General features: G+C 45.1%; 1 protein-coding gene across 1 annotated transcript; it reads left to right on the plus strand.

Moving 5' to 3' along the window:
* The first annotated feature begins 12156 nt into the window (after positions 1-12156).
* SLC15A2 (solute carrier family 15 (oligopeptide transporter), member 2) lies at positions 12157-51205 on the plus strand. Its single transcript, XM_010568761.1, has 22 exons — positions 12157-12288; positions 15652-15739; positions 16364-16505; positions 18375-18467; positions 19569-19668; positions 24828-24918; positions 27059-27136; positions 29754-29836; positions 31080-31166; positions 31499-31588; positions 31940-31984; positions 34170-34202; positions 35269-35357; positions 37369-37450; positions 39423-39548; positions 40346-40510; positions 43181-43227; positions 44780-44890; positions 46299-46395; positions 48863-49009; positions 50050-50154; positions 51029-51205. Exons 1-22 carry the CDS (start codon positions 12157-12159, stop codon positions 51203-51205), a joined length of 2208 nt encoding a protein of 735 aa, XP_010567063.1.
* Positions 51206-71426: the final 20221 nt, after the last annotated feature.

A 71426-nucleotide genomic window follows, 5' to 3' on the forward strand; every position in this document is an offset into this window, starting at 1 on the left:
CGATCCTGCTTGTGAGGCTGTGTGAAAAGATAATATGTGTGTTGAGAAGTAAAAGCACTGACTGAATGATCATTCGATTGTGGAGTTGTGGGCCCAGTTCTTGTTTCTGTGGCTAGTTTTCCGCACAACCTTGCGATGGTTGCTTTTTCTCCTTGTCCTTACATTGGCCCAATTGCTGGACCAGTCTTGCAGTAGGTGGAAGAGAGCAGGAGAGATTGGACCTCCCATCTGCTTCTTCAAGCGGTCTGGACAGCCCACAGCTGGCAGGGTTTCTGCCTGGAGTGACTTGAGTCAACCGAGAGCCGAGGCAGCAGGGCAGTATGATCCCTATCTCCATATGGGCTGTCACTGTGCTCCTGAGCAGCTGTAGCACCAAACTGGGCTTGTGGAGCCATATGCCATGCTGGAGATGGGACTTGCAGGGAGCATCCTCAAAGCACTGGTTTTCCTTCAGAGCTTTTCTTTTAGAAGGTGGATAGTCCTCTGTCACTTCTTCCCTGCCTGGTGGCAGTGTTACTTGAACTAACAGCCCTCAGTTGGGAGGCTGATGCAGGAAGACAGGTTGGAGTGAGCCTGTGTTTGAAGGGGTCTCTGTTCTGGTTAGGGTCAGACGCTGTTACCATAGGGGCAGTTAACTGAGGGGGTATCAGTAGACAGCAGGCCATCTCTCCCTCTAATTTTCCTTTCCTGCCTGTTACTTAATAAAACTACTGAGAAGGCGGCTGCATTAACTTTACTTTTATGTTTAATTCTGTGACTGCAGTAAAAGCCAGTATTTGAGAAGTCACTGAATACAGGATAGAATTGGTTCTATAATAATAATAATAACAACTTGTTTTCCCTCTTTGAAAATAAATATGGTCCTTAGTAGAAAGATTTACCCGTTGCTGGCAGTCAATCAGCCAGGACAATTTGGGCTCTGAGTACTTGATTAGAATAACTTTAAGGAAAATTGCCTTCCTGAATCAAGTAAGGATCCATTAACCTGATGAAACAGGGGTTTGCTTATCTGAGAGGTTAAGACTCAAAACACAGCCTGGGCTGCATTAGATGAGGCCTCTTTTAGAATGGCATAAAGACGGAAAGTAATAAAAACACCATCTGTCATGTCTAGTCAATCAGATCTAGTATAAGAGAGGAATTATTCCTCTGACTCTACCGTTATAAGATTGTCTGTTTGTTAACAATGGGAAGTGTCAGGAATGCTGAAAACTGGTCTTATTCCCTCAAATTATTTCTAGCTGTCTTTATCTTGGAGAGAATGAATATTAATCTGAGTTTATACAGCAGAGAAATATTTCTAGATGAGTACAACGCTAAGGCATTCCATGTTGAGTCTCTTTAGTGATTTATTGTTAGAGGTGAAACTGAATGGGAGATGGAGAAAAAGTGCCATGTACGCTTTGCTTCTGAAAGTGATTATTTCTATAAACAAATCTCTTGCAAGTTGCTGAGCTCTCAAAGGTTCTTTGAAATCAATTGAATATATACCTCTCGAGTGGCCCTCTGCATCTGAAAGGACTGGCATGGCTAGATCTTCCCATGTAGCCTAGGCATTGCTGGGGGTCGTGGAAAAGGTGCTTGCAATTTTTGGCATGGATTTATCAAAGCTAATAAATGTTGGCACTAATGGATTTCTGTCAGTGAGTACCAGTGTGCTCTCCTCTGTATACTGAGGGCTATACAGGAGCACTTGGAGACATCTAAAGGCTGAATGCCAAACAAGCAAAGACATGCCAGCTGTGGGCACAGGAGATGGAAGGGGTGGTGGAAAGTCTACACCAGCCTATCCCCAGCACTGCTGCTCATCACCTGGGTGGAAATGCCATCTCCCCTTGTCATGTACCACAGATGAGACTGCAGTGGATATATTAACTGACCTGAATGGGCACATCTTCATCATCTGTCAACTCTTACCGTAGCTGGCACGTGCCTGTGCTAAGTCACAATGCGTGTGTACCATTCCCATCTTGCTATTGCAGCTGATGAGCTTTTCCTCGTGTGCCAGGCAGATGTGCTCTCCAGAGAAACAGGTTTAAGAGAGCAAGTGCTGGCACTAGTGAAGCCTCTGCTAGGTCTGGATCTTTTGCTTTGCTCAGGTACAGATGGGATTGGCTGCCGGTGAGTAATAAATGTAAAGAAGGACCAGATCAATAGCTGATAGCTCACCACCAGGAAGTCTGCAGAGGGTTTGTATCCTTATAGTATACGTATGAGGAACTGATTAGAAATAGATTAGGAAAGCAGAAGGGCTGGAGGTGAGTGTAGTAACCTGAAGAGTGAATGTGCCTTAATCTGACTTCATTAAACCACCTGCTGTTGTGTAGGACTCATGCTCCGAGCCTGTGTCTGCAGTCACTCAAAATGCATGGGCCGGCTCTGCTCCTGGTGAAGCCAGCAAGGCTCTGGTGGCCTGCAGGTGCAATAAGAGCAACATACATCATTGCCTGCTGCTTGGGCAGCTGCCCTGCATGTTCAGCACTGCTCTGTAGATTCTGGGTGGCCACAAACTGGAAGACACCAGAGGTGGTTTATGTGTGCCCATGGGAAAAACATTTCTGTGTTCAGGGTTGCTGTTTGCACAAATGAAGCAAGTAGAGTGTTTGCAGGTATGTGATGCAGGACTCAGCGGTTGTGTGATGGGCACAACCCCATGCAAGATCCCAGGAGGGAGACAGGCTGGGGACAGAAGAGGAGGGTTAAAGCAAGTGCCTGATACAATATTCAGCCATAGCCAGAAGATGTGCTTCGGTTAAGCTACTGAGACAGGAGAGGTTATTTCTGGGAGAAAGGCATGTTGAGCAGAGGGAAGTTAACATGTGCTGGGTGGGTGGCATCTGGGAAAGGCTGAGCACCCCTGGTTCCGCTGATATCAGGTAGATCAGATGCCACTCAGCTCCTAGGAAAAGTGGACCTCTTTGGGGGAATTAGCCTAAGGAGAAAGAGGCACAGATGAATTTTTCCTCCTATATATATAGAGTGTAACCTTTCTCCCCACCAAACTCAGAGGGGACTTGCCACCAGTGCCAGTGGAGAGCAGACTGCCCTGGGCACAGGATGGCCAGGACAAAATGAATTGTGCTACAAAGTGTCAGGGTCCCTGGAGACCCAAAAGCTGTATGTTTAGATCAACGTTTAAAGAAACAAGGCAAAAACAGTCTCTAATTTTGTGCCAGTCCCTCTGGGACCTGATGCAGGGGAAACTCACATGACTGCACTTCCTGCTGGAGCTGGTGAGAGGTACTCGCGCTCGCCATATTAACAAATTGATCCCCATGGTCGCTGCGGGGGGAGGCTGAAAAGAATGGATGGCACTGCAAGCTCGTTATGAAAATGCAGAGAACCAGAGTTAATGAATCTTGGATGAGCCCCTGATCTGCCTGGCCCTTGGTGTGGCAGTGGAGAGAGCTGGTCAGGGAGGATCTGATTAACATCTCAGTGGAAATGACAGTCCCTAGAATGCAGGTCATATCATATCTGTCTGTGCTTGCATCTGGGAGAGGTCACTGTCAGAGAGCTGAGATCTCTCTGGATTAGATCTGCAGGGTTTTTTATCAGAACAGAGGTATTTTGGGGATTTACATATTCTCTGTCCCTGGCAGCTTGCCCTGATGAAATACTGATTACACAATTGCAATCTAACTTAAACTGTTGTCAAAAAATCAGCTGTGTGCTGGGATATGGTGAGAATACACTCTCCATGGTGGAAAAGATTTAAAATTCCGCAGTCCATTATGTCTCCTGACACAGAGAAGCTTGCAAAGAACAAAACAATCAAGCTGTTTACTGTGGGTGCATGGAAAAAATCGAAAAAGCCGAAATTAATGCCTTCTCTGAGATTCTCCTAGTCCTGTAGCTGGATTAATGAATGAAACCATTTGCCCTAGATGTACAGGAGATTAGTGCTGCTTGACTCTCATTTTACAGCCAGTGGAGTTAAGGTTAGGAAACTTGAAGTATGTGCTCAAGGTGCTTGACAAGTAGCGTAGTCAGAACTGAAGCCGGGGGTCCTGCTGCCACATCCTGTAGCTGTGCCCTCTCCTTCACTGCGTGATAGACCCCCGGTGCTGGGCATCCCTGTGAGCTGGCTGCGACGAATAGAGTAGTTAGAGGATTCCTGCTTTCTCATTACCAGCTGCCACTTGCTGAAGGAGAGGCTAGTAGTGAGTAAAAGCAGCTTTCTACTCCGGGGCTGGGTGGGAGAGGGTGCAGGACTTACCACCAGAGAGGAGCTACTGGCCAGCTGAAGGGTCAGTGCGAATAGGGGAATTCCCAAGGCAGTATCTGTCCCGCAGGCTGGAAGTGAGCATGGAGAGGAGGGCAATGCACCCAAGGGACGACTGAGACACTGGATGCCACTGTCTTTCATCATTCCTCCAGACCCAAGGCTGCTGCAAGCTGCGATGTCTTCAGTAGCTGAGCTATCCCTCAGACCCTGTGTCAGAATAAATCAGTAGCTGTTTTTTCTTTGCTGTGATAATACTACTGGCAGGGCAGCTTAATGGATAGACTGCTGGGCTGGCATGCAAGAGGTTTCAGCGGAATCTGCCTTCATCAGGATGTTTTTTTTCCCTCTTTTGCTCATCTCTGAAATGGAGATACTGATATCTGCTCAGTGAAATGCCCCCAGACCTGCTGCTGAAAGGCACTATCTAAGATCCTGCTTCTGATACCACCAGGAAGAAAACGTTCTTGGGACACCAAACAGTCCTCAAGTGCTTTTCCAAAGTCCTGCTATACCACATCCATCTTTCTTCCAGCTGCAGGGACCTCCCACCTTCTCACTCCATGAAGGAGACAAGCCAGCCTGAGCCCCAGGCAAGTGGACAGGGTAAACCTTCAGTTTTTAATGTTTCCATGCTCTCCCTGTTATTTGGAGGTTTTGGACAGAGAGCCTGAGTTATGCCTCAGACAGACAACTGTGGTGTTGGGTGTGTGAGGGGCTAGCACACCTAGTTTGTTAGGGCCATAAAAAAGACATTCAGAATTGATCATTTACACCCTCGCAAATCAGACAGCACTGACTAATGTGTTAGAAACTGAGGTCATGTTCCCTTTTACACCTGTCTTGGCTCTCCTTTTCTTGATTTGTTTTTTTTCAGAGCACTGTCTCTGTTGCTGACTTTATATACCTTTGTGCACAGTAAAACTATCTATTGTATTAACTAGGGACTGTCTCTAAGAAGAGGACAACATTCCTAAAATGCTTTAAATCACTGTAATGGGAAAACAAAGGCCAAGAAGGAAGGGCAGAACATAGAAATATCCCAGGGACTGGACATGTTCCCATGGGTCCAGATTGCCTGGGGCACCTGGATGTCCATTTTCTCTATGTCTTGAATGTATTAAAATCTGTGCCAGCAGTCAGCTCTGAGTTGGGGGCATGGTACCTTATCCCACAGCATCAAGTACAACTTAGAACTGGAGGGGAAAATAGCTGGAGAGAAATTTAAGAGGTCACTTAGCCTGTCTTCTTACTGACAGCCTAAATAGTTAAATTATTCCTGATTTTCTATGCAAAATACAGATTCCTTGGTATTTGCTTACTGTTAATCAGTGGTCTGTTTTGAAAGAGCACAAGTCTTATTCTGGAGCCAACTTCCAATTTTTTGCAGTGGTTTTGTGATGCTCACATCTTGAGAGCCTTGACAGTAATTTAAATGTCTGGTTGTGTTTTGTTTGTGCTGGGGTTTCTTCATTTCCTGCTTCAGCTGATCAGCTCTATCTTTTCCTGTGTTTTGCTTGGACATTCCCTCCAATGAAGAGAAAAATCCTAATTTTCCCATGCTATGACAGTCTCTTAAAAAGTTGTTCAGAAAGAAAAGCCCTTTCCTGCTCTGTTCCCCCCCTCCCAATCTTCTAACAGAAGTCACAAGCATTACCAAGTAAAGCTTTTTATTCTTCCCCAAAACTATTCTCCCTCCAGCTTTTCTTCTCTATTGCATTGTCTGGCCTGTAGTGCTCATACTTCTTTTCTGCTTGTTTTTCACAGTGCTTGCCCAGAGTCTCATACTGCTAGCTTTGCCATGCTGTGCTTTGTACTTATCTATGGTACATCTTCTTAAAATATGACTAACACTCCCTGGATCCTGGCCATACATCCTACATTCTGGATTTAAATCCTTCTTACCATCTATCTTTTCTTTAATATATCTTGTGTGAATAGCCCGCTCTTTTGTAGCCATAATTAAAGTTTTGCTTTGGTCGTCCTTTCACAAGCCACTTACAATTTACCATCATCTTTTTATGAGTTGTTTGTGCTGTTCTTCCTTTCACTTCAGCCTGTGCATCCCTTGTTTCTCTATCAAATGACTCAACACCTGTAGGATTTTATTCCTCATTTCATTTTGAAATTTGACCTGTGATCAGCTTAGGCTGCTTGCTGTTGCACATATATGTAGCTATTGCTGCATGTTTCTCTTCACTGTAAAGTTTGGATGTCTCTCAGTGTTTCCCTAGTGCATCTTTCTAGTCCTCCTGCCCAGTTCCACTGGGTCAACTTTTGTTCAGCTAATAGCAGAGTTCATTAGGAACTACGTATCTGTTTGTAGCCTTGACTGTATTTTGTGTGTTGAGCCTTGAGGTATTTTCTGTGTGAGGGACATGGGGCCATGAAGCAGGTGGGACTGGGATTTCAGTGCAACAAAGAGGGGAAGGATGCAGGTGGCTTCAGGGGCATGATGTGTGATAATGGAGACCCCATTTTGCTCTACTGCTGAACATACAGAATTTCACTGCGAGCCATTTCTGTATCTGCAGAAAATATCTGGGGTTTTCCACTGCAGAGGAGAGCCTCTCTGAAAGGAAGTCACAGCAGTTTAGAGGTGGTTATGGGGAGAAAGCAGAAGGAAATAAACAGCAGAAGCATGGTAGAAAAAATGTTGATCCTCCTTCAAGAAGCTCATGGCTTTAAGGTGAAAAAGTGTCTGGGAGGATGGCATGTCGATATTATGTCTGCATTCCTGTGTGACACATGAAGAACCGGGAACTGAAGTCAGTCTGTCAAAAGGTGATGAAACCCTGTGTCTTCTCACAACCTTAAGTACTAAAAGACGTGTATAGTTAAGGACAGCTCTGTAGCTGGTGTACAGTGTCAAAAGTTTGGATTTACAGCCAGCTGTAAATCCTGTCGAGTCACAGGTCCAGTCCCTGTTCTCATCCAGAAGTAGTAATTTTAATGAAAGATAGTGTAGCTGCAGCACAAAGTGATTGATCATGAGCATCCTTGAAAGATGCCATACAGCCTTAGTTATAAGCTGTATTCAAGGAGAAAGGCAGATTCCCTATGACATCTGGGAGCTGAGCCGAAATGACTTCAGTTTCACTTCAAGATCAAAAATAAACGAAAGTTTAACTATTTTATTGGTGACCAAAGGACTGCTGTTGTGAAGTGAAACATTAACAACAGGGTGAGAGCAAGCCAGGATTGCTCAACAAGGTTCATCTTCAGGTGCAACAGACCTGGCATCGTTCAATGCGCAGAAAGCAGCAGACATGGCAGAGGGGGAAGGCATGCTGCAGGCTGCAAAGGAAGCCCAAGCTGGTGAGAGAATTTTTTAAAGATTTCTTCTTGCTAATCATACAAAAAGGCACCAGGAGGGGACGAGAAGTTTCTCTGATTGTTACAGGTTGACTAGTGACCAGATGACAGGCTCTTAAATACAGATTCGGTACTTGATATTGTTAGTGATATTAATCTAAATACCTTTACAATTCTGAGTCTGCAAGGGCTGGTGAATAGAGCAGAGATGCAGGTCTGAAAAATTCTGGCATATTTTCCTTGTTGTTCAAGTGATTTGATACATTTGATACATTTTCTTAAATTACTTTGAAGTTTGAGAGAAGTCTGCAGGCAATGGAAACCAGTCTTGATCAGTATAAATCAGTTAAGCCATGCTCTTTCCTGTAATCAAAGAATTGGAGAAAATAAGCCAGAAGAGACCTGGAGAGGTTATCTCGTCCATCCAGGGCGAGGTCATTAAGCCCAAAGTGTTGCTGGCACAGATTCACCTAGCTTCTTATAACCTGACCTTGGAAAGAGAGAAAGAGGAGAGAAACACTGATATGGTAAAAGGGCTATAAAAATATGGCCAGTGTATATGAATTCAAAACAAGACTCATTATTAAGAGACCAGTGGGGCTGAGCTGAAAATCAAGAAGGGATTGTACCACAAGATGAATGCAGATAAAAATGAAGAGATCAGTTGAGTATAAACAGATTAACGTGCACAGTACTGCAGCAGGAAGCAGTGAGAATCTGAGGATTGTAAATGCAAAGGGAAAATGCAGATTGTCTTCCTGTGGATTTGGAAACCAGAAAAAATTAAATGATGAAGTGAAAGTCATAGAAAAATGTATTCATGGGAACTTCTGGCTATGCAAGGCATCTGGTAGCTGAATATTACATTTAAGCATGAATCATCCTGCAGATTCCCCACTTGCATGAAGGATAACTCAGAAAAGAGGAAATTTTACAGAAAGCAGTCCTTGCTTTTGTGCTCACCAGTTGAAGTTGTTTAGCACATGATTTTCATAGAAATTCAGGAGGGCACCTCATCCACCTGCCTTCTCTGGGACAGGACCCGATATTTAGCCAGTCCCTAATACGTTCTTACATCACAGGCATTAGGGATTGCCTGAATCCTGCAGCCCCAGCTGCACCGTCTCTGTTCCACTGCTTACCTGTCCTTGCAGAAAGGGAATTTGGCCAAAAGCAGCCCCAAATCTTTTTTACTGAAAAGAAAGTCAGTTGTTTTTCTCATCTTACCCTCAACAAAAATGGAGAATAGTTGGTCTCTGTGGCTGCTTTTCCTGTCAATGGGTAAGGGTAGCATTTGGTAGTCTTCTTCCCTGAATTTAATCTTTTTCATTCCAGAGCCACAAAGTGGTTTCTCCCATTTAGCAACATTATTTTGAGTTCATACCCTGTTCTCCTCTAGGCTTGCTCCATCCTGGTTTCAGACACAAACATGAGCAGCACGCTGGCTGTGCTGATGTTCTCTTTGCTCATGGAAAAGCTGAGGACCTGCGTGTTTCATAGCCTCCTAATCTGATGGGAAATCATTGACAGCTACTCTGAGAGGGATTTCGCAGTTGCCCACTATATGGGTATTTCATATGGACCGTCTTTTCCTGGTGAGGCATTAGAGACACTAGAGGTAGGATACATCACATCCACAGCTGCTCTAGCAGTTACACCACTTACCCTGTCACCAAAGAATAAAACAGTCTGGCTCGAGAGCATTTCTTCCAATCCAAAATGGTTGTTTGTAATCCTTATTCTCCTTTTGGTGTTTAGAAGGGATTATCTGATAAAGTATCTCTCTGGTTATGGAGGAACAAGCCTGGGTTGTCCTAACCTGCCTTTTTGAAGGCAGTGGTGATGCTTGTCCTGCTTCTGCCCTTCACAAGGGAAGTAGTTCAATACTACATTCAGCACTTGAAGGTGAACTTCATCAGGCTCTAATGATTTGAGCACATTTGAGATATCCAAATATTCTTTAAGTGGTTTTTGTCTCATTTCACCCATATTCCTACTAGTTCATTTTAATGGTGTTACATATCTTGTTGCAATTTATTTTTTTTTAGTGAAGACAAAAAGGACACAACTTTTCTGGCTTCTCTGGATGAGCTTTTATTTGCTCATTTTCTAGTTTAAATAACAGACTTTCATATTCCTTCCTCTTTCTCCAATATTGACAGCATTTCTAACATCTTTTCTTATTGCCTTTTGTGTCCCCCTGCTAGCTGTAATTCGTTTTGTGCCTTAGCTTTGCAGCTTCTGTCACTCCATGCTTGATCTGTTTGTTTATACTTGTCTTCAGAAATGCCACCTTATTTCCATTTGTGGTACAATTCCTTCCTGATTTTCAGCCCAGCCTCACAGGTCCCCTTCTATCAAGTGTTATTCTGAATTCATTTGTATCTGAGGTGCTTGCAGATTTATTCTCTTTAACTTGTTCTTGCCGTTTGCCATGAGTTACCGTTTATTACCAGCCATTTGAATTCCTTTTTTCCCTTTCTGTCTCAGAAAACCTTCTGGCAGCTAATGGCCTAAACATCTCTGCAGTGTATTTGACAAGTAGTACGTTAATCCCACCAACTGATACGTTTTTTTCATGCTAGTATTAAAAAAAAAGTTAAGCTTTAGCTTAACACATTTAGCTTATGTGACGCACAGGGCTGTGTACACACTCAAGAAATATAGCTGCAGGATGCTGAAAATATTAAGGAATCACATTGCAGCAGCGTGGGAGCCCTGTGCAAGGGATGGTGAAACCTTTTCTGTCTTCCTTTTGTATTACTCCTTTAATAACTTTGCTGCAGTGTTTGCTCTGCTCGCCTGTGCATGGCAGAATATAGCAGGTTTCTACTGGGAGTTGTCTAGAGATACTTAGGGTGGTAAAAGACACCACCAGAAGCCTCAGAAATATTCCTGCTGCCTCTGGCACAGGGTCAGACTTGCAGGACACAAGAGCACATGCTAACCTGGTGTGCAGGTGACAGGACCAACGTGCACAAGTCCTGTTCCTTGCACTGCCCCCAGTGTTGGGTATGCTTTTGAGTCACTCTTGCCCATGAAATGGGTTTAACAAACCCTAGCTCCCTGGTGGCTGTTTGTAGCACCTGAGAAGGGACCTAGGTGAAAAGCAAGGTTGCGCAGGTGTGCAAATCACTGGGAGGGCTGAAGATGAGGAGCTGGTCTCTGACAGTAGGGGGGAGGTACCAAACTGTTGCTTGGCCACTGTAAAAGAAAAACGGAATAAGAAACAGTAGACCTTCCTGGCCTCATCTGAAGTTTGGGCTTCATGTCTAGCTGCCCAGTTAGCAGGAGTGAAGCAGGATCCCCGGGGATCTTCAGAGGAAGCAATGCACATGAGGGGATGTGGAGAGTAATTATGCTTCCTCTGTGCACTCTGTCACATCTGAGTCCCTTATCTGTTTTCCATGTCTTGTTAGCAATAACTGAAGCCAGATTAAGGATCTGTGGTGTGAGTGAAAGCCTCTTTCCTGGTTTGTCAGCTGCAAACCTGATTCCTGTGATACCCGATACCATACTAGCAGCAACTCAGTATTGGAGCTAGGGATGACTTTATGGAGACTCCTTGTACCAGCTGCGGATTCTGGATGTGGTCTGTACTTTTGCTGATAAGAAAAGGGAGAAATATTTGGGAAAATTCTTTGAACATTTGCCTTTTAAAGAAGCCAAATGTAAGGGGAAGAAAAAACCCCTGCACTGTGCCGAGAATGCTGCAGAACCACAGCCACTGAGGATCGTTTATGGGAGGGTTGTGAATTTTGCTTTGTAATTACAACTGGCACTGGAAGAATACTGATGAAGAGCTCCTCTATTCCTGTGGGAAGGGCATGGAAGGAGTGACAACAGGGTACCTGCAGGGACCTGAGCCCACATAGCTGCAGGGGGAATCCAGGGACTCCCAGCACAGCGTAGGATGCATTTGCCACCTAAGGAGCCCCGAGGTGGCCTTTTGGATAATCGGAAGTAGAGACAGGGTTTGGGGCTGCTCCTGGGTGCCGGCTGTGCCCTCCAGATTAAACTGTCCCATAGGAAAAGGCAAGGTCATTCCAGGGAATTGGTGCAGGAATGAGCACTGGGTCACTTCACTCCTGGGATAGCAAAGAAATAATTTAACACAGTGCAGGCATCCGTGACATCCAGTGTCCAAGGGTTTGGCGTGATGAGCATTTTAGTAGTTATGACTTTGGATGAATGTGTGACTTTTCAGTGGAATGAGATCCCTGCAGAATAAACCTGTCATTACTGCATCGAGAGGGAGATTCACACTCTGCTCTTAAATCTGCAGGCTGTAGGGGTATCTGGGACCTGGGATTTTTATTCAGCTCACATCTGTTCAGCATACAGTGTTGTGCTGGCTGGTGCACGTATGATAGCTGGGGGCATGCCAAGCAAATAGGAGGTCCGTGCCATGAAGTGCTGACAGCCCCAACCTGTGAATGATTTAGGCTGCGTTCCCTGACTCTTCTTGAACTCTGGAGTTGTCTTTCCTGGTAGCATCTCCCTCCTCTTTCTGCCCTGGCTGCACAAATGTGCTCAATTAGGGTTAACTCAAACTGAATCAAACTTCATGCCCGAGGTTGGAAATCTTCCCAGTCAACTCACCACAGCCACATAGCATGGTGGGAGACAAAGCAAGAGGGGAGATGAACGCTTTTCAGAGAAACGAATCCAAGGAAACTTTGTTCACTTTTATTTCTGCAGGAGATGATCCCCCCAAAGGAGATTTCCCTGTTCAGAAAAAATCCCCGGTGAGTGTTACAGCTGGTTTCCTTTTCTTTGCTTTCTGCTCAGCTTGCTCTAAACATTGCAAGATCTCTCTGTTCTTTCCTCTGTTGTGCTCTGGCTAGAGACAAACACCCTTTCTTGCAGAGGATTGAAATAAGCATTAACAACTCAAGGCAAAAATCCCTCCACTAACCAGATTAAGTTAAGACAGTGCCTCTTAAAGGGAAAAAATGAACTGTCTGAATGTTCGGGAAAAAGGGTAAGGGTTTTGATTGCTGCCTTTTTCCTGAACACTACTTTCCTTGTGGGAAAGGACTTACTTCTCAGAAGTGGAGGGGGATGTTGTGCGTGGGAGGGAGGGAGGGACCTGACCTGTGCATTTGCTTAGTTTGATGAAACCCACCAGGGAAAGGTCCCCAGATGCTGCAAAGCAGAAGGAAGTACAGGGATTGAGGACAGGCCACTGATGTGTGTTACAGAGCCCAGCTGTAGTGCCAAAGTCTCAGGTTTACATCTCTGGCTCTGATTTAAAGCCAGAGTCCGGTGAATATTTTGTTGCCTTGCAGCTTTGATGTTTGTGCAGGTTTTCAGGCTAATTCTGATTGAGTGCTTGACCCCTAAAAACTGTACACTGTATTGACTTCAGGGAGAACAGGACTTGCGTTGCACCTGCTTGGACTTGCAGGAAAACATGGTAATACTTGCTCTTAAAGCTCACACTCATGTCATTAGCAAGCCACCTATTTAATTCCCAATTTTAAGTACTGTGCAGACATTAACTATTGTATATCCAGAGCTCCTGGGAAATACTAATCTTTGTCCCATTTTGCAGCTAGTCAGCAAGGAGAGGTGAAAACAAATGTCTCCTGTAGCTGGCACTTTAAATGACCTTTCTTTTTTTCCAAAGTCACAGACTACCAACTTCCCCAGTATCTTTAAGAGCTGCATAATCCTGCAGATCCCAGGTTTACAGTGGTAGTTAAGCACAGCAGACTATCTGTGTGCTCATGAATCCAGGCTTAGCCTCTTTGCTTTTGCTGGGGCTCTTTGCTGAGCAAGGTCCTCCTCCACGAAAGCAAGCAAACTGCATCTGCCTCTCCACATGGATGAAAGCTGCCCACTTTTGGAAGTCCAGGCAGGCCACAGGCAGGTCAGTGATACAGTAGACAGAATACATGAGGATTTCTGTGTGTGCTGATGCCATCTTACGACGTACAAGGCAGATGGAAGTACCCCTGCTTGTAAGTTGTTGCTCTGTGTTTGTAAGCACTTACTCAGGGTCCTGGCTCTGGCGCTTGGGGAGGTTTAGCTGGGAAGTCACCGCTTCATGCTCTCCTTTCCCTGCTTGCCCCTGCTTATCTGTAGGTGCCTATCCCAGAGCAGGAGTGGCTGAAATTGGTCACGCCAGGTTTTCTGTCACTGCAGGTCACAGCGTGGCATGTGATACCTTAAACCACTGCAGCTAAATCCAGCAGGGCTTGCGCATCTGGTGCTGGTTCAGGCAGCAGGGTTCCTGACACCTGGCCATCTGGGTTTGAACAGTCACGCTCTGCATCTCCATCAAATGTTATTAAATCTCATGAGTACTGATAGCAAGGTCTATGGAAGAGACGAAGAAAAATATCCCTGTTATACAATTTTACTTCCAAATTCAGAAAATGTCTCCAAGCACCCACAGGAAACATAATTTGCCTCTTGCAGCTTTTCTTCTTTGTTATGAAAAACTTGTTGGAGAAAGGTATTCTGTGTGTGCATATGTCTGTGTGTTTGTGCCTTTACAGCTTATATATGCCACCATTTTTAGGCTAGTCTGAAAACAGGAGGCCCCAGTGTGGTTTCCAAGGGAGCCCACTCTGTCTTACAAGCCATATGCTAAGCTTGATGGTTTCAGAGTAAATAATAAATGAAATAGATAATTACATATTTACTTTAGTAAAGCAAAGAGGCCAAGGGTTTCTTAATAAAAAGGCAGCCCATAAATAGCATGAGAAAAATATATATGAAAAAAAGGACAAAAATATTTGTCTTTAGAGGTGCTGGGTTAAGTAATGGAAAGTGGTTTTTGGTTTGGGGGGTTTGGTTTGGTGTTTTTTTTTTGGACAGCCAGGCCCTTCTCTCTTGTTGCTTTTGTATATTGTTGAGCATGACAGCATCATTAAGCTAGACTCTTCTAAACTTGATGCCATTGCTTTGGGAATCCAGATAAGCTCAGGTCTCTTGGTGGTGAAATAAACCTGAATAAACACATCTGTTTTGGTATCTGTATTTGCATTTGGGACTCAGGGAAGAAATACAGGAATTCATTATTTCTGACACGAGGCACAGAAGTGCGTGTGAAGAGTTCATCTCACTTCACTGGCCCATACCATGGCTGTGTAAAACCATAAATATAAATGCTGCTGTTAATATCACACTCCTGCCCATCCCTCACAAAGTGCATGGCCAGCCCCTCTCTCCTACTAATTGGCAGAGGCTGGGCAGTGCTGTGAAAACCTGCTTTCCCTGTTGCGAGGCAGTGGAGCTAAGCAGCTGGAAGCTGCTTAACTCGGACTGGAGTGAGGTAGCAAGAGGGACGGAGGCCCACGCAAGGTCGTGCCAAGACTCATCTGTTTAAATGCTTTGTATTTCACTTGGAAACTGCTGATTTTAGCTGGAGTAAAGTCAGATTCAGTGAAAGAGTGGCCGTGCTCGGACAGGTTTGACAGTCCCACTGCTGTTTTGTTTAGTTTTGATTAATAAATTGAATTATCCATAGCTATGCCAGCATTCTTGGAATACAAAAGGGATGCCATGCCTGAGGGAGTGCAGGACACAGGGCTGACACTCTGCTTCAGTGAATGTGGTGGCACAGTTCGATGCAAGTGAGGTGCAGAGATTGGGGGCAGTTGTCACACAGGAGGGAGCAGCTTCACACAGAAGCAGACAGTAGCTCCCTGGGGTCTACCAACTGCAGAGGCAAGGTCTGGTACTAGAACAGGGAGCAGTTTTGGGGCAAGGTAGTAGCTTTATGTGAAGTATAGGAGAAGAGGCGCCTGAAGGTGGTTTTGCATCTCAGTGGGTTTTTGCATTGCATTGGAGAGGTGGTAGGACCCTTCCACTGTAGTTCCTGGAGCTATGAGCATGGTGGGCTGCTGACAGTCCACGAATTCCCATGGTAGTCCTTACTGGGCCCATGTTAGTCAAGCTGATTCATTGGGGATCCTTAACCAAAGCAAGATAGGTGTGGGATCCCCCCCCTCCTTTGAGTCCAACCCACAGGCCAGTCAAGCAGCAGTGGGCGCCTAGTTTTTGCACTGGACTCCTCTCCACCACCCAGGCATTGTGGGGATATGTTGCTGCAGTGAAGGCTTTCACAGAGTTGATATGTTCTCATTTGTCTCCCGCAGAAACTCTGTGGCTCCAACTACCCCCTAAGCATTGCCTTCATCGTGGTGAACGAGTTCTGCGAGCGTTTCTCCTACTATGGCATGAGAGGTATGTGGCCTGTGTCTGGGAATTGACTTTCCTGTCCTTGGGTTTCTATACACACTAGCCTGGTGTTCCAGGGCTGTGCTGTATGTGGTCTCAGCTGTCTTTCAAAGTAAATTGGCATTTTGGGATGCAGGTATGAACAGTGTGCCCTAACATTGATGCTACACCTGCTCTGAGCAGAAGTTGGGACTAGAGAGCTCCAAATGTACCTTCCAGTCTAAATTTTTACATGATTCCCTGTATCAAACCTGGTTTTCCAATGTGTGACATCTTTCATAGTTGTGTGCAATCAGCGTGTTTGGGAATTGAATCATACAGGCACCTAATTTGCAAATAGAAAATGTGCATAAACAGAACTACAGGTTACAGGAAGATAAGCTAGAAAATATATTTTCTAGCTAAACATAAATGTTTATGAGCAAGGAATGCCTGATACTCATATATCTCATTTTAGCTTTTCTTGTGTTGGGGATTATGAGGAACAGGTCTGAAAGCACAGATCTTTCCACAACAGTGCTCATAGCTGCTAGACAAATCAGTGGTTTCCTTGCCACCATGATGTAGTTTCCTGCTTACCTGCAGAGATACACATTAATTATCTGATGTGATTCGCTTGTTTCCTTTTAGCTGTCCTGACACTGTATTTCTTAAGCTTCTTCCACTGGGATGAGAATCTCTCTACTGCTGTGTACCATGCCTTTTCCGCGCTATGCTATTTCACACCTGTCATTGGAGCCATCATGGCAGACTCATGGCTGGGGAAATACAAGTAAGTGAAGACATCTCTCTAATTCACACAACATACATCTACACCATGCAGCCTGTGCAAGGGCAGTGCTGTGTGTGCTCCCGGTTTTGAGCTAGCTCAGAGTGCAGCAAAGACATACTTGCGAAGGTCTGCTCCTCTCTGTTAACAGATGAACAGCTGATCTGCTTGCTCATGCTGTTCTGTGCTCCTTTTTCACCCCAGGGCTAATAGGCAACAAAGTTGGAACAACTTAAATGTCACAAGCACACTTTTCCTCCACTGTCCTTCCCTATCCACCTTGAGGAAGCTGAGGTGTAGGGTGATTAACCCTCAGCTTGCCAAGATCTGCTTCTGAAAAGGATTCAAAGATGGTGAGGAAGTGGTGTCATCCTCTAGATCTCACAGTTTCAGATGAAATATCACTAACTATACTATACTTCCTTATGCTTTGACAGCATAGGGAATGTGTGAGCACACCCATTTTTATACCAGAGAAACCTAGGTTCACTCAAATCATCTCCCTTAGCACATAACTAGGGAAGCTCTCCCTGAGTAAGTTAGGCAGTCTTCCCTTCCACTGATAAGTTGTGGGGCTATCATCTGCCCCAGAGTGGTGGTGAGCAGCTGGATATAGGACTTTCTTTGCTTGGCACTGTTTGTTCAGTGTCTGAGGAGTCTTGACTGTCAGAGTGATGAAGTGCAGCTGAACCCTTCTCTCTAGGACTAAGCACATCTGGCAGAAGAGTCTCCACAGGAAAAAAACAGCTGCCATATGCCTTTCCAGCAAAAAAGTTCTTAAGGAGATATCGATGTTCTTTTTTATTTGTGCTCAATTTTAGTCATTCTCTTGTCCCTTTGAATGAAGAAGATAACAGTGGGGGTTTATTAAGTTCATTATTTAAGGTCACCTAGCAATGTTCATTGGGATTTGAGGGTATCTGTCTTGCAGCATGTTGTTGTGAGAAGGTAAAGCCTTATGCAGACTTTTGCATGTTAGGCAGGAGACTTTCCCTGGAGTAATCCCTACGACTTAATGGGAGGTGGCTTTTGCTGTAGTAGCTGGACCGTGGCCAATACCAAGGACAGGATAACAGATTAGAGGGGCTTTTAGGAATGATCTGATGTTGATCTAAATTAGCTGTTGCAACCAGGGTTTGGATGTGTCGAGTACTGCTTCCATACTCAAAGCTCACAGGGCTTCTTCTACAGCCTCTGTCCTAACGAGTCCTTCCATTCCCTCTGTCTGTGTCTAGTCTGCACATAAATACATAGACATCTCTTAATCCTGAAGGTGATGAAGGAATAGAATACACTCAAGAGCCTGATCCTCCTGGTCAGGTTTCTTCTTCTCCCTCACCAAGACATGGGAGGCAGATAGATGAGCTCAGTCGTTCAGAGGTACTTGGGATCTAAACCAGACTTGTAATGGGGAAACCACACTCCTAATTCAGCTGTGTTAGTCAGGTGGGTTGAATGTAGGCAACAGTCCCTATAGATGCCTTCCAGTCAAGGGATTCACTTAGGCAAATGCTACAAAATGTCAGTTATTAGTAATCTGGAAACTGAGTTGGACCTAAACAGTACTCTTCTATTTGCAGCCTTCCATGCATGACAAGACAGGAGCATTTTTAGTTTATCCTGCTCAGCAACCTCTGCAAAGAAAGCAGGGGCTATCCCTCCTTAACCTGAACCCATTTGCCTGTCTCTTTCTTCCAGTGCACTCAGTGTTGACACAAAAGAGTTATAGCTGCCTGCTATACCAGTGGTATAACAAACCAGTTCCTTGTGTGTCTGCCAAGTAAACCTGCCGTATCAGGAAGCACAGGCACACTGTTTTTGGATCGTACATCACCCAGCACCTTCAGTCACTGCTGTTTGCTTTCCTCACAGGACGATCATCTACCTGTCCATTGTGTATGTGGTTGGCCATCTGATAAAGTCAGTCGGTGCAATTCCATCCCTAGGCAACCAGGTGGTTCACGTGTAAGTAGCTGTTGAAGCCGCAGCGCTGTAGTAAGTTGTGATGGTAGTTGGTTTACCCAGGACTGTCATTTGTTTCACCTCCATCAGGCCGGCAGTTTGGGGGCTGTGCATGGGTTACTTTTATCAGGGAAGGGTTTGGGATATCTGAGTAAGAACAGAAGGGTGGATCTAGAGTGAATGCATCAGAAGGAGTTGGAAACCACCACAGAGACTCTAAATCCTTTGAGATAGGGACCTCTGATCACCCCTCTATGTACCATGCTACTGGAGTTTGGTCTCTTCCATCCAGCTGCCTGCACCAGGCTCATTCCTCCCTCATTTTCTCATCAGTATAGCTGCCTGGCTCAGCAAGGTTCCCCTGTGTGTGTGGGAACAGAAAACCAAAGATACATTTTCTGATGTGACAGAGGAAGGGTCTGTCTCCTCCATAGGGTGCGACCCTTCTTGCCCTCTAGATTCTGAACTGATAGGCTTGTCAGAGTAGTTCCCCAGCTGGCATCTCTGAAACCACCAAGCTGTTTTTGCCTAGGTGGTGATAGCTCTAAAAATATACACATGCAGGCAGGAGCACATCTCAGTTACAGAACAGTTTCCTTTTGTCCAAGACCTGGCCAGTCCTGACACTCCTGTTCCCTACAGGCGTAATCTGTTGGGCCAGCAGTGGTATTTTGAGGAGCACTGGGAGGTAGATAGCACCCAAGAATGAGCCTAATCAAACAGGTTGTCTGTGCTAATGCAGGCTGGAAGGCTGCAGGAAGAGGCTTTTTTTTTTTCCCCTTTTTTTTTTCTTCTTTTTCTCAATTGATCTCTGCAATCTTTTGTTCTCACATGAGTGAAAAATAATCCCACAGATCTTTGATGTCTAGTATGTCCATTGGGCCTCAGAACAGCAAGAAACTGACAAAAGCAGTTTGGTTAATTGACTGGTACGGAATGCAGAAATGAGGATAATTAATTCGTTTTTACACTTACCTGGCTCATGATCACTACCCATGTGCGAAAGACAATGATACCAGAGGAATCGTGGTTGGGTGACACTAAAATGCTCTCATAAGCACTGGAAAGGTTCTGCAATGGTGATATTTTTGTTCTTGCATGAAGGATCCTGTCTATGGTTGGTCTGTTTTTGATCGCCCTTGGAACGGGAGGTATCAAGCCCTGTGTCTCTGCATTTGGTGGGGACCAGTTTGAAGAGGAGCATGTAAGATTTCTTTTCTTTCCTAAAATCTGCAGTGTCTGCTTACTTTATGAGGATGTTTATGTGATCAAATCCTGTTGTACTAGAATAAGGGCCAGTTTGCTAGGAAAAGGTGTAGTAAGATGTGAGGTAGGATGGTTTGCATAAAACTTGAGAGAATCTAGATGCTTCAGGAAAGGAAGATGACAGCAGAACAGGACTGATATTGGAAAGGATAGGTCATAACTGCATCAAATCATCTAAATGTTAATTGGACGTCAGAGTAGTTGGAAAATCCCGTATCATGTATCATAGAACTGTAGCTGTTTCTGAACCATCTTAACAGGAGTGATTATAATGCACTGCAATGGAATACAGCAAATGAAAGAGAAAATTGCATCACCAGCCTATGCTTCCTTGAGAATTTTCCCTCGATTCAGTCATAGTCTGTGTCTTAGGTTTGTTCAGAAAGAACTGTAGGAAATTCCAGTCTTTTGAAAGTAGCGCTGGTACCAAATCTACCCAGACTGTTTTCTAGATATTCCAGAATGGAGTTTTGACGAGTTGGGAAAATGTTTCTTTTTAGCTCTGTTTGTGCTCTGCATCCTGTGAATTGTAGTCCAGTTGCTTCGTGTCCTCATTCTCTATCATGAGTGCTTAGCTCCTCACCTGTGCTAATCTCAAACTCCCATTATGCAGCACAGTGGCTCAAACAGGGATAAGGTGGTGCTTAAAGAAGTGAAGCAGGTTAGGAAGTACTAATCCTCAGGCAAAATGCACAATTTTCAAATTGACCTGAAATTAAACACTTAGATTTATGTTGACCTAACACACAAATAAAAATTTCAGTTTTCTCAATGACAGTATTCAGATCAGCAACTTCTGTGCATGGCATAAGTCCTCAAATATGTAGAAGGCCACTGCTACAAGAAAGTAAGTAAGTATTGGGGTCTGTGATGAGTAGGCTTAAATTCAAGGAGGATTATTTAGGACTGACCGTAGGAAAAATATTCCAGAAACAGATCTAGAGAAGTACTGTAAAATATTAGGACCTTTGGGAGATGGAAATTCCCATCAATGGAGGCATTGAAGAAGGACATTAGACTAATGGTCTGTCAGGAAAGGCAGTGGTAGAGTTGGACAAAGGATGACACCTTGGCCGTGGACTGTAGGGCAGTTTGCTGTTTGTCTTTTGCAATGCTCCAGCACATAGTCAGCATTTAATGAATGAATAAAATAGACTAGAATGTTTATTAAAATTTTGGGAAGACTTGTGCTTTCTGCACATGAACTGTGTGACGCTGAAGTGATGAAACTTATGGTTACTAAGGAATAACAAAACACAGGATTTTTCATGGTCACTTGTTCAAAGCAAATCCTTCTGCAGGCATGTCCATCCTGTGCTGTTAGTTGTTCCCAGTGCTTTAGAGGATGCTGCAGAAGAGGGAGCAGCAATCATCTGGTGGTCACCAGCCTCCCCAGTTGGCACAACTCTGACCAAAATCAGGCTGGCAGTACAGCACTCACGCTCTGGGAATACGCTCTGCAATACTGCATACTGGCATGTGGGCATCCCAGCTTGCAGTGCCAATAGTTGTCCCAAAAGGATTCTAACAGGTGTTACAGCAGCATTTTCAGAAGTGCTACTTCTATGAATATTAATGATTAATAATGTTTATCCAGCATCTTTCAATTACCACCTAATTACAGTATGATAATATGTACCACTTATCTTCAGAGTGTTTCATAGACTTCAGCTAATGAATCTCAGCACCCCAGTCAGGCACATACACACTATTATTCGAAACTTACAACCACAACTGAGTTACAGAGAAAAACCTGAATTGCCTGTGGTTGTGTGGGCCTGTGCCCATTCTCCAGCATGCAGACTACACCTCTGCAACAAATTTATCAAATACTAAGGCTCAAACATTCACCTGTGTGTTGCCTTCAAGAAAAACTAATTTAGAGAAAGAAAACTGTAAAAAGCCTTCTGATAAGGACAATGTGTTCTGCTCTATTCATTCTTTTCAGAGTAGAAAGTTTTTTATTTTACCATTTTGAAATTACTTGGCCTTTCAGAAGAAAAAAGGTTTTATGTGATGTGATAGGAAATTTAAGTCTTCAAAACTGGAATGAGAATTTTTGATTTTGTAAGGAATGAAAGGTTTGCGGCCAACCAGAATATTTTTCCCCTCTGGAATGGTGTTTGAGAGGACTTACCATGTTTTTCATCTTCTGCTCCAGGTAGGATGAAATAAGTTTTGAAAATTCCCAATGAAATGAAGCATTTGTTTCCCTCTCAGTTTTCAGGACACCAATAAACTTCAGCTGAGCCCTTAAGTACACAAGCTTAGTTGTTCCATCTGGAAACTGGGGATACCATAGTTCTGTATATAAAATGAATAAATAAATTGCCCCTGCTATTTCCAGATAGAGACAAATTTATGTTTGGAGGTAAATCCACACCATTGTTCTGGTTTTCTTTTAAGTACTTTATGAGTGTAATAGTCTTGAATCTGCCCCTTTGAGAACAGTACTACTACAGACAGTGATGGAGACTGATTCAGCAGGAGGTCAGACAGGGAAAGTAGATTTATCTGTAGGAGATTTCCAAGCATCTTTGTCTATGGGATTAGGAGTCCAAGCTAAAAATATTGAACAAAATTATATTTATGATATGTTATATGAAAGCGAAGGCTACTGTGCATATTAATTAAGGACCAAAGCTGCTTTCAAACAGTGTGATATGGTGTTAAAGGTACTAAAGAGCTTTCTCTTTGTTTCTTTACTTTCTGGTTGCCGAGGAGATCAGGATTATCATGTATGGTACTTTTTCTCAAATTAACTAATCCAAATCATGTTGCTAATGTACGTCTGATCCAAAGATTAAGAAAATAGGGAGGGAATTCTTTTTTCCAATCAGTGTAATTTGCGAGCTGCTGGGTCATTATTTTTGTACTTACTTCTACTTTTCTCTGACCATTTTTTTTCCATCACTAAAATCTGAAAATGTGTGAAATAAGATGCTCCAAATTCTTTATGCATCACTACTCTCTTCTCTTACCAGCCCATTCCTTTTGGTAATTTTTGCTCTACACTTTATCATGTTGAGAGCTGCACGCTTGAGTTTTTCTCAACTCTCAGAAATTCTGAGTTGCTCAGATACAAAGGGTTAGATATATGGCGTGAGAATTTGACTAGAAGAGGGCAGGACTGCGAGGACTCTATTTCACCACCGATGTCAGGCCATGGCAGGGCTACTCTAGGAGTGGGAGAGATTGCTGAGGCTGTTCATTTCTCTAGATTTCCTTATGATGACAAATAACTAGTCACAAAGGCAGAATGAAGAAGAAAATATACTTTTACTAGCCTAGCAGCAGAAAGTTCCAGGTAATCAAAAACACTGGTAAGGACAGAAATGGAGTATAAGAGATAGTAAGACCCAGTGCTGTTTGCTATTAACCATGGGAACATGCTATAGAGATATTATTATAAGGCTATGAACCCTTTAATCCAGGATAAATCATTTACGTGTAATGTATGGATTAGATTGCCTGGGACATGCTAGGAAATAAAACTGTGGAAGAGCCAAAAGCTCAAGTTGATGGGGTCTTCATAACTGTGCTGGGGCAACGCAAAAAGCCCTTAATCCAGGTGAGGGGACCCCCAGACCTCTTAGTGGGATGCAATGGGGCTCTCACCCTCACCTTACCAGCACCTGCTTCACAAGGGGGCATAAAGAAAATCCCTCCCACCTGCCCACCTTCCCTGCAGTAATCCCTGTGATAAGAGGCTTCTTGCCGTATGAAATAGCAGTATTTCCTGTTGACTGCACCATCAGTCACGGGAAGTTCTGTTACATTTTTGGATCCCAGGCTTCATTCCTTACAAGCCGTCCTCTTTTAGCTGCCTGCAATTCTTCACATTTTCTCCTGTTTTCTAGCCTTGTGAATATTGTTGTCTCAGGGAGCAGAAGGAAGCAGGACATATTAGAAGGAGAGGGGGTAGAACCAAGTCCCTGAGGAGACTCCTCACACTCAGCTAAGTTAAAGCTTCTCATTCAAATGATGCTCAAGTCATAGAGGTGTAGCTCAAGGTCCCCTAAGGAGCAATCTGCCAGGCACTAAGCCATGTCCCAAGCAATTTGTCCACTACCTTTACAGGATCTGGTGACAGCTGGGAGTAAAGCCTAGATACGTATGGAGTATATTGGCTGCCTGGGCTTGGGCTGTCCTTAAATGCTGGTTTCACTGAATCAGGTGTCCCATAGCTGGTGATACAGATGAATGTGGGCTAGGTCAGGTAGCCTGCTCTTATTTCTCCACTCTGCTGGCCCACCCAGGCAGAGGGAGGAGGTTTAGCACTGTCTATGTGCATGCGACTGTGCATGTATGTCTCCCCCACAGGCAAGGAGAGACTGCTCGCAGTTGAATGCCCTCACACGTTGCTCCTGCAAAAAGGACCAAACTCTGCATCAAGTTGTTGATTCCTTCCAAATTAAGAATTATGCAGGAAGAAAAAAGATCAACAGGAATCCTTTGACTATGTGAACTATAATATGTTACAACATCAGTTAAATTCTGAACTCTTAGAGTTCATCTCTCCATCAGGCTCTTGAATTTGTTCCTTTAGATTTAATTTACCCTATTAGTTTGAGGTTGACTGGCCTCAGCTTGGTAATCTCCTGTCTGATGGATACCTCTCATTTGCTGGCATTTTCTCATCTATGCTGTCATTACCAGCTCCTCAAAATACACAGGTTTCTTTTTCTATTTCTACACAGGAGGGAAGGGGCGGGGGGGGAAGAGCTCAGACATGGGAAGAAATGATGAGCTTGTCAAACTATGCCAAATTGGATTGAATTAGGTGACAGAGGATCTGAATTATGCTACCTGTTCTGAATAAGTAAATGCTCTCCCCTCCTTCCAATCTCACAACACTCTCGAAGCAGTGGCTTTTCCTCTGAAATGCCGAAAAGCCCCCAAGCACTTCTCAAGTAATGTGAGCTGATTTGTGTGAGCATTTACCATCACCTGAACGCAAGCTTGTTTGCTTAACATTTTATGCACTGTGTGTCAATATTTACCCAGCCTTCCTAACAAGAGAATTGATAGTGTTCAATTTGCAAGCCCAATGCTGTGCATTAGCTGTGACATTGATAATGTCTTCTCTTGTTTTAGACCTCGGAGAGAAGCAAGTTTTTTTCCATCTTCTATTTATCCATTAATGCTGGAAGTTTGATCTCCACGTTTGTAACTCCTGTATTAAGAGGTCAGTGTTGATTTAGAATAAGACAATAAATTAGCTGCCCTCTGACTACTCTGCTGTGCGTAGTTGGGCTCTTACGACAACTGAATGGCAGAAATTACATTTTCTGTGGAGTGGCCAGTGTATTGCATTTACGCCTTGTTAATCCTGCCGTAACAGCATAATAGATTTATAGTACTAGCAGACAAGTCACAAAAACTATATTCCTGATTGTATTTCAAAGCCAGCCTGAACTGTAGAATTAAAATACGAAAGGTGAAAGGACCTACATGGTCATCTAATCCTCCCCATTGCCAGTGAAGGATTATTCCTCAGTCTTCCCTGCAGGTAGCCTGTGGATGGGAACTGATCTCTGCTGCCCCGTGCAGGTGTCAGGGCTGAAAAATTAGCAGGGCTGGTTTTGAAGTCCTACCTTCTCCCTCCCACAGGGTCCTGCTGACTTCTGGAGGGCTCTGTCCTGGCACCCAGGGGTGTCTGCGTGGGTCTGCTTGCAAGATTGCAGCCCTGAGCAGCTAGCCTTGAAGACAAAGCACAGGCCTGTGCCCCACTTAAGACCTACTTTACATTCTAGGCAGCTTCCACAACCCCTCTTAGTCCCTCAGTCTTGCTGCACTTACTTCATTGTATCGCAGTGCCTAGAAGCCAAGGGGATTGGCATGCTCTAAATACAGACACAGAGGCAGAGCAGCAGGCCACAGGAGATAGGGATGGGGAGAGGGACAAGGTAGCCTTCACACTTAGTAGCAATTCTTTTAATTCCATCCCGTGGCCTCCAGGAAGCTTTCTTTGTTCAGAGTGGTTATTTTAACAGGCCATTCATTTCATGTCATATTTACACCATGCGTACGGCCAAAGACAAATGCTGTATCTCTTGTCTTTCTCTCACTGGTGTCCCCAGGTCAGCATTCTGTTGGGAAGGGGCTTTTGCTCAATGTAGTCAGTGGGCAGATGAAAATCCAGTCCCCTTTGAACACCAAAACTGTGCCAATATAGCCTAGCAATAAACTAGTTGCAACATGGAAATGAGGTGGAGAGGATGGGGAAAGAGTAAAATTTCTGCTAAGTGTGAAAGCTTTTCTTGGAAGAGCAAGAAATGCAGTTCGTAGACATTTGGCAGAAATGTGGAATGTATACTTCTAAGTGGAGAAGTCCAACTCATTTTGCATGTCAAAAGTTCAGTGTGCCCATAATGTCTCACTGCCAGCTTTGTTGGATTTCAGCTAAATTGCTGAAAATAAGTAAATAAATGCTATGCACGCACACAGCTATGCGGCTGACCATGACTGCCCAGGGACAACAAACAGGAACAACTGAAGGCTTCATGGGTTGGTTTCCTGTTAACTATGTTGGCTTATTTTAGCCATTTTGTTATTACTCCATGTAAGAATGCAGTAATTTGTAGCCACCGTTATACAAACACAGAGCCCACTGCTGGCTTGCTGTTTGCAACTGGACCTCTAAGTTCACGTGGTGCAAGAATTGACCTGGTCCAAGAGGCGCAGGGTTTCGGTGAACCATAGCTCAGATCAATCAAAGCCACACTGTAACAAACCTGGCTTCCTGATGGGTTATTGCAAGACCTGACATTTGGAGCAGGCTGCCTCTAGTGAAATTGGGAAAGCGGCAAGAAAGGGAACCGGATTTTTAAGACTAATCCTGTGCTTCTACATATATAGTAGGGGTATTGGCTTCCACTTTGTCCACTGTAGGTTGCTGTGAAATCACATCCAGGTTTTCAGCTCAGTAACTCATGTGGCTGGCACAAATAATGTGGAAACACAGTACTGGTTATTTAGATCTAGGCAAATACAGAAAGGCTTTAGGTTATTTTAAATGTTGCAACTTTTTTCCCAATTACAGTTCCTACTACTTCTTTCTACCTATTTGTCTGCCCCCTCCCTTCTACCATTCTCATCAATATCCCATTATCAGTCACTTCTGCTGGCAGACACTAACCCTGCTTCCAAATTGTCTTCATCAAGGGAGGACAACTGTTTCAAGGAGATTCAATTCACAGTGTCAAGCACCAGCAAAGAAGATTTAAAGCCAGGGGAAGTGACTGACTCTGGGGAGGCAAATCAAAGACCCCAGTAACATAAGTCTGACTGTAATGAGGTGCTTTTATTTCTGACTTCTTTTTCAGGGGATGTGAAGTGTTTTGGAGAGGATTGTTATGCACTGGCTTTTGGTGTCCCAGCAGCTCTGATGGTGTTGGCGCTTGGTGAGTGGAAACAATAATGCTTGTAATAGGAGTTACCATTTTTGAGTCCATGGATAGATGAGAAAAAGCACAAATTCACTAGCTCTGCATGGACACTGCAATGGGAAGCTCAAGGGTTCAAGGTCATCCAACAATTCCACGGTTCAGAACAGCAAGAAAAACCACTAGTTCACTTAGTGGTGGGCAGACCATGGTTTTACTACAATCCTTTATCATGATACTGATGAGAGGGTGGTCTGGTGGATGTTTCACAATACGATTGCCTTACTTTATGAAGCAAAGGGAGGCACCAAAATGATTCTCCTGATGGCTTGCAGCTTTGCCTATGAGCAGGCTTGGCCTTTGAACTGTAATCGAAGCAGTCCTCAGAGCTCCCCAGCTTATAGAAGAGAAGCTTAGCATGCTACTTCTAACCTTTCCACAGGCTCTTTACAGCTTGGGGCCATCTTTAATGGTTCAGACTTTTGCTTGAGAATCTACGCACCACAGAAATCGCAGAAGGAGCTGAATGAGATGTTAGTTTATTCTGAGCTGTCTCACTTTGCTTGGCTGAAGTAATTCCCACAATTACGGTGACAACTTAGTATTATGTTGCAATAAAAAGCCCTTATTGTCCAAGTGTCAGAAGGCAGCTGCAATCACCCTGCTTCCTAAAGCTTGCATCTTAGCCCCATTAATGTACTTGTCAAGATTTCTTCTTCAACCCTTATAAAATACTCAGCAATTTCCACACTCTTACTGTTACTCCTTGGTAGCCAATGCAGAGGACACACCATTAGCTTTAGTTTCACAGTTGCAAGCTGCTGAGGGGAGCAGTCCCCTTATTACGCTGCATTTGAGAGGTTTTCACACAGCATGGGGTGACTTCTCATTCAGCTTGTTAGCTTAATTGAGAGACCAAGCAATTGTGTGATTTCACCACAGCATCTGTGATTTGAAAAGTTCATCCCCCAGAGAATGTGAATGTTGCTCTCTCCCCTCAAACTTCCATCGGAGAGAAGAATCAGGACACTGGAGAAATGTCACCAGGTCACAGCTAACGTTACAGCAATTATTTTCAAAAAGTGCATGGTCATGGGCCTGAGAAGCTTCTTTTTTCCCCTGTGGCCTGTTCCTATCAGTTTAAGGCAGCACAGGCTCCTCTGTGCACCATTGTGTGATGAATGTTTCTAGCAGAGTGGTAGTTGCCCAGGGGAAAATGGACGTGTAAATATTGCAGTTTCGGTGAGGGCATCAATCGAAATGTGTTTTTAGCTAGTGTCCTGCTGCCAGATTCCACGGCCTGCCCGGCAAAGCAGCTCTGTGTTCTTTTGTAACATGCTAAAATGCTCTTGGAAGTAATATATTTGACTATGTGAGCAGCATGCAGAACTGGAGAAAATACCCTTTCAGCCCTGACTGGCCCTCTCCCTGTGATGATGGAAAGCAAGGATAGGTATAGAGGCAGAATGGAAATCAGAATGGAGCAAGATTTTCTGGGCTGCTTCAGTTTCTGAAAGATGGGGGAGGATTGATGCTATTTAATTCCAAATGCCAAACCTAATGCAGGAGCCTCAGTTCCCAAAGGAGGCAATGGCATCGCCAGAAGGTATTTCAGCAAACCTAATGAATCACCTTTTAGAGGCACCAACAGGTCCACAGGGAGATGCTAAAAATCAGGTAGTGCAACTACCCACTCTGGGTGACTTTGGACAAGTGTCTTTCAGTGTGACTCACCTAAACTGACTTCAGAGGTCTCTCTGACAGTTCTGCAAGTCAAAACTGGATCCAGAGGGTCTTCACAGTCAGCAAAGAGAAATGTTGAGTTCCCTGCAGTGTCCTAGGCCTCTTGTGTTAGGACAGAGGTGCCTGCTTTTCTCCACTGGCTGTGGACAGACTATATGGATTTCACACTCAGCTTTTATTGTGCTTCTTCCTGCTAACGTCTTCAGAATTGCAATGTGCTCAGAGGCTCTCAAAGAGCAGGGCAAATTATATGTAATCAGATAGCCCCATCTCTGACAGGATTTTGAAGCCTCGGTCCAATATTCTTTGTGCTTTGAGGGAGAAAACCAAGACAAAACAATATCTTAAATTGTATAACCCTTCATGGAAACCGTAAATGGAGGTAATTTCTGTTAACACCAGTGTGTGATGCAGTGACCTTTGTGGCAGTTTCCATTGAAATGTGTGTGAGATGCAAGTACGCAGAGCCCACGTTGGATCTGGATTAATCCTCACATGGTTGCAATGAGTCAGGGATGATTTCCAACATCAGGTGCAGCAATTCAGTGTGGATTGTATTTTAAGTTTAGCCTACAAAAAGCATAGATGGAGGGAATTTTCAAAGCTTTGATTCCCAGCATGAATTAGATGTGGAGATGCCTGTTGTGCCAGAGCTGATCATGAGAAGATGACAGTGACTTCCCTAGGGATTATACTGCTTCTTGTAGGATGTTGCATTTTGTTCCATTCGAAGGCATTAAAGGAGTCCTGTATATTTATTTTGTTAAAAGTGCAATCCTGTAAGCCCCAAGGGCAGAGGATTTCTGTTGAATACAGGGGTAGAGCATCATTCCCAGAAGGTAATGCAGGATTGAGTCATGTGAATTCCCATTTGGATTATAATATTTTTCAGTTGTGTTCATTGCTGGAAGTGGACTGTACAGAAAAACACCACCACAAGGGAACGTCTTACTGGAAGTGTGCAAATGCATTGGCGTAAGTGTGTGCCATTCTCTCTTTTTCAAGCATATCTCTGAGGTTGCAGGTCAGAAAGGAGCAAAGGGAAAGGGGAGGTGACATTTGGAGTTCAGTATGCTGCACCTGGATATCTTGCTGATGAGCTGTAAGGAGTAAGAAACAGATTTAGGTCCTAGTTTATTCTTTCAACATTTCAATTGCTTTTCCTTAGCTCCATGAACTGTTCAGTTGATGTCAGTAGAACCACTAGTGGCAGATGCTGGTGGAGAGTGAACTGAAAGGAAAATTCAGAAACTCACAGAGTATCAGATATATGACTCTATTTTTTTCAGCTGAATAATTTTACTGAAGTTTATCAGTTCAGGAGACAGTAATAGTACACATTCATATTATGCACATTCAGCAAGTTCATGTAAATGCGAGAGACACCTGCTGAAGTTGCATTATAGCCTTATCAATTATTTTTCATAGTGTGTGAGCTGAATATAGTATGTGAAAAGATAGTCTCTTATTATTAGGTAGATAATGATGTTTCTTTTTCAGGAAGCTGTTGCTAACAGCAGATGTTTTCTTTTTACCTAGGTCAATCCTGGTGACAGATTTACCTTGGGGAAACAGGCCAGATCTTAAAGATAGGATTTCTATAAGTGAGGTCTGCCACTCTTTTTGCCAGGGTGGCTGTGTTCAGTGACTGGAGCACACAGCATAAACAAACAAGTTATAAATACAGTGTCACTGATTTCTCCTCCAGTGAGAAATCAACTCAAAAGCTGGTCTAGGAGTGAATGAGGCATGGGCTGCACCAGGAATATGCAAAGAAAGGTCTACAGAACAAGAAGGAAGTGAGAGTTCTGGTTTTGACATTGCTTTGGGTAATGAGGCATTTCCTCCCCAGCACAGCGGTCAATCCGACAGGTCTTTTTTGGAAGAGAACTGAAGAAATTACGTTTAAAGCTTCATTATGCAGCAGGTTTTAAATCAAACATGAAACAGTCTTTGGAGGCTAGTGTCAGATTTGTCTCTGAAAGACAAGCCTATGAGGTAGTTCATTCCCACATCATACCTTCAATCAACCAATGTCATAGAAACTTCCCTGCAGAGAATTGCTCATAAAGCATCCAACCTGAGGTTTGGAAGTGGCCAGCAAAACCCCAGCAATTTTCTGGTGCTGCTTACATTGGGGGATGGGGAGGGCAGCCTTGAGTTAGGAATGTGGCAAGGGCAGGTATGCCACAAGGGAGTTACCTGTTTTTCTCCCTAGTTTGCTATTAAAAACCGTCTGAAAAACCGCTCCCGTCAGATTCCAAAGAGAGATCACTGGCTGGACTGGGCGTCAGAAAAATACTCCGTAAGTGATGCTCTAACTGGCAGGTTTGGAGGGGGAAGGGGGAAGTTGGGCAGACAGACAGGGGAGGCAGCAAGACTGGCCTGGCCACACCACTCCTCACATGCACCGGGCTCTCACTTTTCTGGTCCCTTCCCACATCTGTACTCTCCTGACCCTTAATGGACAGTTTAGGTGCTGCACTGAAATGCAGAAATGCAAATATGTCCAGCATCATGAATAGGTGCAATGAATAACTGCCATGCAGAAAGAAATAGGAGCTCTCATGCTTCATGACTTGAATCACCTGTTGGCTTTTCACCCTCATCTTGCTTTTTTGCCTGTTCCCTTTATAGAAACAGCTGATTGGGGAGGTTAAAATGGTGACGCGTGTTCTCTTCCTCTTCATACCACTGCCAATGTTCTGGGCCCTGTTTGATCAGCAGGTACAGTACAGTGCATTGCAGGTCTGCCTGCTGACTTGGGTTTGCCCCCTTGTCCTTCCAGGATAACACCAAAGCATCCTGGGGATACAGAGTGCCACGCTCCTACCAGGTGTCCAGGGGCTTGCTAAGGCAGTACCCACCATCACTGCTGGCCATCCCTTTGCAGTCCTGCTGGGTGTCTGGCACGGGAGGGTGAGAAGGAAGAATGTGCCCTGTCTACTGGCAGGTGTTACAGGGAAGGGAAGGAAGAGGTGGGAAAAAGACCTCCAGCACTGTCGTCTTCTCTGTCTTCATGTTTTCTAGTCCCATAGGACATCTTGAAGGCTTCACAGCTCTCTGTTTTCTCCTTAGGGATCCAGGTGGACTTTGCAAGCCACAAAAATGAATGCTGATTTTGTAAGTACTTAATGTCACCAGGGCTGGTAAAACCAGTAGTAACATCACTGCTCTTGCTTTTTAACCAGAGTCTTGCAGTACTAAGAGCATCTGCTTGATGAGTCTGGGTGAGTGAGTTGCACTTTTGGTGCTTAGAAGCGAGAGGCTCTGTGCAGCCATGTTCAATTCATCACAGCACATCTTGGCAAGGAGTGAGGGCTGGGGAGCCATCAGCAGTCTGCAAGGTCAGAAGTGCTGACCTACTGGCAACCACTTGCTCTGTGACCTTGAGCAGGTAGGATTTCCAACCTGCTACCTCCACTGAAGACAGAGAAGTCATGGAAAGTTTACACAGCCCTTGTAAGGTGTAACTAGAGCTGTTGTAGCTGTATGTTTCTGCTCTGGCTTATTTGGTGATACACTAATGAAGCCTCTCAGAACCAGCAGGAATTCTGTGTATAGGGTAAAGATGTGAAGAGGAGTAATTAGTTAGTAGCCATAAAGTTCTTCAAAGATGTGAATGGCAAATGGTACAGGGTGCAGTGCCAGATAAATGTGGATCAGCTATCTACCTAAAGATACCACCATACAGGGCTGGCTTCCAGACATGTGTTTTAACAGGCCATCTTACCTGTGGATGCTCACATCAGAATTTAGGATTGTAAATGCCCATTTTCCAGTTTAAAATTGACTTAAAGCCCCAAATTTGAGCCCTGCTATGTCACTCCTGTTAAAAATTGGGCTCTCAGCATGTGATACTCATTAGGCTTAATTAATTCAAATGAGGCATGAAAAAGACTACACCTTGGGTAATATTTACCCACCTCAGAAAGACAAAGCAATGAAAGTTCATGCGGTCTTTGTGATGTCTATCTAAAAACTTTGTTTTCTGCTGTTTTGCTCACATGCACTTAGTGATCCATTAGCAGAAGATATAGCAGAATCACCAGATGTCACTTACTAAACTCTCCCTGGTGGAGAAGGATATATTCAGGGCTTTTTTGTCACACCAACTCGGACAGGTTTTTGGCTTATGTTTCAGTCTCATCTGCTCTCCACTGGTGAGTTGTCCCAACTCATGAAGGTGAGATTTAACTGCAACATTGGGGTGATCCCACTATTAGGCTTGTTGGAGTTCATGTTTGTAATATTCCATGCTTTTCCCTTCTGCAGACAAAGGGCTCAGCTAGGAAGTCCGGAGTTAAACAGGGAATGATTTAGTGTGAGATGAAATATTTGCAGGCTTGTTTCCTAATGGCACATTTGTATAGTGTGCACAAAGTAGCAGGAGGGGATATTTGCCTGATATTTTTAATTGTAAGACTCCTTTGCTGTGACCAGCGGTTTCCACTCTCCCGGGAGGCAGCTGCTGGCAGGCAGGAGACAAACCCCCACAGTGCTTTCTTGGAAAGATATTATTTCCTTCTTAATTTTTCCACCTCTTCTCTTCATCTTAATTTCAAATGAAAAGCATTGTGTGGAGTTCAGACTCCAGCCTCTCCCTGGAGACAGCTCATTGGTCCCTTTTGGGGACTGGGTCCCTCCATCCATCCCCGTTGACCTTGCCTGATTGTGGGCGCTGGGTAAAGTGCTGCAAATGTGAGGCATCTCTTATAGCCTTGAGGACTCTTGGCTCAAACCAAGAAGTCACAGTTGACCAAAGCCCATTAGGTGCCCTCGGCAGGTGGAGGGAGGAAAGAGGTGTTTGTGCAGACTGCTGACTCAGGGAAGGTCTTTAGTTATCCTTTTGGTGTGCTTGGGAGAATTGCCAACGGAGCTCAGAGGGTCCTGAAGCTTGAGAGAACTCACTTGTAGGATTTGGGTTTTTCCTATTACAGAAGCAGGGAGGGAGGAAGCTCTAAGCCCAAATCCCAACTTGGGCACTAACATGCCCATTCCTCCCCAGTCACCTAGTTCATAGCTCAACCAGCCTGAAAGATGGGTCTCAGTACCTGTAACAGGCTGTGTCCCAGCTGCCATATATCAAGGACTGAGTGCTGCTTCCTTCTGCAAAACGATTCTCATAAAACACTGTGTCCTTAGATGACAAGTGTCAAGAGCACAATATCAGCTGCTAAAGCCAACATAAACCATTTGAGGAAACCACGTTTGCTACTAAGGCCTCTACTGGGCTGGTTGTTTTTTTGCTATATGCACTGTTATATTATGGTGTTTATGAATCACTTGGAATATCTTTTTGTTTCAGGGAATATATGTCCTTCAGCCTGACCAAATGCAGGTAAAAGATACTATAGGGTATCCCTTATAAATGTATTTTCTTTTTCTTTTTCTCTCTCATTTTTATTTTTCTCATGGGACCAGTGGCCTTTCTCTGCTCCTTTTGAAGGTAATAGCAGTGCTCCTGCTGACTGCTGTGGTGTGGACTCTGTCTTATTGCTCACTAGCTGTTTTGCAAGCTTAGTCTTGGACCCCAAGGATGTCCTAACACCGAGGTTGAATCCTGCAGAATAATGCAGAGGTGTGGGGAGACATGTCACCATAATAGTTCCTGAACTAGTGCTGGCATGTGGAGGATACAAGCTGCGTCTGCTTTTAACATGCCCCTGCACTGGTTTGAGTGTTGTACCTGAAATATGTTTCCTTCCTCCCTTACTGCAGGGCAGATGAAAATGTGAAGTCTCCAAGACGGTGCTGTGTTGTCACAGTTGATTACAATTCTTACACTGAACAGCTCTGGAGAAATTCAAAGCTGTCCTGTTCCCTGAAATCTTCCTTCGAAACTGAAACAGCATTCCTCTCTGCTTGTTCTCCATCACTCTCAATTTTCTTGCTCTGCCACTGCTGGCTGGCAGACAAGCTCTGGCCCTCCCAGGAGAAATTTAGTTCCTGGGGGATTACCAAGCTGTGTGGAAGTGCGAGAAATTGCCAATCTCACAGAATAGTGCCTGTTTCTCTGGGATTTTGCTGAAATCCCAAGATGTTTCCATTATTGCTGATTTGTTGTAAGGTCTCACCACAGCACCGAAGGTCATCTGCCTCTATTGTCAGTGGGTTTTGTACTCTTCAAAAACATAATGCTTCAGTTCTCTCTTCAGGGAAACTGGACTAGTGCTGCTTGCTTACCTCTTGGAGGGGAGGATATGAACAAAATGTATTCGTGCCTGTGAAAACTAAATAGCAGAAGCTGTCGAAGTGCAAACTATGATTATATTTTAAAAGGAGGTTTTTAAGTGTTTGTTCATGTCCTTTCTGTAATGGAATTATTTCTGGAGGACAATGCTTTATGAGTTTAATTACTGCAAGTTGCTTTCTAGTCACTAAACTCCCATTCTTTTGTATTGCAGTTCTTAAATCCACTTCTTATTCTTGTCTTCATCCCAATTTTTGACCTTGGGCTCTACCCCCTGATAAACATGTGCAAATTTAATTTCACGTAAGTACTTGGGGATAATGCAGATGCCTCAGTGCTTTTTCTTTTGCAGCAAGTGTGCAGAATAGCTTTTGAGGAGGAGAAACACGAATTTCCATTCACCCTTCCCAGTACTTGCCTTTAATTCAGCCCCAAGAGGCAACATCACCCTCTTCCATAGGCCCTGGAAATTCCAGAGGGGAAAATTCAGTGATATTGGATTCTGCTCTGTACAGATTTTCCCTGAAAGTAGATATGAACTGTCCTTTGAATTTGGTCAACATGTTCTTCACCTTATCTCCTGTATCACCCCTAAATAATTTCCACCTTGAAAGGTCCCCATAGGGCTAAATTCACCATCCCATGTGGGCTATATGTGGTGTTGTGAAAGCAGATTCCACACTAGGATCTGAACCAGTGAGTACATAAGGGAATTTCCATATGGCCCAAGCATTTTATCCCTAGTCTATTTTAGCAAAAAGTGCACTGTAATAGGAGCAGACCTCCAGGTTGGCTCTGAGGCGCACTTTATGCATTTTGGGGGATTTTACTTTGGAGTGTCTGTAGTCTGCCTATGTGGACTGATGCTGTTTAGCAGTGGGAGTATGTTATGTGTGCTCATGGCGTGCCTCTGCCAGTGCAGTTTCAGCTGAAAGGAACCTCGTTTCCATGCTCCAGCACCACATCTCAACATGAACCACAGTGTGGGAAGGGGCGATGAGTGGGAGATTGGCTTAAAAAGCGTGTTCCTAATCCAAACTAAAATGCTGGATAGACAAAAGCACATAAAATGGGGATGGAAGGAGCCTCTGAAGCCCACCCCTTCACCCTGCTGATCCTTTCCCATCATGCTGAATTACCTGCACCTAAAGACATCAAAGACATTGTCCAGCCCTGCAAAATGGTGCCCTTTGGAGGACACACATGGGAAGCTGTGCTTCCCCATGCTACCTCAGTGTGAGCCCATGCCCTGGACTGAGCCCCGACTTGACAGAAAACCTCCTGCCTGATGACCAGTTGACAGAGTAGTTGACTCAGCAGCACAAACTCACGCACCACTCGGGACTGAATGCCATGCTGTTTCTGTCCCCTGGATGCAGGGTACTAACAGGCTCCTATCCAGTTTGGCTGTAGAAGTGGCTGTGGAAACAGTGTAGCATGCAGGGTGTTAGCCTATGTGGCTGCAGAAGTTTGTGCTACAAAATCCCAATGCAGCGTTGAAGATCAAACCCGTTTTTTGTATTACAAGATATGCAAGCAGTAAATATTTTCTTGTCCCAGGGCATGTAACTGAGAGACAGAATTTAGGTTCTTAATGTGGATTTCCCATAGCCCAGTCAATCTGGAATGTGAATCCAGACCATTACAAAGAGTGGAGACCACTGAATCTCAAACCAGATTGATTTCAAATCTTAACAACTCAAAGTTTGGACCTGCCATTCTGGACCTATTTTATTCTGCTTTATATCAGATTGTCTCATGTAACTCTGGTAGACTTGTACTAGTTTTGCTCTGAGTTCAGAAGCAAGCTCTTTATTCTCTAGAAATGTAAATGTATTGGCATGAGAAATAACCCAGAATGATGCCACAGATGGTCAGAAACATTGATGACACAAACTACACATTTTTCTGCTCCTCATTCCTGCTGCTAAATAGCATGCTACTTTTCTTCTGCCTTTCCCAAAAGGGACTTGAAGATATATCATTTCTAGTGCTCCTTCCAACATCACAGGTTAACATAATGGCATGAGCTATTCCCACTAGAAGAGCTAGGAACAAGATAATATGAAACTTGCAAGCAAAGACCTTTTTTTCATGGCATATCAGTTTTAATTGGCCTCAGTGCTGGCCTCATACAGAATAACAGAATAGTTTTAAGTTAAATGATTGGCAATTTAAACAGCATGTCATCCCCAGTGCCACCTGTTGGACAGTTTATTACATGGTTTTGGCACATCTTTGGCTCTGAGGAATGGTATTCTACATTTTAAATGACTTTTTTTTCTTAATGGCACCTCTTTCATTTGCTCCATAGACCTATTAGGAAAATGGCAACAGGTATGATCCTTGCAGGAATGGCGTTTGGACTTGCAGCTGTTGTAGAACTCAAAATAAATGTAAGTATAGCATAAGGGATTCCTCAGAAATACTTTCTTTCCCTGGGGTGCTTTTATTGATGCCTGTTAGATAATCCTTTTAACCATCATCTTCCTTGATCATAACTTTTAATGTGTTCTTTACAATTAAGCATACTGATCCAGTTGCTAATGATAATTCTTACTTTGTCTACCTTTCCCTCTCTTTGTCTCTGTCTCTTTCTAGTCTTTGCAGTTTTGCTGTGCTGGTCATCTGTATTGGTCTATATTCTAGATTTCCATCGTCAAAGTGCTTGACAGACATCTAGTTAATGCTAGTGATTAATTCCCAAAAGGTAGTCTGTTCTCTTTCCTATTTCTTGCTGTAGCTTGCCTATATTTTACTGGTTTGTTGTTGGTTTTTTTTAAATTTTTTTTTCTCTGTGTGTGTGTGTGTGTTGGTTTTGGGTTTTTAATTTAATTACTTTCCTACTTTAGGGTGGGGATGTGGTTTTTTACAAGCCAAATTGTTTCTCCAGTGAGGGAGGTAAATGCAGTCATTTCTGTAGTCAAAGGCATCAGGGACTGCCAGGCATCCCCAGACAGGATGGCAGCAAATCTCTTGTAAATTCGATGTTAGCCCCTGCAGATCTCTGCCATTTGTTTCTGGCCCGTGACCAGCCTTGTGCAGACTTTGGCTAACCTTTGTCTCACAAATGTTACTATAGGATTAATTTTTAAAGCTTCCATGTATACTTAAAATGTTCTGTTAGAGTGGCTGGCACACAGCCCTGGATTAACATCTGCTGGTTCCTCAGGTGAATCCACTGACAAGTCCCCCACTGAAATGAGACTTTGTGGGTTCAGGTCGTCTTTCTGGTCTCTTTACATGAGCAAAGAAACGCTCTCATTGCCACCACCAGCAGCTCTGGCCGAGCACTGAAAGTCTGCTGTGGCTGTGGCTGACTTCTCCAGGCAGAGGCAAGGCGAGTTAGAGGTTCCCCCTGCCTGTGCATGGAAATTTTACCCTGAAGGCCACTAAAAGCTCTGGCAAAGAGGGGGATCGGATGGCCCACCTTGGCTTGGCTCTGGGTTGCAAAGGTGAAAAGCCATAGTAATGGAATTTGCTGGATAACACTAACAGGCTTGTTGGTCCAGAGCAGCATATGGGTACAGGGAAATCAGTGTCGCCCTATCACTCTGACAGTATGTCTCCCCACTGAGTTATGTTCAAATTGCCCTGCCTGCAATACCCAAATTACAGGATGAGATAGAAAAAAATTAATGTCTCTGAAGCATTGCTGGCAGCTACTTGAAAATAAAGTGAGAAAAAAAGAGATTTTTTTTTTTTTAAAAAAAACCCCTCTTTTTAGATCTGCAGGTAGTACAAGGCTGATATTGATTGATGTGTTCTTTCTAGGAAATGATTCCTGACAGAAAGAGATACTTCTGTGCTGAAGGCATCATCTTTCCTTTCTCAGAAAACTGGGAATAAGATCTATCCAGTCAGCAGTTAGATAGCATGGTGTCATGTGATGCAAAAGCACCGATTACAGACATGGAGCTGGACTGGGATTTTCAAAACTGCTTAGCTTCTGGCCTAATTCTTTTCCCAGTCACTGACTGTAGTGGGAAATAATTATTCTGGTCACTGCTTTTGAAAGCTAAGCACGATTTTTTCCAGTTTGATATGGCAGTTGGTTAAATCCAGGCACTAGGGAGCTGTATAATGAAAGCAATGACATTGTTCTACCTACCCAGCAGTTGTGTAGCTTGTACGCTTAGCAGTGTGAAGAGCAGGTTTTGGGAGGAATGATAGGTTGGCTATTGAGCTACTATGAGGAAACCTCCCTAAATAAGATTTATGTTCAGTTTTCTCTCAGTGCAACTTCTGATGAGGAAGGGATGGAAAAGTGTCATTACAGAGAGGAAGAGTATTATGGCTAAAAATGAAGAGATATTAAAGTGCTAATAAAGCATACAGATGGCACTTAAAGCCTTTTACTTTAATTAGGAAACCGATATGCCTCAACTTGTCCCAGAAGAAAGTTTAATTCGGGTCCTGAATTTGGCAAAGAACCCTGTTCAAGTGACAATCCAAGACCGGGACCTATTTCAGCAGCCTGTGGAGGCTTTTCAGGTAAGCATATATGTGGGGCTGGAAGGCCTGACTTGTGTCCCGTCGAAGAAACGGTGGCTTTTTTTCAGGCATTTTCTAATAAAGCCCACAGATGCTAGAGCTTGTTCTCCTCCAATGCCTTCGAAGTGCATGGGAACAGTTTTAAAAATGGAGCATATTATCTCTGTTGATGAGACAGAAATGGAAAGTTTGGAGACATATTTCCATGGCAAAGGAGGAAATGGCTAAATACATTCACCTGTAATTAGGAATAAAGGATAATTTTCCTGATATGAGCATGTAGGACATTCAGCTCGCATCTCTCAGTGCTCACACCAGGAATTGCTGCTGGGATCTGGATGGCATTTGAACAGTTTTTACCTGCAAAGGAGGAAAGAAATGGGAAGGCAGTTCACTGGGCATGGGCACTGGGTTGTTTCGTATTTCAGCTTCCAGATTACTTTACAGGTCAGGGTGGTTTGGGACTCAGTCCAGTAGTCCGTTGGCCACCAGCAGCCTGCCATGTTTTAGGTGTGGTCCCATTGGGGCAGAACCAGGCCAGGAGAAAGGGTAGCTGTGTGGACAGAAGGTGTTCCCTGACCTTAGGGTTGCATCCAACAAGGGAAGGTACTCTAAGCTCTGGCTTGACCGCCCAAAGCCTATAGGTCAACATAGGTCCTTTGCTGTAGAAGACAGCTCTGACTTTTAACCTCTCTTTACAGGTTCCCTTGAAGAGACGATAGGGTTTCACTTGGTGGGAAGAGCCAGGTCCTTTCTCATTTGAAGGAAGTGTAACCAAGTTTGTTTTTTTTCCACAGAACCCAGCTGAGTACTCAAAATTAATATTGAATGGAGAGCAACAGAGCCTTCGCTTCACCCTGCAACATCAAGGATTGTCTCTTGCTTTTAACTACACTGTGAAGGAAAAATCAGTATACAGCTTAATTGTTTTTGAGGTGGAAGGAAGCCTATCAAGCCGCTTAGTGAGTGTGGGAGTGAAGTGTAAATACAGTATTAATTCAATGGCTGTGATGATACAATGGGGTAATAGGCTCATTAATTCATTTGCTCAGTTGCAATGTCTGTCTGATTGCTCTCAGATGCTCTAAACCTGACTTCTTAGCTAGCGGCACTGGATCTGTATGTGTTTCTGCTGGTTGATTAATAGAGCCGTTATGGCATCTGAGAGTTTCTGGGCACACTTTAATCCAGTGAATGCTGCAGTGGGAGAGCAGAGTCATGCCTGCTAAGGAGCAGAGCTTGAGAAAGCTGAGGAAACAGAGAGCCAGAGATTTTCCCCCAAAGATGGTTCTATAAAGCAAAGATGTTAAAGAGGCTCTAGGGCTGGGCACGGAATAATAGCATCAGAGGAATGATTCTGGGTTTAGTTATTGCAAGTGTTTAGTGAAAATGCACAGAAGGCCCATTTGTTTTGCTGAACAGAATAAATGATTAAGCTCATTTCAGGCTCTGCAGCAGAGCCGGCTGCATTTGGACTTTTGTGTATTGCTGCAACTATCAGAGAGAGGCATATGGGATGTATAGGGCCAGATTCTGATATCTTTTATGTGTAGCTATATCCTAAGAAGCTCTCTTGAAATGAATGGTGTTATTGCACATTGTGGCAGGTTTGCAAATGCCATCAGAATCTGTCCTCATGCTAAAATATCAATTCTCTTTGCAGTTCCTCCACCTCCTACCTTGCAGGGTTGCCACAGCAAGCGTTCAGTATTGTAAAGTGGAAATCACACAACTGTTTTTAAAAATGAGGAGTTTTAAGAATTTATTTTCTCCTAACATTGGGGTTTTTTGCTGCTTTATGGTTTAGAGCCCGGGGCTTATTATCACACAATGTTGTTAAGTTTTCTTGTGACCCTGATGACTGTATGCTCTTACCTTAAGAAATGGATACTCATACAGTGATTTTCTTACAGTCCTTAAGAAGTGAAAGCCTGTGATAGGCTGGAGCAAAGCAATCTCTGAGCTTCAGTACATCTGTGTTCTGCCCTAGCTATCTAGCCTGTGCTTAATTTAATGCCCACCCTGGCACGGGCAGGCTCCCGTGCACTGGGGAACAGCCATGCTGTTGGGTGATGCTATTGACCTGTCATTCTCAGCTCTAGATAAGGGAGGTGTGGGAGACAGTGTGGTAAATGATCCTCACTTTTCCAGCATTGCAACGCAATGAAGGCAATGCCAGCATCGCTGCTGTGTTGCAGGGCTTGCCCTGGGGTAGCCATGGCCCACGCCAGCCTCCCTCGCTGCTGGGTTTGGCCCCCTCGCTCACGTGGGGATGCTTTCCTGGAAGGATCCAATCTGAAATTGGTTTCTTCTCCTTTGTGGGCTGTTGTGTAGGCAGGAAATGAATTTGAGAGCTCTGGGGATCATTGATGAAAGCGAGTAATAATTTGGCTGGCCTGTCTGCAACGAACTAGAGTGTTAATCCCCATGTGTCTCCCATGGAAAAAAATGATGTTGTTGTTTGTTATTTATTGCTCTGACATTTATTTTTCACTGTGGCTATTTATTATCTAGGGCATACATTATTTGTAGGTCAGCATATTACACTGAAGTACAATAGACGTTTTATAGGTATACTGAAATTCTGGATCCTTGGTCTCAGAAGCTCAGTGTTTAACATCAGGAAGAAAGTGTGGAGAAAGGGCTAGCAAATGTTGAGAGAAAGCCAGTTTCTGAAAGTAGATTCAGTCCCTTTTGGCTTGCCTGGGTTCTGTCTGTGGGCAGTGCAAACTGAAATTGCCCTGCCAGCTTAAATGGACATGGCACAGCTGTGGATTTCTACCAGCCAAGAACCTTGCTCTGTATTCTTTTTGTATGACATACAATCTTCAGGGCAGGGTTGTGCCTTACTGTCTTTTTTCAGCGTTGTACACCAAATAGGCTCTCCTCAAATGAATGTAGATCATGTTAACTATTGAGCTGATGCTCTAGCTGTGATCTCCAGGAGAGGCACTCTCACTTCTCAGTGTGCTCAACCAGGTGGCCAATTCAGGGATGTGTCTGCAGAGACTGTGAGTGCAAACAAGCTCAGTGCATCTTGGTCTCTCCTGCTCTCTGCCTGCACCACACAACAGTTTAATCTCTTGAGTATTGAGGATCAGGGAAAATATGAGTGATACATGATGATCAGAATCCTAGTGGATCCTCTTGGCTTTAAGCTTCTGTTAAGTCTATGAGTATGCCAAGAATCAAGGTCTGAAGGTTAGGTGGTTGCAGGTTTTATAGGAGTAAGGCACGCATGTCTAATTGTAACTAATCATTGAAAGAGGCTAATGTGGATCATGCTCTCTTGCTATCTTCAGATCAAGACAAATACTTTTTTGAAGGGTGTTACATGCCTCAGTAGAAGGGTGACTGGCTGAAACTCTGTAGCCTTTGTTACACAGGAGATGAGGAAAAAAAAGGTATGATATCATCTTAAGCCCTTGGTGGAGCTGAAATTTTGCTGTTGGCTTCATTGCACCAGGACTTCACTTCTGTGGCCTAATGTAAAGCTTATGTGAGAGTCCAGCTGATTTCCATGGGCTTTGCAACACATGTGTAACTCCACAGACACTAGTATTTTCTGCTACACATTGTTATAAGACAGCATTAATAAATTTGTTTGATTTTTTTTTTCTTCCCCTCTTTAGATTACAGACTTGGAAGCAAAGCCAGAAAACGGTTTGGCAGCTGTTAGGTAGGAATAACATTTTTTTGAGGATTTGGAGGTGGTGGGGTGAGGGAGACTGCTTTTGTCTAGTGCAAACATAACCCAGATGTTCTCAGGTTGGAATCTAGTCCATACTTCTCGTGCAAGACTCAGGTGTCAGCTGCGGAGGCTTGACAGCGTGTCATCTCCCACACTTGCCATGCAGAGCTGAGCATTATTGCTGCTTACTGCCTAGGATAGTCTGGGCTGAGATGGCAACATAAAAGATCTCCTTTGGAAGAATGGTAAATTCATCTCACTGCATCCCAGTTCTTTGGGAAAGAACAGAAAGAAGCAATCTGGAAAGGAGCCATTGCCATTTGTCCTCTGCGAACTGGCCAACCCATGACGTTCATTTATCTCACCCAACCTCATGCACAAATGCCTGCTAAATTGGTTACAGCAACAATTTTACATCCTTGTAAACAATTTAGCTGGGCATTTGGCTCTGCGTAAGCAGCTAGTCTACTTTCCTAATTTGAGCTAGTCCATGAACAGTCCTGTGCGGGTCTGTGCTGAGATGCCATCTCATTGAGGTCACAGTTACCTCCAGCACCACTTTACCAGACTTATGTGAGGCTGCTGAGATGCAGAAGAAGCAGATTTGCCAAAAAAAAAAAAAACCCTCAAAAACTTTAGATAGTATAAAACAACGTCCAACTCCCTTATCTGAAAGCCTCTGATGACAGTGCAGGACAGCAGTATCTCTTCATAGCCCTGCACTTGTGAAGGCTTCTACTGACTAAACACCACCTTGAAGCCTTGATTAATACCTGCGGTCAGCAATGTTTTATATTTTCCTGTGAACATTTTTGACAAAATCCCAAAGTTTTCCCTTCAACAACTTGTGAAGAGGTTTCACTAGGAAGAAACTATTTTTCCACTAAAAAGTTACTTTTGCTAAGCACCCCCATTTTAAGAACTGAAACACAAAATATTTTAAAACATAGTCAGATCAAATGAAAAGTCTTTGGTTTTGCTAACAATTTTTCAGTTGTCAAAAGGAAGCTGTCTTTTGTATGTGAAAAAGCATTTAAATACTGGGTGGCAAAAACCCAAACCTGAACATTCCCATGAAAGTTTTGGGTTTCATGAAAATACCTTATTTTTCTAGAAAACTCTTTCCCACTGGTAGAAACTCCTTGGAAAGTATGCCAGCATGGTGCACACGTTCATCAAGACACCCAACGTTATAGTTTCCTTGAGTGGGCTGGGGCTCTGTCCTCTCAAACAGCCATGGAAAATCTTTGAAGGTCTTTGAGAAGAGATTGCCTCGAAGTCCTAACCCACAAAAAGTGAGGGTCACTTTTCACAGGAGAGAGGGTAAGAGGGTAAAATTACACAGCAGGGAAAACTAATCTTATATTGAAAAACTGGGCAACAAATCAGGCGAATATTTTGGTAGCTTTCAGGAGAGGCTGTCGTAACCCTATGGAGTTACAGAACACTTTGGGAGAGAGAGCACACTTCTTCTAAGGTGTCTGATATTATGCTTCTCCTACCCTGTCTGACAACCCAATGAAATATGCTTTCTTTGCAGATTCATTAATGGTTTGAGCCAAGATGTCAACGTCAGCATTGACAGCAAACGGTTCATTGCTGTTCAGAAAAACTACAGCGCTTCTGAGTACTCACTGCTAGAGAGGGACAAGTAAGTTTCCCTTGCTGTGCTGAAGGTTCTTGCTGAGGTCTTTCCTTGGATACAGTGAGGCTTTTCTTGGGCAAATAGCAAAACCTTCTTTGCTGTTGTCTTGGCATTTGGTTGTGGGGGCAGATGTTTGTAAAAAAGCAGAATTACCGGCTCTGCACAGAGCAGGTGCTCCGGGCCACTCATGTGTGTGCAGAAGCGCCACACATTTAGTCTGCAAAGTGTCCAAGCCAAAGGACAGCAAATCAGTATCTCTGTGTGTAATATGCAGTTGAATAGATTCAGCCTCCAAACAGTGTCTGGGATAGCTCCTTTCCCATGGCTGTTACTGCTTTGGTAAGATGATATCAGTAGGGACAAAACTTGGTAACTTTAATCCCATGACATGAATATAATGAGATCCTAATTTAGGCCATAATCCGAGTTTTCTCAGTGTCAGGTCAGGGAAATTTTGGAAACCCAAAAAGCCTTTTGAAGAAGTCCAGATACACTTACTTAACTTTCTCTGAGCTTTTATTCACATTATATGGGGGCCTGAAGGGAACAGACTGGCTATTCCTGTGCATCTGTCAGCAGACTAAGGTGGGGCATGGTGAAGTCCCCTCTGCCATTTGATGCCTGCTCTATTTGATATTCTCTTAGGCCCAAGCAATTAGTGTTAGGGTGCTCTCAGGGAAAGGCCAATTCATATTCCACACTACAAAGCATTGGTATGTGGGCTGGTAACATCAAGTAACATTAAATGGCTTTGCAGGCTGGGCTTGTTACACAGGGGCTCCATATGGCCTTGGTTTGGCAGCATTGGAGTTGGCTCTTGTAGGGTATTTCTGGCATTTGCAATGTTTCAAAACTAGCTTCGTGGCTTTTCTCTGCATCAGCTCCATCCAAAATATTTATTGCTCCAATTTAGTAGGATGCAGCAGCCATTGTGGCAATGCTGCTGAGCCTCTGTGCCGTCTCACACATCCAAAATCAGAAGAACAAATATGAAGCCTAATTTGCCTTACTGAAAGGAAACAAAGTGGCTTGTGGGTGCATAATTCTGATATCCTGAAGGCTGCTTGAGCCTGGCTAACTTGGTTGGCCCACAGTTCCTGAAGGAGTGGAGAAAAGTTTGGAAGGAAAATAAATGTGGGGGGTGGGGACGGCGAAATCAGTGCTGGGAAGAAGCAGAAACCATTAAAAAATGTTAGCAATAGCCCAGGTCATTAGGTGAACTCCAGTCAGTGCCTAAGTGTTTCTGGAAGGAAAAGATGACAAGAACTCTAGTGATTGTCTGACATAAACATTACTGCAGCTTTACTTCATACACCCTCCCTACTCTATTGAAGGGGCATGTTTGATAGCTCTGCTCTGTGCTCTTTGTCTGTGGGACTAACTGGGAAATACTGTACTTCGTCATTGTATCTAGATATAATAATGGAAAATGCATAACTGAAATGGGAGAATTCACCCTGGAGCTAGGGCTGCTCGACTTCGGTGCGTCATACACCATTGTGATAACTAACGTAAGTGTCCCTGTGACGGTAACGAGCTCCTTCTGTTCTAGTCTTTGGCAGTGCTTTTGTTCTTATGTTTGTGACTCTCACTTGCTTTCTCCACCCTGCAAGACCTGGGCAGTAGCCGTCTGAAGGCAGTCCATTAGAAAAGGGTTAGCAAAAAGTTTTGGCGCCTACATAAGCAAGGTGGGTGGGTACTCATTCCACCTTACACTGTGATCTTGTCAGATCTCATGGGTTAAACAAGAAGATCTTTTCCTTGATGCAAGTCCTCCATGGAAAATCATGTGATCTGAGGTTCATGCTGGTCTTGTGCCATCCTTGTTCAGTTAACGTTGACCCAGTGCGCTGCAAAGAGCTATTACAGTCTGCCAAGAGTGACTCTGCTTGTGTTCTTTAAAATACTGGACCTGGTGGTACACACACCTGAAAAACTCTGCAGAAACAGTCTGCTGTATCCTCATGTTTAACTTACTGATCTAAAGGCTGATCTTCCGAGACCTGTGGATTATGCATGGGGGGGGAAGAGGGATGGTGTTGAGGGAGGAGGTTGGTGAGATGACTGTGCATCTGTTTTTCCTCCTCTCACTGTCTGTACAGCTCGTTTGGAGCCTAGTGTAAAGTCAAGGCATGGTTCTCTGAACAACCTAGCCCTGATGTGGCATGAGCGCTGCTGAGAGGGTGGATTCCTTTCCCTGCCTGCCAGCCTCTTAGGCATGCTGCTCCAACACTGGTCCAGCTGGCAGGAGCCACGGAGATGAACGTGATCAGCTTAGTTCCCATTTTAACCTTTCCACTGCACAGGCACACAGACAAACCAGGTCTGACAGGACACACTTCTAAGCTTCCCTCTGAGACTTTGACTACTGTGTTGTGATGAGCAGAGCAAAGTGCTGTCAGCTACTCCCTGGCAGTAACATCTCCCTGTTGGGCAATTAATGGGAGCTGTTCACGTCTGCAGAGTCCAAATGCGTAGGGGGAAAAATATAGCTGCAAAGCACCTGGCATTTTTTTTAAACTCCGGTAGCTGGAGTGGGATGCACAGTCCTGGAAGGGAATGGGCAGATGCTGCCATCTGTGAATGCAGAGATTTATGTACATAAAACACATACACACTTGAAGTAATGTTGGCCAGACCCATCCTCCATGGCTGCAAGCCTCTTTCACCAGATGAGAAACCAAATAGAGAAGTTGCATGAAGAATATTACACTAAGAATATTGCCCCAGAGCCTCTGGTAATGCAACTGCGTCAGGGCCAGTTGAGATAGGTATGTCCCATATCCCTGTGGGCAAGGATTCCAGTTTGTTGTCCCATCTGCAAAAGTCCCTGCTGTAGCCATGGCTGCTTGGGGGTGGCTCTGTGCCTCAGCCCCTCAGCCCTTCTGGACTCTGTGCTAGTCTTTTAATCTTTTTGACCCTCTGTTTTTCCATCTCTCTCCCTGTGGTTTCCTTCTTCTGTAGAGAGTTAGTTTGCTCCAGGCCAAGATAATTTTTAATTATTGCAGTGATTTGTACTGAGCCCTGCTCCTTTGCCAGGAGTGCTATATAGAAGAACCAAGAATGCAATATATTAGTCTGCTAATGTGGCTGAACTATGATACTTAAATCATGGGGATGCTGCCTTCTACCCAGCCTTCCTCAGTGTGCAGTTATAGTATGGTGCTTCTGACATTTCTTTATGGGCTAAAGAGCAATGCACAGCTCTCCTCTCACCCTTTTAGCCTGCTAAAATACAGTCTCTTGATTTGCCTCCCTGTATAGTGATTAAGTACATCTCGTAAACATCCCTTGTATTTTCCGAAGTACTCTCCTTAAACACGGGGTTTTCTGCCTGAAGTCATTTCAGCCTAGTGTTTTCCTAGCTACTTAGTCAAATCTCTCTCTGCCTCTGGGCATCTGTGCATCAGAGACAGTATTAATTACACCTGCGAAAGCAAACAAAAAGAATGATGAATACAGCTACCGTAACTATCTGAATACATCTGATATGAGGCAGTCTCTGCCACTCTTGGTGTTCCTGAACTGGATTTGTTTGGATATCACTGTTATAGTAGGGGATTTGTACAGTGCTGATGAAATGGGAGCAGTGGCCACATGGCTGCAATGAGCATTTATCCTCTTGTTCTGTTCTGGCCCTGGGGACAGCAGCGGGTCACAGGCCCTGCACAAGTACCACACAGGCTTTTCCCAGCCCCACTACAGAAGGCAACTTGTTGGTTTGCAATAACTCATGCGACTCTTGCAGCACATGAATGAGCTGGGATGCTTCCATCCTCTACCCTGTGCAGTAGGAGTCAGCCCGTTCCCAACAGGCTTGGAAGTGGCAGGGGTCAGACCCAGAGTTTTGCTTCCAGGGCAGAGCTTTGCTTCCACCTTTACTTAAAACTTGACTTTGGTAAAGTTGGTATTGGAGTCCAGGCTAAGAAGGATCTGATCTTTGAGCAGCTAATCAATGTGCCTTTATTTTCCTGCTAGGTTTCTGGAGGTGATGTTAAGACATGGAAGTCGGAAGACATCAAAGCCAACAATGTCCATATGGCTTGGCAGTTACCACAATACTTATTAATATCTGCTGGGGAGGTGATGTTCTCCATTACAGGTCTGGCCTTCTCCTATTCTCAGGTACTCCACTTAAAGATTAGACTTTAGATTAGGCTTACAATTAGACTTCAGGATGTATTCCTGCATCTGTCATTGACTTGTAATATGTCCTCTGGCATGATGCTTACTGACAATGTTATCTGTGGTTCAGCTAGAAGTGGGATTATAACACAGCTTGCTGGGTGCCCTCAAGCTAAATTAATTCATACTCTGAAGATACCTGTGCTCAATTTTATTTAGGAAACTCCTTTTCTGGTAAAGCTGAGAACATAGAACAGAACTGGATAGAAGCTTATTTTAATGCGAAAGCTCTGAATACAGTAATACCAGGTTTTTCTCCCGGTGAAATAGTTTGTGGTACATATTTTCCAGTGATAAAAAGGCAAAGGTACCTCAAGGACTACAGGGTGGCATGGGGGCTTGGAACCTGCTTTAAGCTGAGAGACTGAAGGGGTCTAAGCCTACACGAGTCTGTAACAAGGGAGCAAGAGGTAACGAGTGTGCAAGGGATGATTTGATTGTTGTCTGGGGAGAAGGTTTATGAAAAGAGGGGACTGAGACATTACAAGATCAAAAAGCTGAAGCTACTCAAATTTATCCTTGGAGTAAAGTGCAGATGTTTATTAATATAAACCAGTGGGGCAATCTGTCATGAGATCTGGAAAATTTGTCATCAGTGGGAAGTTTAACATCAAGATCCAGTCTCTTTTCCAAAGGTGTGCAGCCACATGGCACCAGACTCCAAGCTGCAGGGCTTTTTGTGTGGCTCCCTGAAGTTCCTGATCGTACAATTTCAGACGATGCAGGTTGGGGATGATCAGGATCCAGCTCTGCAACCACAGCATCTCCTCTTTCTTCATGTGTCCTCCTGGAGGACATGTTTTGAAAACTCCTTGTATGCAGCTGTTGAAATTAACTACGGAGGAGTCTGTGCAGAGGAAATTCCACCATCTCCTCCTAGGCTGAGCCTGGTGAAACCTACACCGGGCAGGACATCACAGGGTAAACCAGGGCAGAAGGGCACAGCGTGTTACCTACTGACCAGGCCCTTCTCTTTTCAGTCTCCAGCCAGCATGAAGTCGGTGCTACAGGCAGGCTGGCTGCTCACAGTGGCTGTTGGGAATACCCTTGTGCTCGTTGTTGCACAGGCTGCACCAATGGCACAGGTATGGTTCGGCTCTTAAAACGGAGGTATTGCTTTAAAACAGGCCTGGATAGTGCTTCTGAATGTCCGTGTCCTGGAGCCACAGCTTCTCTGCACAGCCCCAGGCTCCTGCAGTGGTGTGATGGCAGCCTGCACCGAGCTGCCTCCCAGCCAGGGCTCTGCTTTGCCCTCAGCAGTGTTGCCCTCTGGAGAAATGGCTCTCCCTAAGCCTCCCAGTGACGATAAATAATAGTGACCTGCACTACAATAATGTTGCTGGAGCTCAGCTCTAGCCAAGCAGGCTGTGTTTGGGCCTGGAGCCTGGACACAATGCCAGCCACATGTTGCAGTTGCTTAATGAAAGCAGCTTGCCTTCATCCAGCTAGCCCAGTGGGCAGGTAGCATCCTCAAGCATCTAGTTTGGGACTCCTTCAGGGCCAGCTGCCTCTGGCACCCCTGAGATGTCAGGCTTGCATGGGGAGGTTGTGGCACAGAGCTTGTTTAATTCAAGCTATCAGACTTCTGGGCTGATGGCATGAAGGTGTGAAATGGGTCTCATTTCTGGCTGACATGAAACTGCCTCTCCCAAAGGCATCCTGTGGGCAAAAAGTCCAGGCAGGTATGTTCCAGTCAGGACAGATTTGTAAGAAAAGATTTAATGAAACTAGCCCAATCTAAAACTGGTTTGTTTCAAAGTATATCACATATTCACAATTACATAACGGGTACATGAGTTTACCAGAAAACAGGATGAGAAAGTTTCTATTTTGTGAGCAATTTCTGAAGCTAAAAAGTAATTTTCACCCAGCTCTTCAAAAAGCTCTTGGAGGTGCAGAGAAATCCTTTGGACTGAAAGTCTGGGGTCCCCTGACCTGCTGTTCTTTTTTCTTTCCTAGTGGGCTGAATTTGTCTTGTTCACTGTTCTCCTCTTTGCTGTGTGCATTATTTTCTCCATCATGGGATATTTCTATGTCAGTGTGGATCCAGAGGACCTAGAAGAAAAGGAAGAGAAGAGAGAGACCTCAAGCAGAGGAAACATGATTAGTCTCGTTACTCAGAAAACAAAGCTCTAACACATGGGTTGGGATTTTTTTTTTTTTTTAAACACAGTAGATGGGAGGGTAAAAGAAGGGTGGGGACAATGTTATTATATTTTATAGCATTGCAGTCTTTATTACTCAAAATGTAGCCACCTTCTAAATGGGACCAAATAGCCCTCTATATAAACAATGGGGGTCCTGAAATCAGAGCAAAACTCCCTGGGAAAGCTCCCCTGGTACTAAAAGCCCTTATAAGTAAATACATTGTAATTTAAAACCTGCCCATCATTTAAAGCATGCTTTCCTATGATTTTGTTTTAAACATATATTTAGGGCAGCAGGGAGGAAGGGTGGAAGGAATGCCGTATGACAGCAAAATTTGGAGATGTTGGGAGAAAAGAATGAAAACCCAGTATAGGAATTAGGGAAGAATAGATGTTACTGACAGAATTTTTAATGCTATCATCAAGAACTGGAAGTGTTACACAGAATCCCAAAGGATTTCATCATGTAACTCTCCTTATGAGTATTTCACCCTATTATTGCATGTTATGAATGGTCCTGATTTATGACTTTCACCTCCAGGCTCAGAAGTAATAACAGGGAATTAAATTCTGCAGGCTAAAATATTCCCAAAACACTACTGAAGAAGATATGCATGCTACCATCTCTCTGATAGCCATTTTTCCTAGAAGTTTTTAGCAAATGATGGTGTTCTTTGATTAGACATGATTAAAGAATTGGTTTACACTTTCTTATTTCAGAAATCCAGGCAGTTATTTGCCATCTTCCTATATATTAAGCCTTTATTGGGCATTTCCTTTTACAGCACCTGCCACTGCAAGTTAGGATGTGGCTGATTTCTTATCTCATGCTTCAATTATTCCCCACTGGGAGACACGTTGCAGCAGTTTCTATAAAATTCCAGGCATCCTGCAGTGAGTTAAACAAGGATGTGCTTTATCATTTTTTCAGTCTGCAAGAGGAGACCATGGCATAGGAGATTTTTCTTTTTCCTCCCTGTTTTTGTGTCTCTCTACCAAACTTTGGATATAGCTATTTTATCGGAATTGTGATATAATGGTCTGATTTTCCCTGCTTGCGTGAAGCTGTGATTTCATGTTCTGCATAGAAGTAATTCAACCACTGCTGATCTAGTAAAACTCTTGAGAGAGTCCCTGCCTTCCTCAGTTGCTCCAAGGCTGCAGTTGTAACAGGTATGGCCTAATTTACCACGAGGTTGTCAATAGGATCTTCAGGTTCACAGAGAACAGATTTTAAATGATGCTTTCCTCTTCCATCTTGGCATTGGCCATAGGTGCTCACTGATGCTTTGATTCAGGAGATCATGAAATACATGTTTAATTTAATTCCTGTTCAGGACAGTGCTAGGGAATACGCTTAGCTTGACACCTCTGCTACTTTAATGTGCTGCCTTGTGTGTGTGTGTCTTTTTGAGTAAGAGTGAGAAAACCCCACTTTTTGGTTTATAACTGGAAGCCTCATAGCCTGAGATTGTTTCCTTTGCTTCCTGTTGTAAATGGTCACGAAATTCCACCGCTAGTTCTGCATAAGCTCCTGCCTGCTGTGAAATAGCATCTGGGTCTTGTGCCAGAGGGGGACCATGGCCTCACGTAAGTGACAACAGGCTGCGGGTGTGCACACAGAAACACTTAATGTGGTTCAGTCAATGCAGAGCCATTTATTAAGCTGTGGTGGCTGGATCCGGACAGCTGAACCCTGCGAATCAGCAGGGAATGAAGGGCATTGAAAGCCATCTATTAGGTCATCCAACCTGCTCCTCAGACGCCAAGTGAGGATTATTCCCTCTGCTCCTTTCTGGTATTGTTCTCCTGCCGCAATTCTTTGTGTGGGTTCTTTCTCCTCCAGGCATTGTTGTTTTCCTAATCCTGTTTTATGATACACTGTGAATGAGCTCAGAGGCTGCTGAATCATTCTGCTATGATGCTGTTTGACCAGCTTCCAATTTGAAGCACTAATAGAAAGCATTTCTTCCTCCCCTCCCCCCCCGCAAACAAAACAAAAATCCCCAAACTGAAGGAATGGACAGGCTCCAGTAGCACTGAACAAACACAATTTAGAATTATTGGAGCATTTAATTTTTTATAAGCCCTGATTTTGGAAGTGTGTTGGGGTTCGAGGGCATATGTGGTGAAGACACAATTGAAAATTATTGGAGCACTTTCCTTGGGAAGCACTTGGTACATCGCAGCTCAAAGTGGTATAAGGGAAAGCAAGGTGTCCAGAGAACACACTCTTTAAGACTACATATGCTCAAGAACCTTTTGATTTTTGTTTTATTTCCTTACTGGCGGCACTACCAGAAGCTGTCACACACTCTGAGCTTAATTTAAAGGAATCATTCCAAACTCATAAAAGCTACATTTAGGATGTCATCTGTATCTGCTTTTTAGACTCCTGATGCCAAATTGTCCCTTTCCAAACATCTCCATGTTCCAAACCATCACCATAATGCTGGGGGGAGAAAAATTGCAATTCACAGATGGGAAGGTTATGAACAGGAAGGCAATGCTATAAATGAAGTGCTAACATGAGGCTGGGGGCTGCTCCTGCAGCCCCTCCAGGGAATTGCTTGCCCGAGGGAGTGTAAGGCTCTGTTCACATTTCTCTTCCAGCTGACACAGTTACTTCTTCCCACTCGCTCGTCATCACCTATTGGAAGTTTTGTCCTCCTCCGATCTGCCTGCTTGGTTGCTGGTATGATCCTTCCCCACCGTTTCAGCTGCAGTTGTAAAGCTTTGCTAATTGGACCCGTTTATTTGAAATGCACCAGCAGTTTGGAGGGATTTCCACTGGGCATGCTGACAACCAGCCAGGAGCAGGCTGGGGGCTGTAATGAAGAGCCGCCCCTGCTGTAGCTGGAGAAGGTGGCAAAATAGCACATTCAGCATAGCACTTCTCCAATTTTAGAGCCACAACTCCATCCCAGAGCCCTTTCATCACCTTCAAATGGACTCAATACTGGATCAAAGATTTAGGACCTGATTCTGTGGAGTATTGAGGTCTCTGGGTTTTCTTCCATACAGTCAGCTCAGAGATGCGGCCATGCACAGCTCTTAACACCCAATTTTAGAACAATATTCCTTATTCCTCCCGATTCTTTAATTTAGGATCAGAGGGAGAAGCCAAAATAGTGATGGTATATGTAAAGTTATGTACACCTCTGTAGAGAAATAGCAGCCTGCTGCCTGTCCAGCTTTCTCTGTCACTGAAGGGAGTCTCAGCTGTTGGTGGAGTTTGCCCTGGAGCAGATTAGGGAAAGCTCACACCAGCAATTTTGGAGGCTGACCTACAGAAATTATCATCTCCAGCTAAGGGGACGGTAATGAGCTGGTGGGGATCTGTAAGTATGTTGCTGCACAAGCCTTCAGGGAGATTGCAGGGGTTTGGCTTCACTGTGGAAGTATGTGTATTTATCTGTTTTTCTGAAGGATGCTTTCTGATAAAGATTTTTTGTGCAGCAAATTTCCCTTCACTTGCACTGGCTGTTACTCAACACATTTTTCCCCTTAGCAGGTTGTAAGCGTGGCGAGTATTATTTCCAGCTTTGCATGAGATAAGCATAAAAATGAGATTTCAAACTCAGCAAAACAACTTACTGGCTGTGGGTTCCTTAAATTTACCTCTTCTTTCTGAGGCAGTTGAACGCCTTTAGGTAGCAAGCTGCTCTGTGCAGCTCAAGGGGCTTGCATCTCTCTTTTCTTCCCTCTCCCTTTCTCCACAGCCCCACAATTCCAAGAAGATGAGTTTTGGAGGATTCCAGAAGATAAGCCCTGGGAGGGCTGCATGGGACTGGCTCTGATGCAGCTGGTGTGTGCTGTCAGCGCTGGCTGGGAGGCAGGAGCCTGGCCAGACACAGGAGCTGGTTCCTTTCTAGAGACCTAAATGGGGCTGGGCAAGGTAGCCTGGGGCAGGGCTTGCCCTGGTGGAAGACGTAGTTTTCCTGAGCAGTGATGTGGATGTGAGTTTTATTGTGAAAGTGAAATGTGAGCGAGTGAAAGGAAGAGTTTTCACTGCCCTTGGCTTTGGCCTGAGGCACTGTGCAAGGAGGCTGGAGACAGGCAGGGAGGAAAGAAAGGGCTATTTGGTCAAGATCTTCCCAACTCCTCAATGAACAGCTGAAATTCCTCACATTGAGTTAATTGGAGAGAAAATGAGATGGGAGAAGTGGAAATCTCAGACGATTAAATAGTGGATGACTTCAGACCTTTCAGAAGAGCACTCTCCTGACTGGTGGTGAAGGGCCATCAGGGGAGTTAGTCACCCATGGCTTGAAAACTGGTTCATCATTCCAGACTACTGCAAAAACCGGCATACAGACCTGCGTCGGGGGGCCTGCAGTGACAGGAGGAGGAGGTGGCTGTGCTCCTGGCGATGCCCCCGCCATCCATGGTAGCCACCACCTTGGCTTCTCCTTGGGACAGAAAAAAACAGCTGAAGGTGAATTACAGATGGGAGTAGCACAAGAGAGAGAGCTACAGTTAGCGGTGGTTAATGGGCAGTTTTAGCCAGGGTCATACACAGAGGAATAATCTCTTCTCTCTGTGTTGAATTTGTTTGCCTAGCTACAAGAAACACTTTCTAGCACCAACAGCTTAAACCTGGGAGTTCAGCTGCATGGCAAATACCACAGCTGCTGAATTTTGGATGGTACCAGACTCTGCATTTCATTATCGCTCCATTTGTTATTGTGATAAAATTTTAAAACAGCATTTAAGAGATGTTTCTCGTCCCAGATGTTGACAGATCTGGCCAGGGTTTTGCATGTTGATAGCTGGATTTACGCTAGTCTTTCATGTTAACATGTGCGATAAACCTGTCATACAAGTAGATGTTGTGGGGCCTTTGGATTTTCCACAGCAATTTAGAAAAAACCAAAACTCCCAGTGAAGCTGGCTAAGCATGAACTTTGGCGTTGCTTCCTTGTTGGAGCTGCCTACGTGCTTTGTAAAGCAGGGACCTTCATTCATCCCTTGCAAAGTGCTTCCCAGAAAGACAAAAATGGGGGACATTATTATACATTTTGGCTTGAGAAGGGCTCATGCTGCATTACAGAAATTGCGTGAAGGAAGATAATTACTTTGCTTAAAACCCCTCTTTTCCTTGCCATCTCAGGTGGTGCACAAGGAATGAAACAAGTTATTTCTTAGTAAGCTTTGAATCAAGGAGCTGCTGCATCTTCTCAAGGTCTTTCCATGCTGTGTTTTATCAGCAGATCAACATTAACCTGCCTCTAGTACCTGTAGATCAGAAGATTGCCAGGTTGCAGAGCAGCCACACTGCAGGCTCCCACTGTCAGCTGATCAACTCTGATCTCTTCATTTTTAATGAATCATTTCAGCAGTGATCCTGCAGGGCTCAGTCAGAATTGGTCTAAATTTAGGCCAAAACTAAGGACCTGAGAGAACTGTAATCAACAAGATAAATAGCAAAACTCTCAAAAAACCTGCTAAAACACTGGTTTAGTGCTTAATTAAAATTTTAGTATGCTTACAGAAAGTAAAAACCTAAACCAGAATGTAGCAATTCAGTCAGAGCAATGAGGAGCTGCAGTTGGAATCCAGCAGCGTGGCAACTGGCAGCCAAGCTGAAGACACCAAAATCAAGCAAACATCACTTTTTAGATTATTTTTTGTCATTGCATATGTTGTTCAGTCTGCTTGGCCTGTCCTGTTCAATCTACCCATGTGCGTAAGGAAAAGAAGCTGAACTGACTTGTGGAAGACACGTCCCCTTCCCAAGCTGCAGTTCGGTTTTCGTCTTGTTGCAGACTCCCAAGTTAGCTCCAAATGACTCCCTTTGCTAGCTGTCAGCCCCCTCAGTCCCACATGCTGGTCCTCCCTCCCCAGAAGTCACTCAGACTTCTCCCCTGTGACTTTGCCAGCCCTCAGCACCTTGCTTATTCCTCCTCCCGTGCAGCCTCTCTGCTGCCAGCAGCAGTGTGTCTTCTTGGGGGTTGTCCTGGGTAATGCTGCCCACTCTCCTGCAGCTAGAAAAGCTTCTCACCCACAGGACTACCATGTCTGGGCAGAAATCACACAGAGCCAAATATCTGGGTGGTAACAGGGCATTCTGTTCTGTCTTGCTTTGGCTCTGGCTTCTTGTCACAGCCTCGTGTGGCCCAATGCATCTTCTGTAGGCAAATCAGCTCAGAAGCACTGGGGTAACCCAGCATCTCCGTGTGTCCCTCTGGTCTATCCTGTGCCCACAGTTAGCCCTTGTGTTATGCCATGTCAAGCTGCAGGGACTTCGGGACCACAACACTACTGTTGCCAGTCATGGAGAGTCCCTTTGTGCTGCCTGTGGCCCCAGCCTGCTTTAGCTGGCCTTTGTTTATGCATTATTTATGGTCAGGCTGCTCCTTCCAGCCTCCCACTTGTGCTGCAGGCTCTGGAGCCCTCCCCCGCCAGTCACTCTGCGAGTCTTCCTCTTGTAGGGAAGTAGGAGAAAGCCACTCAGGTTGTGTTCCTCACAGCACTAGTGTGTGGTCAGTGGGCTGCATCTGCAACCACAGATCTCCCATCAGTGTGGACATGGCAGCCAGTGAAATGGGGCCAGCTCCTCTGCCAGCAGTGCCAGCACAGGGACTGCTGGTGTCGGTGGCGCTGGGTCCGTGGCCTTCCCAGGCTTGACTGGGATATTTTAAAAGCCCGTGTCAATGTTTTGCTGGGAGACCTGTGTTATTGCTGTGGTGCTGCCAGGCTTCAGCTTCTGAATCTGCTGGGCAAGGAGAAGAGCTGCTCCTCCTGACCCAGGGACCTGTGCCACTGCTGCTTGCCCATGGCAGGGCACTTTCTGCTCCTTTTTCATCTACTTGCCCAGCCCCAGTGACCACGTCTTGGGTAACTGGCATCTCCCAGACCTTGCTGTGTTATGTGCCCACCCACAAGGGAAGTTTATTCAAGTGGAAGTGAATTTGGTTGCTTTGAGCTCTGACTCTACCCAAATTTGCTTGGACCTGCTTGGAGCTTTTGTTCGGGCTCTTTCTCTGTTTAACCTGTGCATCAAAATGCTCTCCAAGTAGGCCTTCATGCTGTCCTCACCAAAGACAGAAACCTCTCAAAGGCGCTATGCCAATATGGATTTTTCCTGCCCAAGTTAGAGGTGAAACAGGCCAGCAGGAATTCAGGAGGCACCAGGAGCTGCTGCTGTTCAAAAAGGCGAGCTGCTGTCAATCACAGCGGCTCCCCACATGTGAGGCCATGCAGCCCAGCTCTTGCTGTGCCCTGAGCTCAGCAGAGGCTGGTGGATGCTCAGAGGCCTCTCTGGGGGCTGCAGGTCCCAGGTCCCAGCACTGGCCAGCCCACCTGCGTGCCGTTCATGGTCTGTCAGCGCCAGCTTTCCTTCCTGACACTATACAGCCCAAAATGTGCAGAGCAAAGAAAGTTCCCTCTTTCCATAGAGTGTATTTAATTTGCTTTTTCTTCCTCCCTTCTCATTCACAGCCAATGTCATTAGCTGCCTTGTTATTTCAGGGCTGGCCAAGGGGGCTGCGCAGTCCCCCCATCTCATCACTGCCTTGGGGTAAGGGGAGGTCAGGGATTTCTCACCCTGCCCACCCACAAGCGCCTTCCTGGAAGCACTCCTCAAATTCAGGTCCCCCACTCCTCCAAAGAGCACATCGCTCATGAGACCAAGGAGTTGACATGTTCCTAACCAGCCAGTCCCTTTGTGGGGATTAGCCAGCTTAGGTAATGTTTGCATTTCACCCTTTGCTGTCTGCTGGCTGTGGCTTTATGGAACTAATGGCGCAGCTTTTCTTTCCCTTTTCCGCCCAAAGGTTGTCCTCAGCACCTGCACTCTCTGTATAAAATAAATAAATGGCCTTGCCTATTTGCAGGCAGATGGTCCATCCATCTTCTACTGAAACTTTGATAGTGCCATGAAGAATCCCTCTGCACTAACGGTGCCAGTATAGTCCTTTACATCTCTACTGGAGGACTTCTTAGGCCCTTCTTTGTGCCATCCTTTTGTACATGCTGGTTAAAACCAAAGGGCTTGTGCTTCATTTCTCACAGCCTGCAGCACTCCTCAAGCTTCTGTAATGCAGGCTCTGAGTTCCCTCTTCTGTATGAGCTGAAAACTATTAAAAGCCATTCAGTCCTTCAGAACCAGCTGGTTTTTGTCTAGTAAAGTTCTTTTTTTTGCATTTTTTTTACTGTGTTCACATTCATCAATTACAGCTGTAGAGTGAAACACTGCTCCAGTCTTCTTCTCTCAAGCCTCACTTTTCTGGAGAAGGTTGGGCTTTTAGCTTTTCCATAAAAACCTTATCCTGGGTGCCTTTAGTCCTAATGCTGTTCATTGTTCAGCATCCCTTGAAGCCAGGGATTTGGGCTCCTTCCTTTGGGTTTTCGCTTCCATCCACTCAGCATTTCTTAGCTGATATCACTGTATTACACCTCTTGGGGCCCACTGACCTACCGGGCTGAAAAGGAGCAGAGGAGTCATCCCAGTGGTTTTAAAAGATGCACATAGACTGCATCTGCTCAACTCTGAAAGTTTTGAGCCCTTTTTCAGCTTGTTAGAGGAAGAGCAGTCACTTTTCCACATAAAGGCGTGCTCTTATGCCTCCTGCATCCTGCGCTGGCTGGAAGGGGACACTGCTGGGTCAGAACAGCTCTGCCATCCCCAGCACTTTGCTCCTACTTTCCTCTGGCTCTGCATTTCCTGGCTTGGATTCATCTGCTCTGGTCTTCTTCTTGGTGGGTCTCTTGCAGTAGTGATACTCACTCCAAAGGAGCCATTGTCTCCAAAAATTTATTTGACCAGTCTCATGCTGTTACTTGTGGTGACACCCATCATGGGGTTTATTTTGCCTTTTCAGTCTCCACTGTTGTTCCACATTTCTGCTGTGGTTTCTCTTGATTCAGACTGTCACGCTCTTGCTAATTTTTTCTTCCTCGTCATGGCGCCCCATTATCAATGCTGTGCTTGGAGTCTAAGCGCCCTTCATGCCACAGATCTGCAAGCTAAGTAAACTTAGCAAATCATTAGGGCAGACTTTGACCACTCCTGTCTCCATCAAAAACTGGGATTAAATTAGGTCCCTTTGATAAACTGAGCTGATGGGCCAATTTGGATTGCACGTGTGGTATTATGAGCCTCGCGGGTCATATGATTAAAAGACATAAGAAAATGCAATTATTTAGAGAGCTACCAGGAGATTGCTGTAACTGAGTAGTCACTTCTTTATCAGAACAAAAGAAGAACCCAATTCTGCAGGGCGGCAGGCAGCTCCTAGGAAGTGTCTGCGAGCCTCTAATTGCTGGGAAGGCGAGTGTCACGATTATCTCCTGCAGGTTTTGATGTGTGTGATAACACTGAGGGGGGTGGAATGTCACTCCGACCATTTCTGTCCCCAAGGCACTTGCTGCAGGAGTAAAACCTTTCACACAGGTGGCTTCTTTATCTCTTTTTACAGTTGCTTGGGTTTTTTTCCCCCATAAACTACAGTTGTCTTTGCAGCAAGATAGAGCTCAGCTGGGTTTCTTTGCTGGACTCTAATCAAATCCTGACCTGCACAGGGAGCTCAGTGCAATCTAGGCTGACTCCCTGCATCAAATCCTCAAGCCTGGGGCTGGATCCTGACCCAGTAGGAAAAGTTCTGTTAGCTTAGGCTCTGCATCAAGCCCTGAAGATGAGAAATGTCTGACTGGACACAAATACAATTTTGCCTGTTTTTTTCTCTCAGGTTACTGAGTCAGCGCTGGATGGGGTATGTAATTGTAGTAGGGCTATTCTTCTCTCTCTTTTTTTTTTTTTTTTGAGTAACATTCATGCTGCATTTTAATTACAACATTTAGAATACGTCCAAATAGCTTGAGCTCAAATTGATCTTGTTTTTCAGCCAGGAAGCTTGTTTTTCATCTATTATAATAATAAATGTGCTATTGATAATAGTTTAGGTGCAATACAGCAAAGCTTTGTGTTATGCATCAGCTCTGGAGGGCCAAAATTTTCTTATTATCCATTATTGATATGACAGTTTGCAAATATTTAACAAACAAATTACCAGGTTTTCCTTGTTCCCCTCTTAGTTTGCAATCTCAGTCTTTTTGACAGCTGAATTCAGGATTAATGATGATCTTGTTTAAGACAATTGTTTGCTAGCAGCTTTATTCTCTAAACCTACAAGTGCAGTAGGAGAACTAGCACTGGCACTTTGAATTAAATCTCATCCTTGAAGCAAATTTTTTAGCTTTACTCCCTCCAATTCTCCCAAGTAGAAATTGGATTTGCCTGGTAAAGTGCTTAGACTTGTTATTAATTTCTTAGTTTCTGTAGTCATTTTAAATATAAAAGCTTAACATGAAGGGCTGGCAAAAGGAGCTGGTTTTCTCTCCCAACCCTGAGCTTGCTGGGTCTGTTCAGATTGTACGTGTTTTAAGAAACAGGTCCTCTCTGAGCACAAGCATGGGAGCAAGGAGACCACCTTGAGCCTCCATAGAAAAGAGATCCAGAGGGACATGCTGGATTTGGTCCTCGGTGAAGCACTGGAGGCAGCACTGGGAAACATTCAGTCCAGGCCTGAGCACAGGGTGAAGGGTACAGAAAGGGCTGAAGCACCAACGCCTGGGAAGGTTGTTTCTGGTGTAGATGGCTGCAGGTGAAGCAAGGAGGGTGCTGCACCCCATGGGAAAGCCTGCTGTGTCCCTCAGGGGGATCAGCGGCATCTTCTGGGGGAAAACACAGCACCAGAATAGACACTCAAAGAAAGCATGAAGCACCCCCTTTGGAGCACATGCTGGGCACTGGGCCATTTCTGTCCTGCGGTTTCTGACCGTGGGCTTTGCGTACACAATACAGGAATTCACTAGTGTGCGAGCCAGGCTTTGGAGATGAGAAGTGAATTTGTTCTCAACTAAAATCACCTTTTGTTAGCAGAAAATCTGTGAGTTGGGTTCCCTAAGGGAATAGTGTTTGAAAATCACAGATGATTAAAAGATAACACATTTGAGGTGTTTTGGGTTTTTTTGGGGGGGTGCGTTGGTTGGTTTTTATGGAGTTTTTTTGTTTGTTTGCCTTTTGGGCTTGGGAAGCTGGATGCCTCACGTAAGTTTCTCCACAACTGACCTGGCCACAAATTTTTTGTTTTAACGCAAGAAAATCTGAGACTCTCCTTAAAAGAGGAGCCCCCAGGAGTTCTGAAATACCAAATGTTACACCAGCAAAAATGACTAAAGTTGGCAACTCTGAGTGTAGTGTATCACACTGGTCTTAAGCAAAAGTAAGCCAAATCAAACAAGACTCAATGGAACAGAATAAAAGCAGGAAGAACCACAGCATGGCTTGAAATAATGTGTTAATAGAGATTGTTTCTTCATTACTTTTTATTTGATAAGCAGTAAAACCACAGACGCATGCAGAATACAGTTTGCATGTGCCCTCTGCTAATTGCCCATCCCTGTTTGCAATGTGAGCACTCGTTACTCACTTCCCTTGGAACTAGCGGTGGCCAGCAAGGAACAGCAGGGAGAGGGGCACAGCTGTGTATTTCAGCATGTCTGCACATAGAATCACAGAATCATAGAATGGTTTGGGTTGGAAGCGACCTTAATGATCATCCAGCTCCAACCCCGCCGCCGTGGGCAGGGACACCTTCCACTAGACCAGGTTGCTCAAAGCCCCATCCAACCTGACCTTGAACACTGCCAGGGATGGGGCATCCACAACTGCTCTGGGCAACCTCTTCCTGTGCCTCACCACCCTCACAGTAAATAATTTCTTCCTAATCTAAATCTACCCTCTTTCAGTTTAAAGCCATTAACCCTTGCCCTATTACTACATGCCCTTGTAAAATGTCCCTCTCTGTCTTTCTTGTAGGCCCCCTTTAGGTACTGGAAGGCTGCTATAAGGTCTCTCCAGAGCCTTCTCTTCTCCAGGCTGAACAACCCCAACTCTCCCAGCCTGTCCTCATAGGAGAGGTGCTCCAGCCCTCTGATCATCTTCACAGCCCTCCTCTGGACTCGCTTGAGCGGGTCCATGTCCTTCTTATGTTGGGGGCCTCAGAGCTGAAGGCAGTACTGCAGGTGGGGTCTCACGAGAGCGGAGTAGAGGGCGAGAATCACCTCACTCAGCCTGCTGGCCACGATTCTTTTAATGCAGCCCAGGATACGGTTGACTTTCTGGGGTGCAAGCACACATTGCTGGGTCATGTTATGTGTTTTCAATGCCGGAATAATCCTCATTATATGGACATCTTAGCCTGGTATTTAAGCTTTCATCTCACTTCTTTTTAAGGCTTGCTTAACACTTTTCCAGTTGATTGATGCAGCATCAATCACAGTAATATGCCAGCTGTGATGTTCCTGTTAATAACTACAGAGGAGCTGCGTGGCCAGGGCCCTGAGCTGAGCATGGGCATTTTCTCTGCGAATGCCAGGGGGGATTTGCTGACCACAGCAACTTGCAGATGTGTGGGGCAGCAGCAAGAAACTGCCCGTCATTCGGTCCCCAAGCATCTCCCAGCTTGGGAGTACGGCTATTGATGCGGTTACATTTTCAGCCCTCTTCTGCTGTTGGGGGTTAAGGCTTTGAGAAAAAAACATCCTTACATGCAAGTTCGTGAAGTGCAGCTACCAGCTGGACACACCAAGGGTAAACTGGCTCCAATTACTCCTTTGCTTACACCAACTGCCATGTATTACAAATCAAACCAGCCACAAGGAACCAAACTATTAAGCTGCTTTCTCATAATCATTAATTATGAAGATACCATCACTCATGTTTGCAATCTATGAACTGTCCCCTGATAACTGATTTATTTTTTTTAGTTCAATGAATCGTGATGGTGAGGCTGCAAAGAGTGTTGGCAAGCAATTCCCGCAGGGACCCACTCCTGCAGGTCTGAGCTGGTGAAACCCCCTTTTCGTGACACAAAGCCAGCACAGTGACCTCGCAGGTACAGATTTACATTCCCCCCATCGTCCTGGCCACCATTCCCAGTCTCTGGGAAAAACCCAACCCAAATCTGTCCTGCTTAGTTGGTCTGACAGGAGAAGATTAGGCAAATATTTGATACCCTGACAGTCAGTTTAAGGAGAAGCTTTCAGGCCAAAGCATGTCACCCCAAAGACTTTCTCTGGCATGCTGGACACCCCAAAACTTTGCTGGGATCCATCAGTCTGGGTACTAATTTCCCCTCTCCTGCTTTGCCATCTCTAATGTGTTTATTCTCAGTGTGGCAGTGCACCAAGAGGGGCTTTTATCCCCCTCCCAGGGCAAAGGCAGCAGGTATGAGGCAAACCCCATACTTCTTCAGGCCTCCCTCAATTCATCCTACTGGCATTTGGCCCTCCTTACACATCTCTGCCCATTCCTGTTGTTGGGAAGGGCAGCAAATGGGTCAGAAGAGGAAAAGCCCCCCAAAGTTGCTTATCCCACCAGGGTCACTTGCTGCCCAGGTTGGCCATGGTCTGGAGACTGAGTTACCAACAAGACTTGCTAGCAGAGCATCTGGGACAGTCTTGCACTATTTTCTCTCATAACTGCTTTCTGGACAGATGTCTCCCAGCTGGCCGGTCTCCTCAGATGTGCACGAGACCATGCGTGTGATTGGATCACTGATAGATGCTCCGCAGCCATCTGGATGTAGGGAAGAAATGACAAATCTCCCTCCCGCCAACCACACCCTCCACGAGATATTGATGAATGAGATCTTTATTGGCTGCTGGGCTAATTAAATAGAAGTTGCATCAGCTTCTAGATGACAGGCTCTAATTGCTCCTGAGCAGATTTTGAGAGGACCAGACGAATAGGAAAATAAAAGGAAAGACTGTGGATTGGATCCAAGGACGTATCTGACTGCGTCATGCTTCAGACGAGCTGGAAGTTTGTCCCACCTTTCCCTGGGCAACAGGGACAGGGCAGGGGGCCCCTGTGCTGCAAGAGCACACAGGGAGGTGCTGTCAGAAAAGCCAGAATTAACACAGGTAACAAAAAGGAGAAAGTAGTATCCTGGTTTTAGATAGGAATTTCTGGACTCTTATCTTTGCCCCAATCTCTAGCTTCGGCCTCGAGCAACCGGTACCCATTGCTCCATGCTCCTGTTTCCCATCTGTCACACAGGACTAACAACGCCTGCTGCTGAGGGCTGAACCGTCTTGGATGCTCTGGCACCACATAAATCCCTGAGCCTGGGGCTCTTTTTCGTTCTGTTGCCTTGAAGTCCAAAGACTGCAAAAGGGGTGTCAGGCGCCCAGCAGCCCCTGCAGCCGAGCCCAGCGCTGTGCAGCCCTGCTGAGGGCTTAGGAGAAGGATGCTCCCCTCCAGCAGCAAGGATGTTGGGACTTGGAGCCTGGCCCTTCCTGGCGCACGGTCCTTTGAAGACGCGAGGTGCTGTGTGTGTGCGACACTGTGTTCTAGCTGCCAGCAAGGGGTGCAAAGCCCTCTCGGCCTCGTGCTGCCATTCCCCCATGCAGGAGCAGGGCCGGGGTCTGATTTGCTTCTCTCCTCCAGGCTCCTGCCTAAAACTCCAAGTGAGGAGTGTGGATGGTTCCACAGGAGAGTCACTAACAGAGGAAGTTGCTGGGTACCCAAGTTTCGGGTTGGTCCAGGACTGAGCTGGACCTCATACACAGTAGATCCTGGCGTTGAAAAAATTAACTGAAATTAATGGCCAAGCCCTCAGTGACTTCAGTGGTGTCATGTTTTCCCCAGTGGACTCTGTGGGCTATATCTGGGCACATCCAGCCTAAGAGGCTTGTCCCATCTTTAATTTATGGGGTGATGAATGAGTTCTTAGCATACAATGCATTTAATTCCATTTTGGCCTGATTTATGATGTGATGTGAACTGCATGTGAAGTTTTAATTCAGTAGGTGGTGACTCTGATTCAGTATATGGAGTGTGACGGCAGAGGTGATAAATTTGATTCCAAAGGTGATGCATCAATTTCAGTGTGAAGTGCATCAACTTTATCACATGGCACGTTGGTTTCACACCCCAGCGACGGCAGTGCCAGGCCAGTTAAGCGGGATAACTTCACTGCATCACCAGTGGTCCCCATGTCCACCACCTTCCCAGAGGAAAACAGCCTTTTCTGTTGGTCTTTTATTTGACCTTGCAGGACTTGAAGAAAAATGGTAAAGTAGCCCATCAGGTGCTGGTCAAAATATTTGTCTTCATTTTAATACATGCCCCAGGTAAGGGCTTCTGATATCCCACTTAATTTCAGGTCTCAGGAAGATGCTGCTGCTCCTGGGAATCTCAGCACCAACCAGAAAATTGGCCTCATTTTGGGTTCATTTCATGACTCAGTATCTTTGCTTTTAACTCAATGTCTGACTGATCCACATCGCTGAATGAGTATGTGGAGTTTGAGTCCTCTCCGGGAGACAGAGACTTTAGCATTGGGCTCTCTCACATCTGTAACCTTTGAAGGATATTTAAAAAAAACCACCCAGAGAAGACACCTCCTCTTCTCCCTCACTCCACAGTGGGGATGCTTTTGGGGTAAGACCTCCTGGCTGAAATAAACCCACGTCTTGATTAGGGGATCCTAATGGCATTCGAGCAGCAGCCGTTTGGGCTGATGGGACTTGGTGCACGCCAGCAGGACAGCCCGGGGCGTGCTGGGTGCCGAGGGGGCTCTCAGTGCCCGGGGTACCCAACTCCTTCCCCATCCTCATGCCCCATTAACGCCAGCACTGCTGAATCCAGCCCTGGCACGGCAGAGCATGGCGAGTTGCTAACGCAGCCGAGAAAGACGTGAGAGGGCTGATGAAGGGATTTGGTAACAAGCTGAGCGGGAAGTAATTACTTTTCTCCTTCTTTCCTGCTCTTGCTGCCACAGCCTCTGCGGCAGCGAGGATAAATGCAGTATATTAGCAGCAGTGAGTGGCAGATTCACTGAGCTGCAATTTATAACACTGTCCTCCCCAAAGCTTCATTGTAGGGCATTACGAAGTTGGCTTTGTAAGAGGGGATAAAATGATGAGAGGGTCACTCTGGAAAAGCATTTGGAAACCCTCAGAAAAGGAGCTATTTTCTTCTCTCCAAGCCAGGTATGTCTCATTGAGCTGACCCCAGCGTTGCTCCAAGGGAGGGTTAGCGCTCATACACCAGATATTAAATTTAATCCAGTGAGAAGGAGCAGATGTTGATGTGCCAGGCCCGTCTGCCACCACGTCTAATGCATAAGGAATGCTGAAAAATTTTCCATCAAAATGTTTTGATTTTCTTGAAGAAAAAGTAGAAAACTTCTACTGGGGGAAAAAAAAAAAAAAGAACCCCCAAGGCAAAAAACTTACGGCTAAGAAAACTTTGTCTTCAGACTGTTGATAAAGGGTTGCTGCTGTCAGAGGGGATAAAGAAGAGGATGTTTTTCATCAGACATGTTTATCTGATCTATCCCTCCATGCAGGCTTGTGCAGGCAGATAAAATAAAACAGATCCCGATATGCTGATGAGCCAAACTCTATCGCAGTTTCCAACAAGGGACTCTGAGCTGTCTGGATGAAGAGGCAGGGGAGGTCTTCCCTTATAATATGCCCCCCTGGTGAAGGGTGTCAAGCATCAGGGACATGCACCGGGCTAATGTGCCTCTGGTCTGCCGGGCAAGAGCCGTTTACAGGCTTGGTCTGTGCTCTGGGCTCCCAAAATCTCTACAGCAAACGGGTCACACTGCTTCTGCTGCTAACGGCCTGGTTCCCGCAGGGAGGGAAGCTTTAACCCCAGTCCTCCACTCTCCAAAAGGGTTAAAAAAACCCATCTAGGCATACTTTAAATGGTTTAAAAAGTACAAGGGAGAGGAAATGCTAAAACCCACCCTTTCAACAGCAAAACCGCTCATAAATCTGAACTTCTGTTTCAGCACCACCTTGAGAACAACTTTGTTCGTGACCAGGGTCTGGGAAGTTGCTGTGCCTGCTTCTCCGTCCCCCCAAGCACCCCACTGAGGGGAGGTATGTGCCCTGATCTACCCTGGTGTGGGGGGCCAGGCGGACTCAGGGATGCTCCCACCACTGCCCCGCGCAGTGAATCTCAGCGGCTGAGCCTGCCGGCAGCCGGGACCGGGAGGTGGGCAGCGAGGGGCATCCCAGCCGAACAGCACGGATTCTGCTCCTGCATCCCGGCTGTGGGGCGGCTCGCTGAGCCGCCGGCGTAGACCCTCCCGCAGCACCATGCAGCCATCCTGTGGAGCTTTCCGGCTGCAGAACATCTCTTGGTTGTGGAGAGAAGCACATAATTTATTTCTTCATTTATTTGTTTTGCATGGGAGACAAGGCTGCTGGTTTATAATGTTAAACAACTATTTTAGCTGAGTGCAGTAGGTCTTATAAATCAATTGCCCTCTCCAGAGCATTAACCAGTCTCCAGGAACCAGCAGTTTTACGATACCTTTTCATGTTATTCTAGGGGGACTCTGGGGCCAGAGTCTCAGCTGGTGTAACTTGGCCTCACTCTCCAAATCCAGGTGATTTACATTAGCTACCTGATGGTGGTATGAGCCACTGCAAGTATTCTCATATAAATAGTTTAAAATTTTTATTTGGCCTAATTTTAACCCTTGTTCATACACTGCTTCATGGTGTTTTAAAATATATTTGGCAGAGCACTTACTTGCCACAGGTCAAACTGTATGTCCCAAACAAATGCATCTGTCACTCCAAAACAAGTCCAGGCCAAAGCACTAGCAGAAAGGAGGTCCCTCTCTAGGAGTACATACTCCAAAGGCTACTGGTCCCAGTTAGCCAGGCCTCCTAGAGGCTCATTTTCCTCCTGCTTGCATTGCCGAGGCTCTCAGCAGGCATCATGGTTTTCCTTCAAACCCTTCGTCTATCATCAGCTTAACAGTGGTGAGGCTGCCAGCGTTGCAACCTGTTGGGATGGCTCGTATCTCCTCCTTGGATCACTCTTCTCCACTATCTTTGTCTGTCCATCCATCCATCCATCACCTTTTATTTAGAGGGCAAGATCCTGAGGCAGGGACTGTCTTTCTTTTCTCTCTTTTATCCCATTCCTCAAGTGGCAGGTTTTTATTGACTTGCAAATACACACAAAGCGCATTGCTGTCCACGATCAAAAGGACACGGTTGAGCTAATGTTTTCCAAACTGCTTAAGGGTGAGCCCTTATTTTTATTTTAAACTGCAGTTTCTAATTTCTGCTGACTAAAATGAGGGGGGTTTGCCTTGTGAACCACACTGGGCACCGACATGGCCTCTCAACCTGGTGGACATCACTGATGGGGATTCCTGTACCCTCCCGCCCTGCAGGACCCCTCACACCTCTAATGATCAGCTGCTCACTCTGTGCTGTTGGATTTCCTGGAGATGTTTGAGACCCAGGTGATTTGCACCATTTTGTCTCACTCAATTTCCCCACACTGCTCTGCTATTAATTTTTTCACATCCAGAAGAGGAAAAGGAGATCTGAGGCCTCTGGGTAAAATTCATCCTTTGCAAATGGAGTGAAATGCACACTCAGCTGGACATGGGCCTGTCCTGCTTTTGGCTTATTTTCTGTGCAGATAGAGCTAAACTTAGTTTCATCTGGAAAATTTCCCATTCACATCAGAGTTTCAGTTAACGGGTGATCCACGATGATGAGTTTTCTATGAACTATATATAGGACCCGGGAGGCTTGAAGACAGTATCTGAATACGTCTCTCCCTTTGGCATGGGGCATTTGGGAATAGCTGGGGTCCAGACTGATATCAGTATCTCTGCTTTAAAAGGATTTAAGTTATAAAATCTGGGCAGTTCCTTTTCTGTTTTGAATCAGCTTTCCCCGATTTCCACCACCAGCATCTGGCTTGGCACGATTTTAATGTACAGCTTCAAGTTCCAAACAGAACTGAAATTTTCAGACATACGGTGCTAGCTTTGTAAGTGGTAATTGCATCAGCTTAAGATCAATGGAGCAGAATAATATCTGCCCACTAATAATGGCTTAATAAAATTAATAGCACTGGCCCTGCCATGAATTACTTTAAAATAGGGATTGTAGGATAGTAATGTAAACAATCATTGATTTTTCTTGGGAGAGTACTGTAAATTAGATATGACTCTCGTCTGTGTGTAGTTGATACCAGACAATGCAGAAAATGTATCAGATTACCTTCAAAGTGGCCAGGAAGGGAAAAAGTGAAGGGGGCCCCTGTGGCATCGGGGAGGCGATTAGATAAATGAAATGAGCCTGGACCAGAAGATGAAAGCTCACAGCCGCATGGCACTCAATATTGCTGCCATCCAACCTGACCCAATTAATAACATATTAGCGCAGGACAGGTCTGTTCAACAGTTCAGGTCTGTTAATTGGAATAGTGTGATTAATGGCATTGAAGAAGACGAGAAATACTTAGAAAAACGATGGGAGTCTGCAGCTCCGTGCCATGGTCCGTGCATCGCTCGGGGGCGAGGGAGGCGGAGGGCAGCCATGCTCCTCGCAGTGCCCAGCCTTCGTGTTTTGGCACCCTGTGGCCAGGCTCTGGCTCTGCTTTTATCCCCCTTGAGATGCCGCCGGTGCTGAGCTCGGTGCTGAGCTGAGCTGGGTGTCAACGCTGGGGTTGGAGAGGCGGCAGCTGGAAGGATCAAACCCATCCTCAGTCTTTCCCACGGGCACAGGGGAAACACGTGTGCTCGGTGGCACTGACGCCCGTGGGGTTTCCACCCCGGTGCCTGGGCTGCGTCTGGCTGCTGGGGCGAAGGCTGGACATGGAGCCGCCGCTCTCGTGGGTGCTGGCACCCGCTGCTGCTGTGCAAGGGGACACCAGGGCCCCAGCAGCAGCGCGGCTCCGTTCCTGCTAGCTCACGTACACCCAGCATCCGCGTTTCTCCTTCTGGAGGCCAATTTTCTGTCGATTCCAATTAACCCCAGCGCTGACGTCTCAAGGACAGCTCTGAAGTTGGGTTTGCAGAAGAGCAGCAATTCGGAAACGTGTTGTGGGGCTGCGAAGGCACCTTGGAGCCCAGCCTTAATTACAGCAAATGGCCAGAAAGAGCTGTACAATGATTTGAGCCACTGCCATGTGCAGAACGATTTGGCTGTGACATTACCTTTAGTCCCACTCCTGGCTTGCCATCCTTCCCTTACATCGGTGCCTCTTCTTGAACGTAGGGCTCAGCGCAGGGACAGGTGCGTGCAATGCACACCCTGGGTGTTTTCCTGGCAAAAACAAGTCTTCCCTTCTCCCTGTTAAATATGCACCCTGCAGCTGGTGCATGAGTGTGCCGGGGAGGGGGAGGTGGTGGGCTTTGCTTCCAGGG

The sequence above is a fragment of the Haliaeetus leucocephalus genome, unplaced genomic scaffold (genome assembly GCF_000737465.1).
Source record: "Haliaeetus leucocephalus isolate CR32 unplaced genomic scaffold, Haliaeetus_leucocephalus-4.0 Scaffold1, whole genome shotgun sequence".
Taxonomy (NCBI): Eukaryota; Metazoa; Chordata; class Aves; order Accipitriformes; family Accipitridae; genus Haliaeetus; species Haliaeetus leucocephalus.

Excerpts from the sequence above, each read along its gene's own strand:
- SLC15A2 (XM_010568761.1), top strand. The coding sequence starts at position 12,157 with ATGGTGGGAGACAAAGCAAGAGGGGAGATGAACGCTTTTCAGAGAAAC. Across the intron at positions 15,740-16,363 it reads CTCCTACTATGGCATGAGAG|CTGTCCTGACACTGTATTTC; the intron begins GTATGTGGCCTG and ends GTTTCCTTTTAG. Across the intron at positions 27,137-29,753 it reads TCTGATGGTGTTGGCGCTTG|TTGTGTTCATTGCTGGAAGT; the intron begins GTGAGTGGAAAC and ends AATATTTTTCAG.